The sequence below is a fragment of the Solanum lycopersicum genome, chromosome 11 (assembly GCF_036512215.1).
Source record: "Solanum lycopersicum chromosome 11, SLM_r2.1".
Lineage (NCBI taxonomy): Eukaryota > Viridiplantae > Streptophyta > Magnoliopsida > Solanales > Solanaceae > Solanum > Solanum lycopersicum.
This window is the reverse complement of record NC_090810.1, coordinates 14925784-14997872: the sequence shown is the minus strand read 5'-3', so window position 1 is coordinate 14997872 and position 72089 is coordinate 14925784. Positions and strand designations below refer to the sequence as shown.

General features: G+C 36.6%; 4 protein-coding genes across 6 annotated transcripts; 2 read left to right on the top strand and 2 right to left on the bottom strand.

Annotated features, from left to right (window-relative positions):
• Positions 1 to 20285: 20285 nt before the first annotated feature.
• On the top strand, positions 20286 to 20984 carry LOC109118975 (multiple C2 domain and transmembrane region protein 6-like). Its single transcript, XM_026028231.2, has one exon. It carries the CDS (start codon positions 20286 to 20288, stop codon positions 20895 to 20897), a length of 612 nt encoding a protein of 203 aa, XP_025884016.2. The 3' UTR covers positions 20898 to 20984.
• On the top strand, positions 20916 to 23534 carry LOC101261289 (multiple C2 domain and transmembrane region protein 6-like). The gene has a single exon (XM_019211023.3). The coding sequence runs from the start codon at positions 20916 to 20918 to the stop codon at positions 23253 to 23255; it is 2340 nt and encodes a 779-aa protein (XP_019066568.1). The 3' UTR covers positions 23256 to 23534.
• A 141-nt stretch (positions 23535 to 23675) lies between these two features.
• LOC101256832 (uncharacterized) lies at positions 23676 to 35913 on the bottom strand. 3 transcript variants are annotated; one of them, XM_004250381.5, is made up of 11 exons: positions 35557 to 35913; positions 35403 to 35441; positions 33183 to 33274; positions 28104 to 28353; positions 27814 to 27933; positions 27661 to 27736; positions 26163 to 26371; positions 25904 to 26012; positions 25187 to 25279; positions 24720 to 24880; positions 23676 to 24296 (listed from the first exon to the last, which is right to left on the bottom strand). In XM_004250381.5, exons 1-11 carry the CDS (start codon positions 35725 to 35727, stop codon positions 23748 to 23750), a joined length of 1869 nt encoding a protein of 622 aa, XP_004250429.1. In that variant the 5' UTR covers positions 35728 to 35913; the 3' UTR covers positions 23676 to 23747. The 3 variants fall into 3 exon arrangements, with proteins under 3 accessions (XP_004250429.1, XP_025884015.1, XP_025884014.1); XM_026028230.2 differs by having other exon boundaries at positions 33160 to 33274; positions 35557 to 35863; XM_026028229.2 differs by lacking the exons at positions 35403 to 35441; positions 35557 to 35913 and having other exon boundaries at positions 28104 to 28345.
• Positions 35914 to 46258: 10345 nt separating this feature from the next.
• On the bottom strand, positions 46259 to 70988 carry LOC101256545 (phosphatidylinositol-3-phosphatase SAC1). The gene is made up of 16 exons (XM_004250380.5): positions 70655 to 70988; positions 70292 to 70496; positions 70038 to 70203; positions 68555 to 68777; positions 61606 to 61682; positions 59638 to 59825; positions 59427 to 59524; positions 59095 to 59228; positions 58871 to 59005; positions 54772 to 55156; positions 54528 to 54649; positions 54236 to 54346; positions 53290 to 53487; positions 48902 to 49093; positions 47150 to 47261; positions 46259 to 46761 (listed from the first exon to the last, which is right to left on the bottom strand). Exons 1-16 carry the CDS (start codon positions 70784 to 70786, stop codon positions 46513 to 46515), a joined length of 2727 nt encoding a protein of 908 aa, XP_004250428.1. The 5' UTR covers positions 70787 to 70988; the 3' UTR covers positions 46259 to 46512.
• Between the last annotated feature and the right edge of the window lie 1101 nt (positions 70989 to 72089).

The following is a 72089-nucleotide window of genomic DNA, read 5'->3' as shown; positions in this document are numbered from 1 at the left end:
AACAGACCAAAAAATGATTTTTCAGAAAAATCTGCAGGTGCTACCAACGTTGGCATCGACGGAACGTAGCCTGAACTACGGTCCTTCCTGCACAACCGTCGATGAGATAAAAAACTCCCAAAAATTTTAGCCTAGAAAAGTTGGTTAAGTCTTGGACGACGAACGAACTTACTGTCCGTAGGTCAAACAACGGTCCGTAGTCCGTGACCGTCGATCAAGACTCCCTTCAACGACTCTATGACAAGAGCTATGGATGACCAGCATGGTTCGTAGGTGGACCTACGGTTTGTAGATGTACCTACGGACCGTAGGTGGAAAATTTGCAGCCAGTTAAGGGGAAATGCAGTTGGGTCAACTTAAAATGATCATAACTCTTAGAACAAAATGAATTAGGTCTCCCATTACCTACCCACAGATAGATAATTGCATTATATTTCCATATCCACCGATTTTGTTCTAAAATCAGACCTTCGAGTAAAATGTTATGCCCATTTTAGTAAAGGTCTGTCGAACAGGGCCTCACGACGGACCCAACGACGGGGCGTCGGGCGCACGACCGACCGTCAGTCCTAGCCGTCGTGAGGCCCGACAGCAACCTTCCCATGGGTCTTTTTGACCTTTTCCACTCCATTTAAACCTTAAGTTACGTCTTTTTTACCCTAAATCATCAGATTTTAGTCAGTTTAAGCCTAGAAATATAATTAAAACATATCCAAGTCAAATCATGAAATAAAAACTTAGAAAATTAGAAGCAAGAGAGGAGAAAAAGCTCAAGAACATAGTTCAAGAACGCCACAAGATCCAGCAGTTCCAGCTCCGAAACTTAAGTATTTTTTTGTGGATTTCATCACCAGGTATAAGAGATTTCACTAGTGGGTTCCTTTCACCCATTGGGTCCTTAGTTTCAGTCAGTTCTTGATTTTCTTATCATGATTAAACCTAGGGTTTCTAGAAATTTGATATAACTTCATGAATTTATTAAATATATGTTCCAAATTAGATTATCATGTTATTACTTAGATTATCACATGAATTTCAAAACCCTAGATTTGTATCTCGTTAGTTCTTGAATTACACATGCTAGATCAAATATTTCAGACACTTCAGATATGCATGCCTCAGTTATATATGCATAATTACCAAATTAATTGTTTCATTCTCAGTTTGTATGTTCAGTTTTGAGCTATCCAATATTTACAGAAATTCAGATATAATCAGTTAATTTATAGAATTCATTGGGAGTAGCATAATACCGAGTAGATGGTGTACTTCGCTACCAAAGTAGATTGTGTGTTCTTGATGTGGGAGAGTTGAGGCAGCATATTCTTGCAGAAGATCATAACTCCAGGTATTCTATTCATCCAAGTGCCACTAAGATGTACCGCAATCTGCGAAACGTCTATTGGTGGAATGGCATGAAGAGGGATATAGCAGACTTTGTGAGTAAGTGCCCTAATTGTCAGCAAGTCAAGGTAGAACATAAGAAACTAGGAGGTATGACTCAAGAGATCGATATTCCCCTCAAGATATCGATATTCCTACTTGGAAGTGGGATGTGATCAATATGGATTTCATCACAGGGTTACCTCGTACTTGCAGACGGCATGACTCAATTTGGGTGATAGTTGATAGGATGACTAAGTCTTCTCGCTTTTTGGCGGTCAAGACTACATATTCGGCAGAGGACTATGCCAAGCTTTACCTTACTGAAATTGTGAGGTTGCATGGGGTTCCTTTGTCTATCATCTCAGATAGAGGTCCTCAATTTACCTCTCATTTCTGGAAGTCATTTCAAAAAGGTGTTGGTACTCAAGTTAACCTTAGTACAACATTTCATCCACAAACGAATGGGCAGACAGAGCTTACCATTCAGACCTTATAGAATATATATTAAGAGCTTGTGTGATCGATTTCAAAGGTAGTTGGAATGATCACCTTTCTCTTATTGAGATTGACTACAATAATATCTACTGTTCCAGCATTCAGATGGTCCCTTAGGAGGCTTTATATGGGCGTAGATGTAGATCTCATGTTGGTTGGTTTGAAGTAGGTGAAGCAGATTGGATAGGGTCAGATTCAGTCTTTTATGCTTTGGAGAAAGTGCAACTCATTAGATATAGACTTAAGACAGCCTAAAGTCGTCAGAAATCTTATGCAGATATAAGGAGAAGGGAACTAGAGTTCCAAGTTGATGATTGGGTCTTCTGAAAGTCTCACCTATGATAGGTGTGATGAGATTTGGAAAGAAAGGGGAGATTAGTCGTAGATATGTAGGCCCTTACAAGATCTTGAAAGGGAAGCAGTGGATCCGGTCTTCCACATCTCACTCTTGAAGAAGTGCGTGGGTGACCCAGCCTCTATAGTGCCATTAAGGAGTATGGCGGTGAAAGATAGTCTTTTTTATAAGGATGTACTAGTTGATATTCTTGACCATCAGGTTAGAAGGTTGAGAAACAAAGAAGTCGCTTAGTCAAGGTTTTGTGGAGGAGTCAGTCCGTAAAGGGAGCTACTTGGGAAGCAGAAGCAGCCATGAAAGCCAAGTATCCTTACCTTTTTCCTTCCGATTCCACTCCATCTTGAGGTGATAGTTCCTCTTCAATTTAGAATCATGTTCCCTCAGTTTGTACTTTTATTTTTTGCATAATTGCATGTACTCAGAACTCAATTCAATCAGAACATAGTTCTCAGTGTTTAGTAGTGGGTTTGCATTTCTCTCCCTCTATTTTAGCTAGTTTAGTCTTCATTCGAGGACGAATGTTTCCAAGGGGGAGATAATGTAACACCCCGTAGCAAAAACAGACCAAAAATTAGTTTTTTAGAAAAATCTGCAGGTGCTACCAAACGTGGCATCAACGGACCATAGCCTAAACCACGGTCCATCCTGCACAACCGTCGATGGGATTAGAAACTCCCAAAAATTTCAGCCTAGAAAAATTGGTGAAGTCTTGGATGATGGACGGACTTACGATCCGTAGGTCAAACGACAGTTTGTAGTCCGTGACCGTCGATCAATACTCCCTTCAACCACTCTCTGACAAAAGCTATGGATGACCAGCATGGTTCATAGGTGGAACTACGGTCCGTAGGTCTGACCGTAGGTGTAAACTTTGCATCCAGTTAAGGGGAAATGCAATTGGGTCAACTTAAAATGATCATAACTCTTAGCACAAAATGAATTAGGTGTCTCATGACCTACCCACATATAGATAATTGAATTATGTTTCCATAACCACTGATCTTGAAAAAATTAGACCTCCGAGTAAAACGTTATGTCAAATTTATTAAAGGCTTGTCGAATAGGCCCTCACGACAGTCCCAACTATGGGGCATCGGGCGCACAACAGAGCGTCAGTCCTTGTCATCGTAAGGCCCAACAGCAACCTTCCCAGGGGTCTTTTTGACCTTTTCCACTCCGTTTAAACCTTAAATTACATCATTTTGACCCTAAATCATCAGATTTTAGTCATTATAAGCCTAGAAACATAATTAAAACATATCCAAGTCAAATCATTAAATCAAAACTTAGAAAATTAGAAGCAACAGAGGATAAAAAAACTCAAGAACCCTAGTTCAAGAACGCCACAAGCTACAGCAGTTCCAGCCCCAAAACTTAAGTATTTATCCGTGGATTTCATCACCTGGTATGTGGGATTTCACTAGTGGGTTCCTTTCACCCATTGGGTCCTTAGTTTCAGTCAGTTCTTGATTCTCTTATCATGATTAAACCTAGGGTTTCTAGAACTTTGATATAACTTCATGAATTTATTAAATATATATACCACATCAGATTATCATGTTATTACTAAGATTATCGCATGAATTTAAGAACTCTAGCTTTGTATTTCGTTAGTTCCTGAATTACATATGCTAGGTCATATATTTCAGACACTTCAGATATACATGTCTCAGTTATAAATTCATAATTACCAGATTAATTGTTGCATTCTCAGTTTGTATGTTAAGTTTTAAGCTATCCAATATTTACAGAAATTCAGATATAATCAGTTAATTTACAGAATTCATTAGGAGTAGCATAATACCGAGTTGGACTAGGGTTTAGCGTACCCAATAGTTCCAGAACTACCAGCCAAGTAGGTTGTAAGTCCTCTCTGTGGGCAATCAGTTTAGTGATCACGCCAGCATGCCTTTATACCTTTGGCAGGGTATATTGGGTCCTCTTGATGGGGTGTATACATCGAACTCCATATTTAGCTCATGTGGTTTTATTATCGGTAATTAGTAGCTCCAACAATTCAGTCAGACTCTCTGCATTGATCATTTATGAGTATATTCAGTATTTAGTTTCAGCATGTTATAAATTGGTCATTGCATCATGTTAGCTCAGAAATAAGCACATTACGTTTTTATTATCTAACTCCATATTTAGCTCATGTGGTTTTATTATCGGTCATTAGTAGCTCCAACAATTCAGTCAGACTCTCTGCATAGACCATTTATGAGTAAATTCATTATTCAGTTTCAGCATGTTATAAATTGGTCACTGCATCCTGTTAGCTCAGAAATAAGCACATTACGTTTTTATTATTATACTTGTTTTTGTTCTTGTTAAGTTACGTTTTATTTTAGCTTTACTCTATCCTACATGCTCAGTACCTTTCAAGTACTGACGCATACATGCGCTACATCTTCTCGTGATGTCGGTTCAGGTTCTCAGCATTCAGATCATGCATAGATTGATTTCCCGATCTCCAGTTCAGCAGATTCAGTGGTGAGTCCTCATTCTCCAAGGACAAAAGTCATGAGTTTCATTTTAGTCTTTAGTCATTTAGTTTCAGTTTTTGCTGGATTTAGCTGGGGCTTGTCCCAGTATTTCTAGTCTAGTTTAGAGACTATTTTTGGACATAGTTTGATTCAGCTTAGTACTAAGTTAATATTTCTTTTCTATCAAACTCATTATTTTCAAATATCTCAGTTATAGAATATGGGTATTCCCCATATTTTCATTTTAAGTATGATTTAGCTTCCACAACAGTTTATTATCTTAAGTATGCTCATGATCATGCCAGCATGGTTAGCTTTGGATCACTTGTGGTCCTAGGTTGCGTGTCCGCGTCTCGGGGGTAGCTCGGGGCATGAAAATCTAGATGTGTTCCCAACATGCGTTATGTCTAACTTTGATTCATTCCCAATAATAATCTTATTTGGTCCATTATAGTGTTTAATATCAATTAGGATACATCAATTATGTGTCATATGACTACTTGCTCCTGAGTCCACATACAAGGTGTCATCAGTGTTTTGAAGATTAGTAACAGCCAATACTTGTGGTAGCTCATCTGCGACTTGGTAAGAGTTATTGCGCCTATAAAAAACTTAAAAGCAATATGTTTATTCCTACCAAAAATTTGACACGCATCAGAATTATTCTTCTCATGACTTCCACTTGAAGGACTGTTCTGAGGACCAGGTCCGTTTCTGTTGTTATAAGAAGTTGTTCCCTGTCCATCAGGCTTAAAGCCTCTTCCTCTAGAATTAAAGTTATTGGTTCCTCTTCTTAGAGAGTAATTTCCTCTTCTCCTACCTCTTTGGGAAGAGAATATCATGTTATGATTTTGTTGACCAACTTCTTCTTCATCATCCCTCATGTTAAAATCCCTAAGAGCATTAATAAATTGATTAAAAGTAGTAAACGTTGTCTTACCTAACATGACAGTTCTGAAGGTCTTGTACTTAAGACCTATACCTCTAGCAAATTAACCACGTTGATATCCTCATCTACAGGCTTGTGGATGGCTGCAACGCCAGCACATATGCCTTTGAATTCCTTAATCTATTCATCAATTTGTTTGGTTCCTAGCTTCATACTTTGCAGTTGTTGCTTGAGCTGGAACTCCTTATATTTTGTTGCTTGAAGATATGCTTCTTCTAAACATTCCCACATCTCATTGTCAGTTGAGCAACCTACGATCAGGTACATGTTTTCTTATGTCAAGGTGACTGTGATATACCGTGTTTTCAAGGTATTATTAATACTTTTTCCTTAAAGTTTAGTGTGTCCAAAATCCTTTTTGTGCTAATTTTTATATAAGTTTCTCTTTATTTGCAGGAAATCTGTCCAAAGATGAATGCGGAGATTTTGAGCGAAGAAATGCAGAAGAGACCACCTACGCAGACTGTGACGGTCCGTCGTGCTTGTGACGGTCTGTAGGGGGCATCTTAGTGCAGCTGCTGAAGAAAGATGGGGAAGTCTAACCAAGTGTGGGGTTACGGAGTCCATGATGGTCCCTCGTGTCTATGACGGTCCGTCTTGCAGGTTCATCATGAAGTTCAGAGAAGTAATCCCAGTACCCATATTCCAAGATTTGAAGTATTTTGGAACGAGACCCTCGACGGACTGTCGTGTTTGTGACAGTCCATCATAATTGCCGTCGAGGGTATGAAGAGAGGATCAGAAGAAATTGCACAAGTATGGGACGACGGAGTCCATGACGGTCCGTTGTGACCACGACGATCCGTCGCGAGGTCCGTCGGCCCAGCTGCTTTTTGACAGATTTCCAGCAAATAGAGTCCTTGTTTAATTAGGTTTTTATTTTCTATAAATAGTTTGAAAAACCTCGTTTTTGAGGTTAGACTCCGTATTGTTAGACTGTGTATTAGTGTTAGACTCTTGATTAATTTGTAGACTCTTTGAGAGATTATTGATTATCTTGAGACTTTTATCATTGATTGTGGGTGATTTTTGCTGATTAATCAAGAAAACTTTCGGATTTTACTCTTTTTCATTGAAGTAAGTACATGAATTCTTATCTAATATATTTGAATATTGTGATTATGACTATGGGTAACTAAACTCCATAACTAGGGTTGTGGGAACCATAGGCAAATAATGAGATAAAACCTAACTAAAATAACAATTCAAGAATAGTGTCTTATATGTATTAATAATTCTTTCGCTTAGAAATCTTTTTAACGGATGGCCAACGTTAGAACTCGCCTTAATGCTACTTGCCGGACCAAGGAGGTAGATAATAGGAAAAGAATTATCAACATATATTTAGTGTATACTATTTAATAGGCTAGTATTGATTGGTACCAGGTAATAACTTAGTCAAATATCGAATACAATGCTTCATATAAGGTAAAGATAAGGGTTAGGATAGCAACACATGTAGCCGAACCAAGGTGTGAGTGAGATTTTCTAGATGTCGGACCAAGGATTTAGAAATACATAACTTATCACTTTGCATGCAAGATACTAGGAAAGAATTGTTATAGTTAGAATTATCAAGTTATGAACCTGTGGGGAACACGTAAACCCTAGTTACTTCGATTAATTGATTAAACTCCAACATTCAAAGCTGTTAAGTGTCTCTTTAAATTTTGTAAGTTATTTTCATTCATTTAGAAATAGAAACCCTCCTTTTATTGTTTTTACTTTCAAAGGAAGTCATTGACTAAACAACAGTAATAATAGATTGAAGTTAAGTCTAGACTATTTTCCTCGTGGGAACGATCCCAACCTCACTACTTGGGTTATTTACTTGATACGACTGCTTTACTTCTTATTTGAGAAGTAAGTTTGAGCGTATCAAATTTTGGCGCCGCTGCCGGGAATTATAGCTTTTAGATTAACTTGAACTTATTACTATAGTTTAGTTGATATTTTCTTGATTTTAGTTTGTTTTATTGTTTTTGATTTTTTTAGAACTATCCTCCTTGTATGCCAAATACACGGAGAGGAAGAGAACGCTTGTTTCCCTACGATCACGAATTAGAGCGTAAACTTCGCAATATGAATCGAAACTTGGGAATAAATGATAATGATCCGAACCAGAACATCCCAACTCCGGTTGATGTTCATGGTCAGTTGTTACCTGATGCTCCGGGTGAACACCAATAGAGGGGACAAAATCTCGCTCCACGGCCCCAAGCATACTACAGAGGCTATGATAACATAGCAGAGTCCGATGGGCCACTTGTCTTACCTCCCCTACCCACAGGTCATACCTTTGTGGTAACTAGTAGCCTGATGCAAATGCTCACTGCCTGAGGTTTGTTTTCAAGGCTACCTTCTGAGGATCCATATGCCCATATAGCTAAGGTAAGGGCAGTGTGTAAAAGTTGTGTAGGGAGGCCTGATTTGGACTTAGATGTAATAGGGCTCAGAGTGTTTCCTCTCTCACTGACGGGAGAGGCTACTATATGGTTCACTGAGCTCCCTTATAACTCAATTTTCACTTGGAACCAACTAAGGGATGTTTTCTTAGCACGCTACTATCCGGTCTCCAAGAAACTAAACCACAAAGACAGAGTGAACAACTTTATGGCACTACCAGGAGAGTCAGTTAGTAGTTTTTGGGATAGATTCACCTCATTCTTGAAAAGTGTTCCAAATCACCGTATAGATGATGAGTCACTAAAGGAATACTTCTATCGGGTACAGAATGATAATAATAAAGCGGTGTTGGACACTATAGCAGGTGGATCTTATGGGGAATGTCCTTATGCTGAAATTGCCAAAAAAATTAGAGAAAATCTCCCGGAATAATAAAGCTTGGAGTACTAGGAAGTCTGATACAGGGGGAAACACCTACGCAGTGCAATCCACTCACAACCCAGCCACAGATGAGATTCGCGAAGAAATGGCTCAGATGAGAACCGAGCTTGGGTTGGTACTAAAACATGTCACTGGGGGTGCAGAAAAGATAAATGTAGTCAACTACTTGGCTAAACCACCACCTCCTAATGATGAATGCTATTATGCGGAGGACACTTATGAAGTAAATGAGCAGACGGGGGGTTTCCGACTGAGCGCCCAAGGCTCAAATTAGGATTACTGGCGCCAAGGTCAAGGGAACCAAGGTCGGATCTATGGTAACTATAATCGTGAGGGTCATTATGTCCGAGATGGAAATTACAACCGCGACAACAACTTCAACAGGGGTAACTACGGTAACAGAAATGATAGGAATGGGCCCTATGTCCCTCCCCAAAATCGTGAAGTTACTCCTAGGGATGGTGGAGATAGTATGGCGCGAGTTGAGGATATGTTGCACAAAATGATGGGGAGGTTCGATGCTAGTGATGAGCACATTAAAGAGTTAAGGTGTGATTTAGCTAGTATTGGGCAAAAAGTTGATACACATGCAATATCGATTAAACAGATCGAGTTGCAAATGGCCCAATTATCTGCGACAGTGAACACACGGCAACCGGGCACTCTTCCTAGCAACACTGTCCAAAATACAAAAAAAATGATGCGCACTGTATGGCAATCACTACTAGGGGTGGTAAGAAAACCATTGACTCACCTATGTCGTCTAATAAGGAAAATGTGAGAAAGGATGATGATAAGGTGGTAAAGGGTAGTGGTGAGGAAGAAAAGAGAAATGGAAAAGATGCAGAAGTCCCTATTAAGGTAATTCCCATGCCTAGACCACCACCACCCTTCCCTCAGAGATTAGTGAAAAAGATCGAGGATGGTAAAAATCGATGTTTTATAACAATGCTGAAGCAACTCTCTATCAATGTCCCTTTGGTAATAGCTCTATAACAAATGCCCGGTTATGCCAAATTTATGAAAGATATGGTCACCAAGAAAAGATCAGTCACTTTTGAGGATGATGATAGACTGCAGCATTGTAGTGCTATTGCTACAAGATCCCTCGTACAAAAAAAAGAAGATCCGGGTGCGTTCACTATTCCTTGTACAGTTGGGTCATTACATTTTGCGAAAGCATTATGTGATCTGGGGGCAAGTATAAATATCATGCCCCTCTCGATTTACAAGAAGTTGGGTTTGGGGGATCCAAAACCCACTGCGATGCGGATACTGATGGCTGATCGGACAGTGAAACGGCCTATAGGGATACGCCATGATGTGCTAGTAAAAGTGGAGTCATTCATCTTTCCAGCTGATTTTGTTATTCTTGATTGTGAATTCGATTTTGAAGTGCCTATTATTCTTGGGAGGCCATTCCTTGCTATAGGTAGAGCCTTAGTTGATATGGAAAAGGGACAGATGAACTTTCGGTTGAACAATGAAGAAGAGACCTTCAACATTTGTAGGACCATGAGGCAGAGTGGTAAGCTCCAATCGATATCTGTCATACCCACAAAGAAAAGATGAAGAAGGAGAATGAACAAAAAAGTGCAAAACAAGAGTTTATGATTGGGGATTTAGTGCTTTTAGACAGTTCTGGATCGCCTTGTCTTCCGGGCAAGCTCAAGTCCAAATGGACTGGCCCTTACTTGATTACCCAAGTATTCCCTCATGAAGCAGTTCAGTTAAAAAGCCAAGGAGGAAGTGCGGTTTGAGGTTAATAGAGAACGAATAAAACTCTATTTTGGGCATAAAGCATCGGGGAATAAAGTGATAGAGGCAAACCATCTTGATGAAGTCTGAGTAATCAAGTGTCCTCAGTCGTGCCGCAACATTAAATCAGGCGCTTGTTGGGAGGCAACCTAATACTTATAGTCTTTTTAGTAATGGTAGCATTTTTCTACTAATGGATTTATTAATTTGCAGGCACATCACTAGGAAATTCTGCAGAAAATTACTCTGCAGCAGTCACTGACGGATACAGCGACGGATCGTTGCGCCTGCGACAGACCGTCGTATGCATCCGTCGTACCAGGTACGTCTTTCTGTTATTTTCAAACTAGGGCACACACGACAGAACCAACGACGGATCGTCACAACTGAGACGGACCGTCATCGGGGAATTGTTGCGTCATTAATGAGGCGTACCCGACCCAACCCGGTTGGAGTTTTTTATAAAATGTCACCATTTAAACTCCCCAACCCCTCATTTCACCCCCATTCCTTCATGATTCCTCCCATTGCCCTCTCTTTTCAACTTCCACAATCTCTCCCTCTATCAACCAATCATTGTCCCCCTAAATTCTCCAAAGCCCTAAAAGCTATCATCTACTAGTCGGAGTTGCTGTTGTAGGTGTCTTCTTGGTTACCGAGTACTTGTCCATCTTGTTTTTTCTCCAATTCTAAGGTATGTGTCTCTAATTTCTACTCATTTATCTTGCATTTTTGTTTATTAATTAGTATTAGCTTAGTTGTTCGTGATATGTTCATTTCTTTTATATAGGATTCTGTCTAACCTAGGTTAAAAATGTTCAAAACTGTCGTGTTTAAAACCCTAGACATAGGTGCTTTTGCATTGCTAGTTTCCTAGGTATTTGGGTTAGACAAATGTAGTTTCAAAACACTACAAGTCAATTTGGGTCATCGGGGATGAATGGGGTACCCCAATTCTGTCACAGATCTACAGAACGAGACCTCGATGACGGACCGTCGTACCCACGACGCACCGTTGTAGGGTCCATTCCAAAAGCCCTAACACCCCACTTCCCATTTCTTCTAAGTGTCCTCCAACGGACATATGTGACGGACCGTCGTCTTCACGAAGGTTCGTCCTGCACAACCGTTCTGGTTGTTAGAGACCCTGTTCCTGAGTTTATCTCATTTTCTTCTAAGTGTCCTCCAACGGACATATGTGACGGACCGTCGTCTTCACGACGGTCCGTCTTGCACAACCGTTCTGGTTGTCAGAGACCCTGTTTCTAAGGGTCTCTCTACATTTTTCTAAGTTTCCTCAAACGGACGAGTACGACGGACCGTCATACCCACGACGGTCTGTCTCGCATGACCGTTATGATGGTCAGAGACCCCTCTCCTAAGGGTCTCCATATTTTTTTAAGTGTCCTCTGACGGACACCTACGACGGACCGTCGTACCTGTGACGGTCCGTCCTACACATACCGTCATATTAGTCAGAGACTGTCCTTCAGGGTTCTCCATATATACATAGTCTAAGTAAGACACGACGGACCCCATGACGGTCCGTCATAGTCACGACGTGCCGTCACCAAGCCCGTCGTGTGTCACTGTTACTATAGAAATGACATACTATTTTAAATTTTTTTTTGTGTGGTTTTTCTTGTCTTGTTTGCCACTACTCGTACTAATATTGATCCTTTACAGGTACTACCTACTATGATACCCAAGCAAGATCGTACCTATGCACGCGGGTGATCGAAGTCTGTCGCCCTGTCTGCCCGCATGGTCATTGGCTCTGATGATGAGCATGACCTCGAGTACGTGCCCACAGGCACTTCCACCCCTTCCCATGCTGCACGTGCTCCTAGAGCCACACCCAAAAAGGTGGAGTCCGGCGTAGTCACTGCCTCCCAGTCTGATGAGGAGCGCAAACTGACCGGCACACCCTCTGGGTCAGCCACAAATGAAGAAGAAGTGTCTGGCTCCTTAGGAGTATCGTGGTCGCAGGAAGCCTCCAGCTCTGCTGAGGTTCCCGCACCCGCTACCGCTGCAGCGTCGGCCTCGTTTGATGAGGCTGACAGTTCAGAATCCACATTAGGTTCACCAGCTCAGGCCCTCACCCCAGCCACTGACCAGCCCAACCGGTGGTGTGTCGACGGGCAATTTCAAGTTTACTCCGATGCCAGGTTCCTGACTAACAAAGGAGTTAGGACTCGAACACTCACCTTGGAGCGGCGGGTCCTTACAGGGAGTCTTCTGACGATGCCTGAGATCCACAATCTCTTCACCAGGCATCACCTGGAGTGGACAGCACGTCCGTTGGGATGTTACAGTGAAGAAATGGTCCGAGAGTTCTACGCATCCTACGTAGTGACTCTCCGATCACATATTGATAGGCGGGCTGCCCCTGCTAAATAGGCCCCACTGGAGAAGGTTCGAGTACGGGGCGTGCAGGTCGACATTTCCCTGCCTGCCATCTGCCAGTTTCTATACGACGTGGGTGTTGCCGAGTTTGACTACCGATGGTAGCTTGTTAAAGATGGCCAGTAAGTGCGCGAGCCATCGCTGAGAGAGACCACCAAGAGGTGCATGGCCCTGCACCTGTCAGTTGATGGAGAGGGTGCCGACTGGGTGACCGAGCCAAAGTGGGCCATCAAGAAGGCCAACCTAACTTTGACGGCGAAGTTCTTGTTGCTGATTGTCCGCCACTGCCTTTCCCCCACAGCCGCTGATAATATCATTACATGGGATCGAGCAGTATTGATGGCGGCGATGATAGTCGGGTTCGAGGTCATGCACGAGAGGGCTTTCAAGGTTATAACTACATACCCTTTCCCATGCATGCCTATATGGCACGTAGATCAGCTCAAGACCCCGCAGGGCACTGTTGATGTCGGCCTCATCTCAATGACTTGGCTCCATGCAGAGGGACCCGTCCATAGCTACCCCCGCTTGCTGACGATCTTACTGAGACGGTAGCCCAAGCCCGCACGGCTACGCAAGCAGCGTCCACTGACACTACTCCGGTCGAGTCTATCCAGAGTAGTAGCACTGCCCCGAGCTCCTCTCGCACAGCCCCTCTACCCGCATTGGTCCCGCTTGCTAGGGTCCAAAAATTAGAGGCGCAAATGGCTACACTTCTGCATCATATCCAGCCATGGATGCAGAGGTCCATTACCAAGACAGAAGAGTGCTTGGAGCGGAAAATGGTCCAGTACACAGAGCGGAAGATCGCTAAGGTTCACCAGCGCTTGGATGCCTTTGAGATGAGGGTGCTAGCCTGGACATCCCCTCCGGTGGATGTGTCGACTCTTTAGGATGAGGTCGACAGTCTTCGTGCAGATATTGACACGATATTAGAGGCTAGAGTGCCAGAGTCTGAGGCCCCTTCTGTCGAGCCTGCAGAGGACACAATTGGCGGCCCTGTTCGCCACCTCAGAGATTCCACCACCTCCTCCTCGAGAGCATGCCAAGAGGCGTAGGGTCGAGCAGAGGACGAGGCGCGAGCACAGAAGAAGGAGCGCCGTGAGATGGAGGCTGCGAGGAGAGCCTCACTTGCTGAGGAGGAGGCGCACCAGATGAGAGCCAGAGAGTTAGCGGCTGGGGATTCTAGCTCCCAAACTGTGGGGATAGCGGGAGGAACTGCTGATAGTGCAGTTGTTGCTGAGGACACCACTGAGGGTGTCCAGATTGCAGAGGACGTGGGTTCCGGGCAACCGACCCACCAGCTTGCTGATCGACGGCGCTTTGCGCCACAGGTTTGCTTCACCTACCACTCTAGTATTTAAATTTTTATGCATTGGGGACAATTGCATGTTTTTTTGTTGGGGGTGGGGTAAATGGAAAGTGAGTTCTAGGGTGAAGTCTGGGTAGCCCAATTCACTATCCTCTTTTGGGGTTTTCTTGCCTGTGTTCTTTTTCCCCAAAGGACTGATTACTTTTTCTATTGAACCGGCATGTCTATATCTTTTGTACATAGTTTAATTCTAGAGCATGATGGCTAAAATGATATCCTGATAAATTGGAAAATGATGCACGACTAGGCATAGTAACTGATAAATGTGTGGCTCTAAGCAGGACATAGAAGTACACCATTGCATTACCCTAAGTCTAAAATTCGAACTAGGTGTCTGATAATCTGGTATAGTGATGAGATGTCAAGTGAGTGTGAGGAAGATTTGAATAGTCCACTATTGGTACTGAGCTAGAACTTGCCTGGTTAGTCCTGCTAAAAGTAAGCTATAATAAACAATTAGGAAAGGATCATCGGCCCTTATTCAATATATCCCATTTTTAGACTAAATAAAAGAAAACCAAATGAAATTTATCTTTCTTTGATCCAAATGATCTGAGCTTAAATTAGACCTTTCTTTTTCACCCCAACTGATCTTTTCTGGGAACAATGTGTTGGCCCTGGTCCCTCCTTGGATATGTGCACCTCTGCTTATGCCAAAAGCATAAGTTGAGGGTGGCTAATGCAGTAAACAACCTTCGTTATGGCCCTGACCCAACTTTGGGTACTGTGTACCTTGACTCATGGCAAAGCCATGAGTTGAGGGTGGCTATTAAGAGGAATGCTCTGGAAAGTGGGGTTGAAAGAACAAAGAGAAAGGAAGAACAAAAGTAAAGTGACTCAAGAATTAGTTGAAATAAAAGTAAAGAAAAAGAAATATATACAAGAAATACAAGCAAGAAAAGAAGAGAGTCACTTACACAAATGAAGAAAGAAGAGAAAATAGCAAGGTGAAAGAATATGAGAAACTGGGCGAGATAAAATGATAGAAAGTGGTAGGTTTAGCCGATATGTCAAGGAGGAAAAAAAGTCACTAAAGTATACCTAAATATACCCTACCTGACCCTGAGCCTATGTTACAAGCTAAAAAAAGTCCTATCGTGATCCTAAGGGTTGTATAGCGAACTTAAGGCAGTGAAAATAAGGGCAAGCTTATGGCAATAGGTATGAATGAGTGTGACTTTGTTCTGAGATCGAGTGTTGAAAAGTAATCCTTATACTCAAACTGAAATCATTGTGTGAAAAATGAGGATTTCGTTTTAAAGTGAGGACACTAGTTGCAATACCGGAATTGTTAGCACCTCGGTGAGAATTTGAAGAGGATAGGTGTTACTGGTGAGTCTGTGCATGTTCTGATCCCACATAATTCAAGCCTAATAGTGATAGAATGCATAAATATGATGAGATTAATCGGGATTGATAGCCAAATGATTGCAAAGGATAAAACATGGATACTATTGTACAAAGATTTTGTATTGAGTCATAGTGCGTCGCTTGAGGACAAACAACGAATTTAAGTTGAGGGTATTAATATACCGTGTTTCACGATATTATTAATACTTTTTCCTTAAAGTTTAGTGTGTCCAAAACCCTTTTTGCGCTAATTTTTATATAAGTTTCTCTTTATTTGCAGAAAATCTATCCAAAGATGAATGCGGAGATTTTGAGCGAAGAAATGCAGAAGAGACCACCTACGGAGACTGTGACGGTCCGTCGTGCTTGTGACGGTCCGTAGGTGGCAGCGTAGTACAGCTGCTGAAGGAAGATGGGGTCCATGACGGTCCGTCGTTTCTATGACGGTCCGTCCTGCAAATTCGTCATGAAGTTCAGAGAAGTAATCCTAGTACCCATATTCCAAGAGTTGAAGTATTTTGGAACGAGACCCTCGACGGACCGTCGTGTTTGTGACGGTCTGTCATACTTGCCGTCGAGGGTGTGAAGAGAGCATCAGAAGAAATTGCACAAGTATGGGACAACGGAGTCCATGATGGTCCGTTGTGACAACGACGATCCGTCGCGAGGTCCGTCGACCCAGCCGCATTTTGACAGATTTCCAACAAATTTAGTCCTTGTTTAATTAGGTTTTTAGTTTCTATAAATAGTTCGAAAAACCTCGTTTTTGGGGTTAGACTCCGTATTGTTAGACTGTGTATTAGTGTTAGACTCTTGATTAATTTGTAGACTCTTTGAGAGATTATTGATTATCTTGAGACTTTTATCATTGATTGTGGGTGATTATTGCTGATTAATCAAGCAAACTTTTAAATTTTACTCTTTCTCATTTAAGTAAGTACATGAATTTTTATCTGATATATTTGAATATTGTGATTCTGACTATGGGTAACTAAACTCCATAACTAGGGTTGTGGGAACCATAGACAAATAATGAGATAAAACCTAACTAAAATAACAATTCTAGAATAGTGTCTTGCATGTATTAATAATTCTTTCGCTTAGAAGTCTTTTTAACGGATGGCCAACGTTAGAACTCGCCTTAATGCTACTTGCCGGACCAAGGAGGTAGATAATAGGAAAAGAATTATCAACATAGATTTAGTGTATACTATTTAATAGGCAAGTATTGATTGGTACGAGGTAATAACTTAGTCAAATATCGAATACAATGCTTCATATAAGGTAAAGATAAGGGTTAGGATAGCAACATACGTAGCCGGACCAAGGTGCGGAGTGTGATTTTCTAGATGCCGAACCAAGGATTTAGAAATACATAACTTATCACTTTGCATGCAAGATACTAGGAAAGAATTGTTATAGTTAGAATTATCACATTATGAACCTTTGGGGAACACGTAAACCCTAGTTACTTCGATTAATTGATTAAACTCCAACATTTAAAGCTGTTAAGTGTCTCTTTCAATTTCGTTAGTTATTTTCATTCATTTAGAAATAGAAACCCCCCTTTTATTGTTTTTACTTTCCAAGGAAGTCATTGACTAAACAAAAGTAATAATAGATTGAAGTTAAGTCTAGACTATTTTCCTCGTGGGAACGATCCCAACCTCACTAGTTGGGTTATTTACTTGACACGACCGCTTTACTTCTTATTTGATAAGTAAGTTTGAGCATATCAGTTTGACATCCAAATCCTTAGTAACACATTCTTCTCTTCCCAGTCATCAACAATGTTGTTGTCTTCTACAACCTTCTCGCCTGCTACAACTTTCTCAGTAGCTTGTCCAGTGGAACGAGTCTCTTTAGGTGATTCTGTGATGAGATAGGTTAATCTCATCACTTGAATCAATTGAGTCATTTGTTTCCTCCACAGAAGATAGTTCGTCGGCCTAAGTTTAATGGAGCGGGACGAAATAAGGTGATGAAGTGAAGAAGTCGAAAGAGTGTTGGTAGAAAGGGCCATTATGGTTTGATAATTTGGTTGTTTTTGGTTAGATATAGTACGTTACAGAGCGGAAAAACTTTATCACTCTGATATCATGTAGAATTCTCACAGATATGTGAAGAATCAAGGATTATATTGATGATTGAATGATTGAGTTATATACTCCTTATATAGGAGAAAATCCTATACTAGCTACACTAGGAATCCTAACACAACATAAATATATTATGTACCTTATCCTAGTCTACAACATCAGCTTTAGTCGTACAAAGTTTAGACTTGTACATAAATTAGGATTGAGTAGTCTAGTCCTAGTGTAACTCAAACTTCTAACTCGTCAAACAGCTTCACCGAACCTGTTCCTTTGACATGTTTCATCAGCTTCCTTCAACATTACTATGCAGTTGGATTAAGGTAAATAATTGAAGGACAATATTCTTTTTTATGACCTTGTAACTAGCTATGAAAAGAATAATTTTATCGTCATGTTTGCCTTTTTTCCACTTAAATTATTTGAAGATAAATAATTGTCATCTTAATAAATTGATTACTTACAAAATGATAATTTTAATTTTTTTCAAAAATAAACTATTAACTTTTAAAATTGAAAAGATGGTAAACAATAAGAAAATTGAATAAACCATCTACAATTACACATAAAAATTACAAGTTGTAATTTTAATATGTATTCAATTTTATAAATTGTTCAAAACAAAAATAATTAAAAAAATCGCACAAACAACTCTTTGAATAAATTGTAAGTTAATTTATTTTTTTTAAAAAAATACTAGCACAAACATAGAATATAAAATCAAGAAAATAAACAAAATAATTAAAATGGTTTGAGGGATATTTTTGTCTTTAATAGACTTATCCCATGGTATTATATCTCATGTATTACTAATACCTCCAAGTGGAAGGTATTAGTAATACATCATATAATACCATATAGGAGGATTAGTTATACATAGACCCAATTTCCTACAAAACATAGTATTAAATAATACCATACATAATACATGAACTATTTGTTTTAATGCGGCCTACCAAACGATCCCTTAAGGTGACATTTGATAGAATGTATCATAAGAAACAATGTGTATTTTATTTGGTATATATTTTAATTTGTTTGTATTAAGGTATGTATTATTAAAACATAAAATTTTATGATATTAATAATTTATGACTCAAGTGCCTCTTAGTTTTTTTTTCATAATATTTATAGCGGATATCTTTGTGAATAAATCTAACTATACAATACAAACTATTTTTGATACGCTAGACCAAAACAAAATAATGTATTTAAATTAATTTTTACATAATTAATATAAATACAATTAAGTAATACAAATTTTCTAGTATAAGCATTATTAATACATCATTATTAAATCTTATTATTATTATACTCCATGTAGAAAAAAAAACCTTTGTTTGATAGTAATACACACGAGATGGATAATTCTGCAAACCATTGGGTGATAGATAATATGACAAATTATAAAAAAATACACATTTTTGTCTCACTTATTTTCATTACCCTCTATTACTTTTAAAAATTTCTAATTTTTTTAAATGTATTTGAGTTGCATACTAATGTATCCAAACTACATATTATGTATCAGAACTAGTTTTTAATGTATTTGAGCCAAAATTTAATGTATTTAAGCTACATATTAATGCATCGAACTACATATTAATGTATTCGAGCTTCAATTATTGTATCCGATGTTTTAAATTTTTAAGGAATTGATGTAATGAAAAACTTATTAGAGATAGACTGTAATTTCATATTAAAACTATGGGATTTATGTAATGATCATACTCCCCTTTTTATTTTATGCTTTGGCCATTTTATCCTTGTTATGTGTAATATCTTTTTGAATTATATTAATTTATTTTTTAACCTAGGTATTTATTTAAAAAATTAAGTTTATTAACATTATAAATAGAATAATATTTTTATGAATTTGTTGCATCAAGTGTGTGGTATGCGTGTTTTGTCTTTTTTTACTTTCTATTAATAGTGCTTTAAAACTTTAAATTTGAATATATAGTCATTTAATACTTTCTCTATCCTAATTATTTATTTATTTTTCTTTTTTGATTGTCCTAATTATTTGTCCAATTTGAATAACCAAGAAATGATAAAATATTTTTACCTATTAAACCCTCAATTAATTATTTAAAAAATAGGTAAAATTTATTGAAAATTTTAATAGATTTATCAACTTTATAATTTATAAAGGTAAAATGTTGTATGTCAATTCAAAAGTTGACAAGTAACTAGGGAGCGAAGGAATATAAAGGGTAGAAATAAAAGTATATCAAAAAACTCTTTTGATTTCATTTATTGGACAAGTAAATCAAAATGACTATTTTTAAAATGAAGGTCAAGTAATATAAACGTGCAAAAACTTCTCAGTGCATAAATAAACAAGTTTCCATTGACATTAATGGAGTAATATATAGATTATAGTTTAAAATAATTTAGATCTAAAGTATATAATCATTAGAAAACTAATCTCAATTAAATTAATTATTTTATATTTTCTACATCAAAATATATATTTGTATAGCTATTATTATCTGTTACTTTACTTTTGTAAACACATATTTATATTTTGATTATGAGGGTATAAAAAACATTGTACTTTTTAACTTCCAAATTAGAATTATGCGTTTTTTTCTTTTCTTTTTTGTGTTTGTGTGTGTCACTATTTTGAATCCCAGAGATAACTCCATTTTGCTTCAATTCTACTCCATACACCTACTTGACCTCAAAAGGTGTTACTTTTTTTTTTTGTCTGTCTGTAGTTTCTTGATTATCTTCAATGGCTAAGTTAATAGTAGTAGTTCTTTTGTTGCGGTAGATTTTGATGCCTAAGGATGGACAAGGTTCGGCAAGTCCTTTTGTTGCAGTAGATTTTGATGAGCAACTTCAAAGAACTCAAACTAAAAACAAAGATCTCAATCCTCTTGTTTTCAACATCAAGAGTCCAAGAGACCTTGAAAATCAGACAATCTCTGTTTATGTTTATGATGACCAAAAACAGGGACATCACAAGAAATTTCTTGGTCGTGTTAAGATATCTGGTGCTTTTATCCCTTTTTCTGATTCTGAAGCTTTAGTTCAGAGATACCCACTTGATAAAAGAGGAATCTTTTCACATATTAAAGGGGATATTGCTTTAAGAATCTATGCTGTTCTTGCTGGTGGTGGTGGTGGTGTTGCTGATGTCATTCCGACGCCGGTGTTGGTGGAAACTGAGAAGCAGAATGTGAATAATGGTGAAGATAGAGCAACCCCTTTTACTCCATTTCAAGAAACTAGCACCAACAACTTTGAAGAACAGTACATGAAGGAGACTGAAATCAAGAAGAAGAAAGAACCAGAGGTAAGAACTTTTCATTCTATTCCAGTGCCGGTGCCGGCGTCTGGCCAAGGGCTGATTTTGCATAGGCAGGTGGACCAATGGCTAGCAATGTAAAGCAGATGCAAATGGGTGATGGGTCCAAGGCCTGAATCGCGGTTAGTGGAAACAAGGCCACCTTTGGCTGCAAGAATGGGGTATTGGGGTAAAGATAAAACTGCTTCTGATTTGGTGGACCAAATGCATTTTTTGAATATTAATGTTGTCAAAGCTAGGGATCTTCCAGTTATGGATATATCAGGGAGTCTTGATCCTTATGTTGAGGTGAAACTTGGTAATTACGAACGTGTTACAAGGCATTTTGAAAAGAATCAATACCCTGTATGGAACAGTGCTTTTGCCTTCTCTAAAGAAAGACTGCAGTCTAATTTGATTGAAGTCACTGTAAAAGATAAGGATTTAGGGAAAGATGATATTGTTGGTAAAGTTATGTTTGATATTGATGAAGTCCCTCTTCTTGTTCCACCAGATAGTACTTTAGCTCCGCAATGGTATAGGTTGATCAATAAGAAAGGAGAGAAGATTCCACGAGGTGAAATCATGCTTGCTGTGTGGATGGGAACTCGAGCTGATGAGGCTTTTCCTGAGGCTTCGCATTCTGATGCTCATATGGCTAGTCAACAGAATTTGGTTAATGCGCGATCCAAAGTATATTTCTCACCTAAATTGTATTATCTAAGAGTTCATGTTATTGAATCTCAGGATCTTCTGCCATCAGATAGAAGCCGGATGCCCGAGGCTTATGCCAAGTTACAGCTTGGGCACCAGGCAAGGACTACCAAGCCCTCACCGATGAGACACATTAATCCGGTGTGGAATGAGGAGCTAATGTTTGTTGTATCTGAGCCATTTGAGGAGTATTTGATAATAGATGTCGTGGATAGAGTTGGACCGGGAAAAGATGAATTGATTGGCAGGGCTATGATATCACTTAAAAATATTCCAACCAGAGTCGATAACTCTAAGCTAATAGATGCTATATGGTTCAATCTTCTCAAGCCTTCTCATGCAGCAGATGATGACGAGAAGAAGAAAGAAGTGAAGTTCTCTAGCAAGATTCATCTTAGAGTTTGGATAGATGCTGGTTACCATGTTCTTGATGAGTCCACACATTTTAGCAGTGATCTTCAACCATCATCAAAGTTCTTGAGAAAGCCGAGTATTGGACTTTTTGAATTAGGTATTCTCAGTGCCAAGAATCTGATGCCAATGAAGAGTAAAGAGGATCGAATTACAGATTCATATTGTGTTGCTAAGTATGGGAATAAATGGGTTCGAACAAGAACACTCATTGACACTCTCGCTCCTCGATGGAACGAGCAGTTCTCTTGGGAAGTGTTTGATCCGTGTACTGTTGTCACCATTGGGGTCTTTGACAATTGTCACATCAATGGCAAAGATGAAGCTAGAGATCAGAGAAATGGTAAGGTGAGAATTCAGAGAATTGGTAAGGTGAGAATTAGGTTATCGACTTTGGAAACTGATCAGATCTATACAGATTTTTATCCATTGCTGGTTCTTACACCCTCTGGTTTAAGGAAACATGGTGAGCTTCATTTGACCATAAGGTTCAAGTGTACTGCTTGGGTAAATATGGTAGCACAATATGGGAGGCCATTGCTCCCGAAAATGCATCATGTGCATCCCATTCCCGTTAGGCGTATTGATTGGTTGCGCCACCAGGCAGTGCAGATAGTAGCTGCAAGGCTGGCCAGGGCTGAGCCACCTCTTAGAAAGGAGGTTGTTGAGTATATGCTGGATGTGGATTACCAGATGTTCAGTCTCAGAAGAAGCAAAGCTAATTTCTTTCGCATAACGGGACTGCTTTCTGGGATTTCTGCAGTTCATGGATGGTTTTATGGGATTTGCAATTGGCGAAACCCTTTGACGACTATCCTTGTCCATGTGCTCTTCGTGATATTGATTTGCTATCCAGAACTCATTTTACCAACAATTTTCCTCTACCTGTTTGTAATTGGCTTGTGGAACTACAGGATTAGACCTAGAGCTCCACTGCACTTGGATGCTCGCCTTTCGCAAGCTGAAAATGCTCACCCAGATGAACTGGATGAAGAATTTGATACATTCCCTACTTCTCGGCAAACAGACGTCATAAGAATGAGGTATGATCGACTGAGGAGTTTGGTGGGGAGGGTGCAAACTGTAGTTGGAGATTTGGCAATACAAGGTGAAAGGGCTCTTTCCATACTAAGCTGGCGGGATCCAAGGGCTACTGCTATATTTATAATCCTTGCATTGATCTGGGCTGTGTTTCTATATGTTACTCCATTCAAAGTAGTTGCAGTGCTCATAGGACTTCACTGGCTGCGCCATCCACGATTCAGGAGCAAGCTGCCATCAGTACCTGTTAACTTCTTCAAGAGGTTACCATCTAAGTCTGATATGCTTTTGTAAGTTGCTGGTAAATTTTCACCTTATCCATTGTATTCAAGTTGTAAATAGAGAGATGGGTTCAGTGAATAAGTGGGGTATAAAAGGCTGCTACACAAGACACAAATGGAAGAGCAGTTTCCCTTGTTCCCCCCTAATCCCTACTTGCATAATTAACAAGTCTTTGTTTATTTTCTTGGTTGATATTGTAATCATCCTATGAGGTTGTAGAGTATAGTTGTTTGTATCTGTTTAGATGTAAAAAGTATTGTAAATTCAAAGTTAATTAGGATTGTGTACCCATCTTAAATTCTCAAATTACGTTCACTGCCAGACTCATTTTTTCTGGTTACAAGAGAAATTACTATTACTGCCAAGTGTGTATAGCACATGGTTGACACAAAATCCATCACATTACTGTGATAAAAACAAACCACAATGTCAAACTCTTGCAAGAGCGCATCTGCCCTCAACTTTGTGACTAAGAGAAAAAAAAATTGAAGATACAAAATTGAGTTACTTGGATGACAAACTCCTTGATCCAAGATTAAAAAATAGAGCTACTATTGTGAACAAGCTCAATAATATTCCACTAAGTAGAGCTATATCAACAAGACTCCAAGCGCTCCGGTGACTTAAATCCTGTATCGGCTTCTCCTTAGACTCCGAACTAGTTAAGTCCATCTTTTTGGAAGACTGATTCTTACGGTTCCTCAGAAACCATCCAATTAAGTTTCTGCTGCTATGATTATCTAGATTAGGGTCATTCTTTAGCAGTGTTGTTGCTTCCACAGTTGGACTTTGATTGCAGCAATCAGATGTTGCAGAGCAAGGTTCTTGCTCTTTTGAACAGGCACAAGCTTCTTCTGAAAGGGCGCATGGGGAGCACCTTTCATCAAAACTCCTGTGTGAGGGGACATCCTTGTCATTTTGGCAGAGGATCTCAATCACTTCTCCAAAGACTGACCATCTACCTACGGATGTTATTTTCACCATAGCGGAGGAACCCAGCATGCTTTCTGGACCAATCACGAGGACCTGAATGTATCCCTTAGTGTGTCCAACCTAAACCATTGGGGGAAAACAGAGTTACTCATGGGGATGAAGATATTTGCATCTAACATGCAACATCAAGCGATGGTCATTCAGGAAATGAAATGCATATAGGAATTTGAACAATATTGAATTTTTTTGTAGGGAAATTTACTTGCTTGTCACACACAGATGGAAGTAAGAGTAGGAGATTTGAGGCATGTGTATGATCAGAGTTGTCTTTGCTGGTTGATCTTATAAAGACTAATTTGTGTTTCATAATTAAACTTTCACCAATTATTATACTTTAAAATAAATGAATTTACTTAGAATATAGGAAACCCATCATGTTCCCGCAAAAAAACTGCACCTAGGTAGTTAAAGCTTTAGAAGTGTTGAAAAGCAATTATGAAACAATAGCAGTTATCCAGATATCTGGCTTTCTATCATGCTTACCAAATGAACCCCATCTGAAGCTACGTCTGTAATCCATATCCTCTCTACTTTTCCTTCCACTCCAGTATATGGAGTAAAGGACTCGAATACAGCAGTTAATTCACGACTACGTTGCTTCACCACATTACTAGGAACCTTCTTCATCCTTGCAGCAGGAGTGCCTGACATCGATTTGTGAAAAACAGAAGTACCAATTTAATCAATTAAGCTGGTTTGTGCATATAACCTTATAGTTCCAAATTAGTGCATATAACCTTATAGTAAGCAATGAGAAATTTGAAAGCCATGCATCACAGAATGTACCACTAAAGAAAGCTTCACATCCCTCACTTGCAGATGCAATAACTAGAGCTTTTTGCTATAGTTCTTTTCAGAGTGGATCAAGAGACACGGGAAATCTTTTTTCCTTTATTTTCCAGAATGGTATATCTAGACATATAACAATTGAAAACTGAAAAACAGTATACCAGGCCTAGGATAGAACTGTGATATATGAACTTGAGCAAGCTTGTAGTCCTTAATAAGGTCAACTGTCTGAGCAAAATCTTCATCAGTTTCACCTGCAATGCAAGGACAGATCATCATGCTTGGTGCAAGGTCTTTCCAGAAGCAGAATTGATCAGAATAATTCTTGGTCCAAGCCTTAACTCTTGATGATTTGGCAAAATCATAATAAAATCAAAATATTGTAGAATATTTCAGACCGGAAGTCTAAAAGAGCGTCTCTAACACAAATGAGCGGTAAAGCAACTGCCAATTTTGATAATTTAGAATATGTGACAGTAGAATATGAGCAAAAAACAAACAACTGGAATAATTCACCCTTTTTACAGTAGTTATGAGGATTATAAATCAACCTTTTTTTATAAAAGAAGAAAGAAAACTGTTCCATTTCTTTGTCCAGAAAAAAATCCTATTCTAAAACCATGCTTCAGTTTAATTGATTCCAAGGGGGAGGGGACTTCTTAGAGTGGAAGACTAAGCTTCTAATCTATGTTGCTCGGACTAAAATGTGGGCGAGTGTGTGTTGGATCCTCCAATATCAATTTTTTGGATGCTCGCCACGGGTACGACAACATTTTTGGAGAGTCCAAGCAAATAGCTTCTAACTTGTGAAGACAAAAAATCAGGTCTTACATACTCACTGAAAACATCTTACTAGGCAGCAAGATGTTCAGACATACCAGGAAATCCACAAATTATATCTGTTGCAATCTGCATCCCAGGGACCAATTCCATTAATGTATCCACCACTTTCCTGAACTCACCTACAGTGTATTCACGGTTCATTGCCTGAAATTGATGAACAGAGAAAAGAGAAATTTATGATAAACTATTTGTGGCAATAACATTACTAATGACAGCGAGCATAGGGCCTATATCACAAGGGTTGTCCAAGAGCAAAAAGAAAATGTCGATTAATATTATGTAATTCAAACTTACACTCAAGACTGAATCACTACCCGACTGAACTGGCACATGAAGAAAAGAATACACACATGGATGACATAAGACATCAGCTATTTCCTTCAAGTGCTCAAGAATATAAGGAGGATTGGTCATCCCAATTCGGAGCATTGTACTTCCATTCAAAGGAAGCTGTGCAACTATAGCATTCAATAGAATAGGAAGATTAACTCCAATGTCACGACCTGCAAAATTGAGAAACACACAAGTGTTTTACATTCTTGATAGACTAGGCCTCATTTGTTTGCACTTAATGGAGGACTAGATTTGAATGGTTCATACGTTAAGTGCATAAATTTACATTCAGATTTACTTACTTATTTGGTCTAACTAAGCATTAATCATTAAGATCTTAAACAAAGAGTTAATATCATTAATAGGTACTTTTTATGAGAATACTTTCCACTACCACTCTATCCACAAACACAAGCCCCACCACCTTCCCACCAATTACCTTTGTCATCACAACCACCACTACGATCAGTCGCTACCACACTTACCACCTCCATTGCCACCGCCACCACCGTTGCCATCTCCACCATCACTATTTGCCAGTAACGCTTTCGCGGACAATCTCTACGAGCAACCACCACTAGCACCAGCGCCAATTACTTCCCTCAACCAACTTTACCACCACACAAACTATCTCCACCAACAGTAGCGAACGTTATTGTTTTATTTATTTTTTTAATCAAACAATGATTTTATTGTATTAAAGTTATATTTTTATTATATTTAATTACTTTTTTTAAAAAATTGAATAATATATTTATTATGTTTAAAAATAAATAAACTATGTACATCCAAAAGTTGAAAAACAAACCGCTTTAGTCATCTAGATTTCAGATCTAGTAAAAACATCTTAAATCATTTTGATGTCTTAATCTTAATGCAAACAAATGGAGCTCCAGCCTATTAGGCTTGTGCCCTACACTTAACACAGGACTAGCATTATTGCCAACTATTGCTTTTCTAGCATTCACAGCTAGAGAGTATTGCCAATACTATTGTGGTAACTAAATAAAGATAATATGTACGAAGTCACTCAAGAAAACTAGGAAAACTAAAAGGACGCAAGTTTAAAACATGTTTAATTTTATTTATTTTTTTGAAATTGGTAACTTAAAACATGTTCAGTTTTTTGTTTCTTAGTGCTTTATGACTGTTACTCCCTCCATTATAAAAAGAACAACATTATTTCCCTATTAGTCTGATCCAAAAAAATGAAACCTTTCTAAATCTGAAAACAACTTAACTTGAATTTCCTGTTTTTACTTTAACGATAAGCTATTATTGCCACACAAATGTTATGGCATGTTTAAGACCAGAAGTTTCAATAAGTCTTACAACCACACAAATGTTATGACAACAAGTTTCAAGAAATAAAATGTAAGAGTGCCCCCTCCCCCCCCTCTTTCCCTACCCCTATCTATTTCTTCTGAAGGTAAAATAAAACAAATACTTAAAACTTTACCATATGCCCCGGTGTCTTCACTACTCAGCCAGATCTCCCTCACACCATCAGCAATGACATTTTTGACTCGGCCCACCTACATTCAGATTCTGAATCAAAAAGCTAGAAGAAGATCAAAAAATAGATTTTCCTACTCTTATATGGAGAACTTACAAGGCTGTCAACTGTGTAACTTCCTAAATGACCACGGGCATGCTTAGTCTTGCAATAAGTACAAGCACCTAAACAACCAACATTTATTGGAAGAATCTCAACAAACTTGTTCTTTCGGACCTGTAAGATATATCAAATGGTTTAGTTAGAAAATAATTGAGAGGGACCAATATATGAGAGCTGATGTTTACTGTAATAAATCAAAGCTGATCATAAACGCAAAACGGATATTTTCTATTGTTTTATAAAGTTTTCAACTCAAATAAATAGAAAATTATTTCAAATTGCACCTTTGGAAGATCAAGTGCTGGTAATGTCTTCCGGGTTAGTAGCCGAACTTCATGACCTTTCAAAGTCTCTTCCACAACCTCAACCACACGGTCAATCTGCTGAACTCCTACTATACTAACTCCTTCCAGATCTTTCAGATTACGGCTTCCTTGAGGAACACAACCTGCTACTACCAATGGCTTTTTTGCACTTCTTCCTTTACTTATAATAGTATCCATCGCAGACTGACTAGGAGATTTGACTGTGCATCTACATCACATGAGAGTATATTAGCTGAAACCCTAAAATTAGTTAGCAAATAATACAGAAATATTCCATTTAGAAGCCTGAGCTACAGCAGACAGACTCTCACTAGCAGACCGCAAAACCTGCTAAAGCTTATAGGCAGGCATGAAAACCTCTTCTTAGACATATGCTTCAGTTTTTTGCATGATATTTGCACTAGCATAATGACCCTCGTTTTGGGAGTAAGCATAAAATTCATAAAAAACATGAATCAGGAAAGGTGGATAACAGATGGTGCATACATTTGCATTGACATGAAAACTAAAAAGAGAATGACTTAAATCAAACCCAAGACATGATTGGACCCTGTATTTGTGGAGAAACATCAACAACATGATCATTTTTTTAGAAGGTAACGATTTGTATTTCTATTTCCAAAAAATCAAAACCTGCCACAACATGTTGCAGATTCCTAATTACAGATTAAAGAGAGTATATCAGAAGATTTTCAATCCTATGACAAAAATTACAGTGATCCTGAGATATTCATAACTGATTCTAGATCTTCCATATACTCCTGTTTACACCAAAAATGAAACAACACAAGACAATTCATTTTCATCTTCTGAATAGTGTTGCTCTTGTTCTGATGACATCTAAGGTTCCTTTCTTTCCACGTTGACCACCAAATACAAGCTGGGATGATTTTCCATCTCTCCCTGAGACCAGAGATGTTGGAATAGCTGCTCCATATCTTCAGGGCTTGAGTTACTCTCCTTGGCATCACCCAATTCAATCTCTTTTTTATTGACGAAAAGGTGCCACAGCTGGTTGGTTATCCTACAGTGAAGGAACAGGTGAGTCACAGTCTCAGCCTTTTCCCCACATAGGAAACATCTAGGGCTCAATTGGATACCCCTCTTCATGAGATTTTCCTGAGTCAAAACAACATGTTTAGCTAGTAGCCAAGTAAAACAAGACACTTTATAGGGAATTTTGGCTTTCCAAATCATTTTCCAGGGCAACCCATTAATTTGGTTATTGAAAGGTTTGAACTTTTTGTAAGCCCCCTTGACACTGAATCTTCCTTGTTTGTGATCCTTCCAATTCCAGGCAGTCTTGGACGTTCTTTCCTCCTTTGAATTGTTCGAGAGTTCTGTAGAATTCTACTACTCTCTGGATCTCCCAATCATTGAAAGGTCTTCTAAAGCTCAGATTCCATCCTTGGTTTGACCAAACCCCTTTCAGTAGCCCTCTGTTGTTGGTTGAGGATGAACACATCAGGCTAAAGTGTTTTTAAGGGACCTAGTTCCAGCCAGTTATCTTCCCAAAATGAGACCTTTACACCATTTCCAATTTTGGTTTTGCAATTCCCTCTAAGTTTTGGTCATAGGTTCCTTATGGTTCTCCAAAGGCTAGTTCCATAAGTGTTGGTCACCATGCTAGTTGACCAATGATAATCCATTTCATATTTTGCCTGAATCACCTCCTTCCACAAAGCTTGTTCATTGGAGGCTAGTCTCCAGAGCCATTTCATTAATAGACATTGGTTTTAAGTCTTCAAGTTTCTCACCCCTAGACCTCCAACTTGTTTATTCCCAATCAAGGCTGCCCATTTAACCATGTGAAATTTTTTCCTCGTCGTTGCCTTCCCATAGAAAGTTCCTCTTAGAGCATCCAATCTATCAATTATTCCATCAGGGATAGAAAAAGGGACATCATACAACTAGGCATAGAATCCAAAACACTATTGATAAGTGTTAGTCTTCCCCCTAGGGAAAGATATTGGATTTATCACCCCATTCCAAGTACCTAAAGACCTGTTGTTTGCTCCAAGAGGCATCCCCAAATAAGTAGTAGGGAGGTCACCAATTCTTCCACCAAAGGGTCCTAGCCAGAGAGGATAGGTCAGGAACTACATTAACTGGATATAAAAAGGTCTTGTTCCAATTTATATGAAAACCTGATATAGCTTCAAAGAGAATAAAAATCACCCTCAGCATCCTGAGTTGTTCTTTATTGGCATCACAAAATATGAGAGTATCATTTGCGTATTGTAAATGGGTGATCTCCAGTGCACATCCCACTCTGTTTGATATTTTGAATCTCTTTAACCAAAGCTTCTCTCGAGCAGTTTTCAGCATACACTTAGCCCTTCCATTGTAATGACGAATAGAAAAGGTGATAGAGGGTCATCTTGCGTTAGGCCTCTTTGAGCAGAGAAGAAGCCTATAGGGGAGCCATTGATAAGAATTGAATATTTAACAGCTTGAATGCAGAATTTCATCCATCTTAGCCATTTTACACCAAAACCTCTTTTATCAAGATTTTCCCGCAAATGCTGCCAATTCAAGTGATCATATGCCTTCTGTTTATCCAGCTTGCAGAGAATCCCTAGAGCATTGCTTCTGGTTCTAGAATCCACACACTCGTTTGCCATGAGAATTTCATCCATTATTTGTCTACCTGTAATGAATACCAATTGTTGAGTGTCCACTAGTTTATGCATCACATTTTTGAGTCTCTTAGTAAGAAGCTTAAAAATGATCTTGTAAACACTACCAATTAGGCTGATTGGTCTGAATTCAGTAAGTTCCTTTGCACCTATCTTTTTAGGGATCAAGGCAACATAAGTTGAGTTGAAGCTTTTCTCAAAAATACATCTCTCATGGAAGTTCTTAACAACTTTTTTAATTACCTCTCCTCCAACGACTTCCCAACAGTGAGTAAAGAAAGTCATAGTGTAACCATCAGGCCCAGGTGCCTTGTCTCGACACAAAGCTTTACGCTCACCCATATCTCTTGATCCTCGAATTCCTTTTGAAGCGTAAGATTATCTTCTTCAGAAATTCTGTGTACTCCCCAGCAATTCCCTGATGGTCTCCAGGTTTCAGTTTCAATGTATAACTCCCCATAGAAATCCACTATCGCTTTGTTTATAACTTCTGGACTCTTGACAGCTTCTCCATTCACTTTTAACTCATCAATAGAATTATATCTTTTATGTGCATTGGCAGTTCTATGGAAAAATTTAGTGTTATTGTACCCTTGCTTCAACCAATTAACCCTTGACCTTTGTCTCCATGAAATTTCCTCATACTTGGCAATGTTCTCAAACTCTAGGAGAAGTTCAGTCTTTGAATGTATCTCCTCCACATTGAGAATCCTCTGGTCCTGTGTTTCCTCAAGTACAGCAAGTTGACTAAGTATACTCTGTTTTTGCAAGGCTAGATTGCCCTGAGCAGACTTGCTCCAGTCCCTTTGTTTTTTAAAATGTTTAGCTTGAAAGCTATAATAAAATCAGGTCTTCCTTCACATGTTATTGAAATCCACCACTCCTTGACCCTTTCGAAGAAACCCTCTGTGTGTAACCACCAGTTTTCAAATTTGAAATAAGATTTCACAGGCTCCCAGTTCCCAGATTGCAATAAAATCGGAGTGTGATCAGATGTTACTTTCAGTAGAACAGATTGCTTAATGTTTTTGAAGCCTACATCCCATTTATTAGACACTAGGAATCTGTCTAATCTAGCCGCAACATCATGCTTGTCCCCTTTGCTGATAGCTCCCTCCCAGACTTTCACATCCCATAGAAAGAATGCCCCCACTAGTTCCACTAGCTTCAAGTTGACAGAACTTTACTCCTCTATTAGCCCACAAATCTTTTATAATGTTACTGATATCCCCCTCAATCTTAGTTTCCTGGAAGCAAAACACATCTGCTTTCCATTCATGAATTAGATTCTTGATAACACACCTCTTGTTTGCCTGGTTAAGGCCTCTCACATTCCATGTAATTATCTTCACTGTCATTGGAAACTTGGAGTGGTAGCTTCTTGTGCCATTGCTTCTGAAGTTGCTTCCACACTCTAAGCTTTTCAATTCTTTAGACCCTTTTGTTATTGGTGTTGCTTACTGATGTTTGCCCCATTATCTTTGTTGATTTTCCTCGTACCATCAATCTTCATAAATAATGATAAACTTATCTTTACACCCCTTGATGTCCACTCAAAATTCCTTGGCCAATTTATTTATGTTCTGATCATTATCCTCAAAATCCCCCATTACCAAGGAGTCAACACTGGCCTCTTATCCCACTTTGTTCCTTGGTGACTCGAGTTTGCAACTTGTGGTGGAAGTGGAGTGTGCTTACCATTGGAGCAACCTCACTTGTCAACATCAATAACATGATTCAAGTACAAAAAAATGTGTTCACTACATCATTATTAAATGTGATCATTTTATCTCTTAAACCAATGGAGCGATGCACACCAGAGTCATCCCTTCTTATGAGCAACTTAAAAGAAGCAAGCAAATTGTTCTCTATTCTTTCTTAACGTCTCGAGAACTTGTTATTTATTGCGGTTTTCGCTTTTAAAGGCACTAGCCATTTATTTGAGTGCAAAATGGCCCAAACATCACTGAAAAAGAAAACACCGGCTGGTACATAATCAAACACACACACACACACACACACACACATATATATATATAATTCCAAAAGAAAATTTCCTGACTCCATTGATCCGCCATTCCAAAAAAAAAAAGAAAAACTTGATATTTAAATACACTATCCACATCTATTCAAATTCGTTACAAAGAGAAACCTCTGTCGCAAAGAGCAGGTTATTGTTGAGACGGTAAATAAGGAAAAAAGGCATTTCACTTGGTGAAGACGAAATAGATGCAGAGTAGCAAAGAAGCCAGAAGCCATGAGTTGTAAGCCTCTTAATAAATGTTTGTATAGCTATGCAAATGTTTCAACTAACAGATTGAAACTAAGCAAGGCTTCCTTATTTTCAGATGAAAATGAAAGACAAGTACACATACTGAAAAGAGGAAAAACATCTCACGTATTTATCATCCAGAGGTCTGCCTCATCAGGGTTATCACTCAAAGCATAACCAAATGCTGAAAGCTGACCAGCCATATATTCGGAATCACTCTGCAGAATCAGGAAATAAGACAATCATACAAATGTAAAAGGAACTTATATTTTTAGTTACAATAGCTGAGCTAAATAGATGCAGGGGCCTCTAGCCACTTAGAAATGGTCCACCTAAGTGGTCCTATATAATTTCTAGCCTATAGTTTGCTAGCTTATTGACTATGAACAAGTGAAATGATTTCTTATTTTGCTACTACCATCCACTTAAACAGCATACAGCTTTTTCCAGATACGAGCTGATCGGTATTACTCTTTTGTAGAAGGCAAAAATATTCTGTAACTATTCTTAGTAGGCGACCCCTTAAAAGTTTCTTTCTTATTTCTCAACAAAACGCCTGTTTTATAATATAAAGAATCATGAACTTTAATAGGTTCCTTAGCCTAAAATCAACACCACGTGTTGCAAATTTCTGACGCATTCTATTTGAGAAGTTTTATAATGTTTGACGCCATTTTATGTGTATACAACTTTCAAGAATTCAAACTAACTAATCTACTCAAATTAAAACTTTGTTGTGATGCTCTCTCTACCAAACAAACTTCTCAACCATACGTTAATATTTTTTTTCTGCTATCACTATTTTTTGTGGTATTTGACAAACATGATTTAGGTGTAATTTCACTAAGAAGGTGTTTGGGTTGAATTTTTAAACATAGCTTATTAGTTAAAATTTTAAAGGCATAAGTTGGGGATAACCCAATTTTTAGCTTTACGCTTATTTTTTGTACTTTTGTGGCCTAAAAGTAAGTGCTTAAAAATACCTTATATCTTTCCCAAACACTGCAAAAAGTAGAAAAAGAGCGTAAAAATAAAAACAATTAAAATAAGTCAATCTAAACACCCTCTTACATTATCAATCATGTCTAGTCAAATACCATAAGAAATGAATAAAAAGGAGTATCTTACTTCTTCAAATTCATCCTCTACAGAGGTTCTTCTTTTCATATATGTACTGTACTATCTTGGTATTGTGCTTCACTATTAAAATCACCTTACTTTATTAGTAAAAAACTGCTTATATTCTCTCCTTTTTTCAGTGTTATCGAAAGCAAAATACTCAAAACAGCTCCAAGGCTCTAGGGACTTCAAACGCAAATAATGTGTGGGTTTTAATTAGAAAACAAGCAACAGAAGAAAAATACAAATATATATGTTTTGTCCAAGAATAATAATTATATGTATGAATCACATATACATGAGCAAGAATTTCTTTTTTTAAAAAAAAAGAGAAATAACAATTGTTAAGTGTTGCCTCTTCAGAAGAGGCTCATTGACAAGAAAAAGCATGTCTTCAAATATTGGTGACAACACTAAAGTGCACATTAAGAAAGGAACTTTGCTCAACGCATTTTGAGCTTGCTTTAGGGCTTAACCATGCTTATTGATATCACTGTTTTTTAAATACATAAGTAGCACTGTTAAGCCTGCTTTTTGTAATGTACTATTAGAGAACTGTAGATTCTTTTTCAACATTCATAAAGCAGATTGTATACATAACTCCCAAGTCTTACTTGTTCAGAGTATCAAAACCCGCAATTTCCAACTAGTACCAAGCTACGCTGCAAGGTCCTATACTCCTATATTTATACCCGCAATTTCCAACTAGTACCAAGCTACGCTGCAAGGTCCTATACTCCTATATTTATACAATTCATTGTTTGGCATCTGAACTTATTTACCCTACAACTACGAGGACATCAAATTACAAAATTACACAGTGAGGACAGTATAAAGGATTTTCGAAACACTTTCGAGTCGAGATGGGGCTACACGAGGGATTTTTACCATGCTTGCGACTAGAGGAGCATTTTAGGAATTTGAGGTATAGCTTGATGTAATAAGCATGGAACAACAACTATTTGCATACACCGCACCCTCCTCAGACCCAACATATTGGACTATACTGGCTATGATGTTTTTATTGTCATTGTTGGGTTTCTTTACCCTATTGCGAGAACTACAAAATACACACTAATCCCAAGTATTTCTTTGCTTGTAAGTTTCCAACAAGTCATTCTGAGAAAGTTGAAGTTTAGATCAATAATAAGAACTACAAGGACATAGATAAGTATCAAACATCATCTTTTTATCAACAGGTGCATAATTGAGGGAACACAATTGTACCTGATTATGAGAACATCCGAATGTCTTGATGTAAATAGTCTGCAACATTCATATTCACACAAATAGATCATTATCAAACAAAAATACACAAGAGTAGCTACAAAATGCCTAACAAGAGTTCTTCGAAGGAAAAAAAATTGAATGAAAGAGAAACCTGAGTGCCAGGTATTTTAGGTGTAGGAGAGTCTTGGACTACTGTTAGCTTCGTTACACCGTTCTTTTTCCTTTGCTTTGGATTGACTCCAACGGCCGCCGGCACCGGTAACCTAAACCCTGGAGGCACTCCGGCAATGCTACCCACCAGCAAATCTTCAATGTCCTCCATTAGTTCAGTAGTGCGTGTAAGAGAGACGGATTTGTGTAGAAGACTAGAAGCTCTAGGGGTTCGGACTTTGGGGTTCCCTTTTTAGACCGAAGAAATCTGGGTTTTGTTTGCGGCTGTTGATCCAAATCTTTGGCCCAAAGAGAAACCAGCCAGAGCTGTTTGCTCAGCTTAAAAGTTGATTAAACTGATTTAAAAGCTGATTTTTTTTTATTTATTTAGATGTTTGGTAATATTTAAAATAACTTATTTTAAGTTAAAAAAAATTATTTTAAGCCAAAAGTTAAAAACTGGAGTATGGGAGTTTTTTTTTTTCAGCTAATAAGCTGTTTTAAGTTGACCACATTTTTACCTTTTTGCCCTTAATATTTTTATACAATCTCCAAATTACCCACATAACCCTAACATCTCTTTCTTCTATTTTTTCCTTTTCACGTGTGGATGATAGACAATTATTATTACTAATGAATGAAAATAAAATAAATCTTAAATTTTTCATGTGATTTATTCAAATTATATATTAATAAAATGTAAACTAAGTTGCACATATAACTTAAACAAAAATTTATATTCCTCTTATAAACAATTTGTGATGATAAAGAAATATGTGAATGATAGACAATTATTATCACCTATCGATGAAACTAAAATAAAAACTTAAATCGTTATTTAATCTATTCAAATTATATATCTTTAAAATCTATAATAAGTTTATATTCCTCTTATAAATAATTTGTGATGAGAAAGAAATATATGAATGATATCAAAATATAATTAATTATGGCTGTAAAATATAAATTAATTAACTTTTATTATGTTAACAGCTTTTAAGGGTATTTTAGACATTTTGATTTAAAAAGCTGTTTATCAGCACTTATTTGCCAAACGCATCAACAACTTTTTTTTAACTTCAGCACTTTTATCCAAACGCATAACTGCTTGTTTTAAAAATAAGTTTCAGCACTTTCAAAAGTACTTTTTTAAAGCTGCTTTTATTAAGCCCATTCAAACGGGCCCTAAGATACAAAATAAAAAGTTAATTAAAGGGACAAATATCGAAAATACTTCCGAACTTGATACAAATTATATAGTTTCGTTATCAACCAAGTGACAATCTTGAAAACATTCATCTACTTGATTAATTAAATTTAAATATACTTTTGATCTATTATATGACATAAATATATTTTTACTCATATTGCAAGATCGATAATGTACTTAAGTTTCAGTTATTTAAGTAAATGAGTATCTTTTAAGAATGTCAATAGTTCAAAAATGAAACTAATAATTCACGTCGAGTTTAGGAATATTTTTACTACTTATTTTATAGTTTATCATCAAATATCACAATAAGTGCTGACAATTAAAGCTCACTTTCACTGACCTGCCCAAATAAATCATTAAATATGGGTTGAAAGAGTGATTTAAATATGGGTAATATTTGGGTTTATACTCATATTTTACTCATTAAAATGTGATATATTATGGGTAAAATACGGGTTATATATGGATATTCCAAGTTTTCTTCAATTTTTAAAAAACCTTCTGTTGCCTAGTTTTAGAAGTGATTTTTCAAAACTCATATATGAATCCATATTAATATTTCAACTATCGACCCCCCATCTCCACCCCGCCCAAAAAAAAAAGTTTGAAATTTAATTTTTAAAAATATTTTGAACTTAAAAATTTCATTTTTCACCCCTACTCTCGACCCTCCCCCCCCCATCAACTCCCTCACCCCCACCCCCCCGACCCAGTCACCCCCATATCAGCTCCCTTACCCACCCACCCCCATATCAACTCCCTCACCCCCCCCCCCCCTTCCCCAAAAAAAGTTAAAGTTTTTTTTAGAAAAATATTTTCAACTTCAATTCATCTCTACCGTTGTCCCATTACCAGACCCCTGCCCCCGACCAAAAATATTAGGTTTGTTTTTAAAAAATATTTTTAACTTCAAATATTTATGTTTTCACCCTTCCCTAGAACACCCTCAGCCCCTATCAGCTCTCTAACCCCACCCAAACCCCAATTTTTTTTTAAAAGTTGTTTTTTACTTTTATAATAAAATAAAACTAAGTGAAACATTTTCAACAGATTTCATCTAAAAAAAATTAAAATATTTTCTCCATATTGAATTCTTAAGTAAAGAACTATTTCTTCATGAAATATGAGTAAACTAATATTTTACCCAACCCATTTATTACTCAATCCACTTTTACCCATATCAAATATGGACGGGTTGAATGATTTTTCATTTTATGTTTACCCACATTTGATCCAACCCGCCCATTTGCCACCACTAACCACAATACTCATCAAACACTTGTCCATTTCGAGTTGTAAAACCACATAATGGCTCATATTATCTCCTTAGCCTTCGAATTTCCCATAGTAACACTTGAAGCAATGCCCACTACTTCAAGTATATCATGCCATGTTCGCCAAGTAGAGTGCTCGCCTCATCATAACAATGGTCCATTAGTGAACTCTTTGTAACATTCTTTGCCACGAACTTATTGATCACATTTAAAGATCTATGTAGAATCTCTCTAGCAATACTTCATTCGATAATTTATGGTTTAGACATTTGACCCCCTTTATTTTCAATTCGTAATTAGGCCTCGTGTAGTGATTTTCCCAATAACTATCTGAAGTTACTAATCTTATCTATGAGCTACATACAACGGCTCAAACGAAAGAATATTTTCAAAAATACTATCATAAGCTCTACACACGTAGAGATGTGTGTTTTTGGTAACTCTCTTAGCCTCGTTGTTGCTTTTCTCGTTATAGAGAATGAGAATAACTTTAACTGTATTTCTTCTTAGAATATACTTAAGATGATAGTTGTTATACACAACAAAGTCTTTTAGATTCTTGTTTGATCTTTATGAGCTAAACTATCACACGATATCTACATGCCCAATAAATGCAACATTGTACTAGTGATGTTAGTACGTACAAAAATTGTTGTCTTATGATCATTCTCATCACCTATAGCAATTTTTAGCTTCAAAGTGTGCATTCAAATTTAAGATCAAGAGGAACTAAAGGGGATACTTGACTTCAAGTATGGATCATACATTGAGGTTAAAATCTATAATGGACGAAAACAACAAATTAAAGTAATTTATGAAACTATATATATATATATATATATAAAATCACTCAATCAATTGTAATTTCTAAACCACACTCTCCAACAATGGTGTCAAACAGTGATATCACTCAGATTACCCCCTCAATTAAACTATGGTCTTAAATATTAGATTTCAAACATATAATTCTTTATCAACTCATTCAGGTGTATAAATCTATCATCGAATCTATTAGTCTTAAATAGTCTCTCTCGTTCCAATTAGAAAAATTCACCTTAAGTCATTCAGATATTTGAGTATGAATTTAATAATTCGTTCATCATCATAGGTCTTATTCAAGCAATTAGATGTTGGCTGGTAACCGCGAATCCCTATTGATGACTCTTTTGTGTAATTATAACTTCTTTTTGTTAGCATAATAAATTCTATAGCATTGTAAATAAGTGTAATTATAGAGATTTTTGTAGTAATAATAGAGAATTACTAATATTGAGATAGAATAGTGAATTTGGGGGATAGCATAACAGACTAAAGGGATTTGAATGTAAATTTAGAGAGATGGGATATAAATAACATATCTTTAAGGATGTCTAATATATGTACTCTCTCTATTATATAAAGGAAATACTCACATTCAACAAAATTTTGACACTCTTAATTTTGTGAAGCAAATCAAAATGTAAACGAGTTTTTAACTTTTTTCAACCATTAAAAAGATGATCACACAAAAGGTGTAAATGTAACCAATCCATTATCCTTAATCCTTACTTTAGATTCCATGACCTTATATAACTAGTTGCAAAGAATAAAAGTAAGCAATAAAATTATGATAAAAAGAAATAAGATAAATCTTGAATTAATCGCAACACTTTCGCAAAATCTCCTATGAAAATAGTAAACTAATGCTAAAAATATCTGCTCAAAAGAATATTACAATAACCCTTGTTCTCTATTGGCAGCCTGTGACCCTTGACAAGTCATTCATGTGGTGTTCTTTTTTATAGCGATAACCCACTTATTCCAATTGAATTCAACCTTCACTTTGTTAAATTAAATTTGCATAACAGCTAGTGTCTAAAGCGATCATCATAGTAGGAGGTTGGGTTGTATATAATTGGGTTTGTAGACCTTATTAAATATCAAATCAAATCAAATCATCTGCAATCTGATTTTTAAATTATAAATCTAACTAAATCAATAAAACTCAGGGTTTTTAACCTGGGGTTTCTTCAAATTTTTTCAGATTTTTTGAATTTTTTGCCGTAAAGTATTCGTACAAACATATAATTTACTAGTACTTAAAATATTGGATAAACTACCTTATTAGACATACATCACTACTATATATATACTAATATTTTCTTAACTTTCAAACAGTTATATATATTTTCACTTTCAGTTTTTATACCATATAGTAATATATTATTTGAAGATACAATTAGATACTCACATTCCTTAAAACTAGGATTGATTAATTATCTACTTAATTAACTCTTTCACTCTAAATAAATCACTATCTCTTAATTCTCTCCTCTTATGTATCCTCCTTTCTGATTCAAGAATTTCAACGTAAAATTTTATTCCAACAATAGTTATTCTATTCTCTTCTTCTCAAGATATCATCACCATTTCCTATAAATTCTCATGAACCTAAATATTTTTTGTATTGTTCATTTATAACGAGATCAAATTAAAGTTACTGCTGCAAAAAAAACTTTCAATTCATAGTGGATCTTGATTGTTTGTCTCCGGAAGAAATGGATCTTAGATTTGATTATGTTATGCCACAACGTAAAATGATCAAAGGGAGTATTATAGAGAGTTTTTGTTTGTTGGTGTTCTTCTAAGACTTTCTTTAGTTAGTGTCATGGATGTGGTAGTACCTTTGATATAGCCCTTGAAAATGTGTATCCAATAAGTAGTCATCTTAATTAAGATTCGAGTCGTATTTTTAGTAATGTGGTATATGAACATGTATATGTATCCACCATTAAATTTTGGATACATGACTTTAAGCAACACTATGATATTAATGATATGACAGATACTCTACAATCATGATTTGTCCTAAATTCATGTGTTTCAGCTACATTTTATATTTAGATATACATAATTAAATTTATATGCTTATTATGTATTCGAGATACATGTTTTTGGATATAACGTATGAATTTGGATATACATAATTAGATGTATATGCTTACTATGTATTTGAGATACATGTTTTGGATATAACATATGCAATTGATACCTGATATACATCAAATAAATACTAGATTCATATAAAAGATACGTGATATTAATATTAGACATAAATAAATAAATACATAAAATTAATACTAGATACATATAACAAATACATGAAATTAATATTATATATATATATATATATATATATATATATATATATATATATATAAATAGATACATAAAATATTAATACTAGATACACATAACATATACATGAAATTAATGCTAGATAAATCTTCGATAAATATGAATGTACTTGTATGATATTATGTATCTAAGTGTTTAGTTTGTTGGATACATCATATATTGATCATAAATATATGTAAAAATTATACAAACCACATATTCTAACACATATTACCTTCTATCCCTACTCTTTTATAAATTTTAAAAGATTCCATATTTTTAGAAAGTTTCGGATACATAATTATGTTGTATGATACATTATATTTGGTGTAGGTTTAACAATTTTTTGCATGAAGTGAGAGATTAGAAATTGAAATATTTATTAAACCCCCCAAAGTCGCGACCGTTACTAATCCCTCAAAATACGCTTTACTTTATTTGTTTCAAACATTTAGTTTCAGTCTATATGAAACACAAAGAATTAGAATTGTTTATCTCTGTTCCTCCCAAAAATGTTTCAGAAACGTGGTTCATAATTTTCTTTAAAGGCGATTTTGTGAAGATTCGTTATGAATATTTCAATTTTGTTAAGACATTCAGGAATAGGGGAGAGCGAGGTTAGATATGAGCAATACAAAAGTGATGGGATAGCGATTGAGAAAAATATTTCATATGTGAATCTTATTTCAGCCACTGCAATTGAATTGAATATTGATGAATTGACAAAAATGTTATCATCCTATATATTGTAGAAGGTAATTCATCTCCGATGATAATTAGGAATGATATGAGAGTGAAGTTGTACGTAGAAATAAACCTGATGCATTAGCCAACACCTATGATGTTCCAATGGAACCATTGCCGGACAAAAGTGATTGAACAGTTCCGAAAAGTGTTTTGGAAGAAGTTGTCTTGCCACCTAGATACAAAAAAAAAATGCTTAGTAGACCAAGGAAAAAAGCGAAAAAATGCAGATGAAAAGATTATCGCAAACACAAATTGTTGTGGACAATTGGATAAGAAGGTCACAATAAAAAAACATGTACTTTCTTTCAAAAAGATTCTTGATGATTCTGTTTCCGGAGTATCATGGATATTTCATGTTTAATAATTCTCAAAGTGTAGCATTTTACAACTGTTACACAGAGATTCTGTTACAATAAATTGAATTGAAACGTTTATCAATGTGTTCTATAATTTTTTTTTGTTAAACTCTGTCAAAAGTTAATTTTATGTTTATGTATGTGATACTTTAATTTTTAAAACTTTTGCATCCAAAATTTAATTAGTGTTAATTGCTAAGATTTTTACCCAAAGGTATAAGAAAAAATATGTAAAATTTACTAATAGTATTGAGTTTAGCTATAGTATCACATGTTTAGATACTTACTAAAGTTTCATATTAGGACAATTTTTTGTGTGTAATATGTATATACTTCTTCTTGATAAATCATATTACATAATATATTAATTGTTGTGATTTGTACAAAATATATTTAATTTTAAGAAATAACTGGCGTATATCAAGTGTAAAATATAGTATCACAATTTGTGATACAAACAAGTTTAGTATTTGGTAATTATTTTTGTATCATGTACATAATAATTATTTACAAAATTCTAATGATATGTATCAAAATTATGATATACATTATTGTGATATTTTTTAGTGACAAAATTTCATTAATATAATTATTATCATAGATATCTGATACAATAATGTCATTATTATCACACTTATCAGATATATAATTCTCTGAATTCCTAACTGAACTAAACACAAAATCAAAAAGCGAAAATAAACAATTTTAAACCTCAAAACTCTTCCAAATTCAAAAATATATTATTGTAAGGGCAATAAATACTCCAAAATACTATTTGATCTCCAAAAAACAAATAAGCATCAATAAATGTCTGTGAACAGAAACATAAAAAAATAACTAGCCTACATTAACAAGTTCATCTTCAGCTGCTGATTTTAAGACATTCTTTAGTCTTGGAGGGTCATCATTGTCACTAACATATCTAACATTGGCCTTGTTGAGACCATACTTCCATAACAGCGTTGCATATCTTTTCGAAGATAGTCACTTTCAAACTATTATCTGACAAGTTGATTAGTCACTCAAAAACTCCGCAAATGCAGTTGACATTCCGCAATCACTACAAAAACAAGGAAGATTAATTATAAGAATGAATTAAATACAAAAAAAATAGAAAAAGAATGATACAATATTGACAAACTATCACTTTTTTGTTGTATGATGTCTTGAGCAAACTCCACATCAAACAAATGTTGTGGATCCAAAAGTTCTTCGAATTTTTTGTCTTTATATGCGTCCAATACTGCCCGATTAGTTCTTTCTGTCTTTTCAAAGAACCCACTATCATAAATAATTTGATACCCTCATCCCCTATTGACAACGCTAAATCTCACATATTTGAAGTGTAAGTAGAGCCAAACTTAAGGGAGTGTTTTGAAATCTGTTTAACTAACATAATTCATATTCTGCAATTGAAAAAATGATGTTGATACTTAATATAAATAACAAACTTTAATATGATACATAAAAATGTAAAATTGTACTTGATATATGATTCTAACTACAGAGTTTAAATCAGTCAATTGATACTTTATAGAAATAATAAGCTTTAATATGATACATAAAAATATAAAACTGTACTTGATACATAGTATTAACTACAGAGTATAATCAGTCAAAGTGATACTTAGTAGAAACAATAAGCTTTAACATTATACATAAAAATGTATAATTGTACTTGATAAATAATTGTAACTACAAATTATAAATCAGTCAAATTGATACTGTTCTGAAACATACATGTAATCCTCTAATTTGAACTTTAAACTTTCATACACTTTTGACAACAGAAAAATGACCAAATATGCTTTATCCGGTGAAATAAATAAATGATACAGAAAACCAACATTTTATAAATTAATGATAAATATCAACTGTTATAACTTATTTTTCTTCATTTTAACTTCTTGATACATTAGTTGTAAGAAATAATCAAAATGTATCAAAAATTAGGTTCTGTGTATCAAATGAAGAATTTGATCAATATACCTAATAATTTTTAATTAACAATAGTGTTTCTACTATTACACAAAACTCATTACACGTGAGTACAAAAAATTACAAAAATAAATAAAAATAAATACATACCGATGATAGTGCAGGTCTGGATGTGGTAATGACAACCTTTCTACCCCTCTTCTTGGGTGTTTTTGCATGTGCCTCTTTTTTTATTTTTGACTTCTTCAAACTTTGCTTAGCCATTGTTAGAATATGCAAGCTCTTAGACCCGTTATTTGCCAATTTAGGATCTTCACAAATAGAGTTTTGATTAGTATTGGATGTAACTATTTCGATAATTCCAATACTAAATGACCGATGATTCATGAAGTATTAGAAATAATAAAAGAACGAAAAAAAATTGAAGATGAAGATATTACCTATTTCAAACTCTGAAATTGGTTGAATGGAGAATACAACAGAGAGAGCACAAGTTTGAAATTCAAAACTGGGAAGATGAAACGGTTGAAAATATGGTGGAAAAAATTTGGGAGTGAAAATCGTGGGTTTGGTTGTTGAAGAATAAGATCTATGAAGAAAATCGAGGAGTAAATTTAGGGGTGAAAAATAATGGTTTGAAATCTTAAAAAAATAAAGTATCGATAGTTTTGGATTTGGCGGAAAATAGGAATTTTTGTATTTTTTTTTAGAATAGTAGGGAAATATGATGAATATGTAAACTAAGGTGTATATTCTAGTAATTTTTCCTCTATTTTTTTTGTTGGATGTTTTACTGTCATTAATCATATCATATTTTGTGTTATTTTCTTAAGAAACATCTTAGCTACTGTATTTTGATAGACTAAGAAATATTTTGGGGCAAACCACATATATCACACTAGTTTAAGTCTTAATTACTAAGAGTTCCAATAGTTTCACATATTACTTCCTTTACCATATTTCATACTTAGGATACATGACTTAGAATTCATGAGGTACATGTATCTGCCGGATTTTAAAATTGAGATATAAAATTTATTTATTTAAATTAATTATTTGTAATTGATTTCCTTAATTAAAGGAGTAACTGGGGATTTTCAAAATACATAGATAATTAATTTCATTTTATTATTCTTTAAAATATAGTAATGTAATTTGGTTAATTTGATATCGGATTATTTTTTTTATGGTTAAAACCAAATCAACCTAAATATAATTGATTTTTTTTTCAATACCAAATCAAATTACTAATCGAATTTTTTCTTTTTCAATTTGACTCATTTGCCGATTTGATTTTACTTTTAGTTTGGCCCAGCAGAAGGTGCGTTCCTCGCACCACAAACCACCCTTCCTAGCCTATCTCGGTTTCGGTTCGATATGGGATGCTTTCGCTTTAGGTTTTGTTCCTTCTTTTGGGTCAACTCTTGCTGCTTTGTAGCCTGAAATTTGTCAAATCCTATGTATTAGGCTCATCACAACAATTATGTTTAAAACACATGAATATTCGTCAATTTATTCTCAAAACATAAAATGTGATGCATAAAGATGTAAATACACGCCAACTCAACCATCACATCAAAGACATAATAATTAACCTTGTCAATATTTTTTGTTCTGTAATTTGACAAATTTCAGGCTATAACTTGTGCCTTAGAATATACCTTTACGGGTCCATCCATCCTGTTTCACCCCTCAGGATCCCCCCACCCTTTGGTCACTTCAAAATCAATGTAGACGGTTCTTTTACTTCGGCAAATCTGGCTGGCGGATTAGGTGGAGTCATCCATGATGAACACGACAACTAGAAGATAGGATACCACCAACAACTCCAAAGTTTCAATGCCACTTCACTGGAATTATTTGCACTACTAAAAGGCATCGAACTAGCCTATCATCACCAACTCATTCCTTTGGCAATTGAGACAGACTCAATCACTCCATCAGAAAATGACTATGATATAAAATATAATTCTAACACCAATATTGGCATCTCATTTGAAACTAATGAAAAAAGAAAGGGAAGAAAAAGTTGTGCTTCTTGAGTAAAATGTAAAACGCAGATTCAAGTACTGATGATCACATGTCTACAGACTACAGGTAAAATACAACTGTACAGGAGCAGCATTTTTTCAGCAGTAAAACCTGCTGCTCACAAACAATCATCCACTTTTATCTGTTGAGATAAAATGTTCAAAAAGAGCTCATCATATATTACAACAAAATATATGAACATGGCAAAATGCATACATGCCAGGATATCTGTGTAATTTTTTTCATACGTTGGGCAGCTTATCTTCACCAACTAGCCATCTCGTTAGTTGGCTGGGATCAGTAGCCAATGCCTTACACGACTTGGGGAAAATCCCAAGATCTGCACCAATTTGATCATACGCCTTGAAAGCAGATTCCATCTCTGCTTCAATAGCTACATCGTCCATGGCTTCAGCTGAGCCTTTCAGGAGAAGCTCTGTGTAATACTTCTCATTCTCAGAATCATGTTCAAAAGGTTCCATTGCAGGGCCCTGCTTGTTAACACAAAATCATCTGAGTAAGGCAAATCCAAAGACACTCACTTTTCTGTTACATAAAAACATGTACTTAAAAAACAATGCCGCATATCATAGAGGAATATTGCTCATTGAAGCCGAAAGACAATTTTGTAAATGGGTCTGGGTCTAAAGTTCCCTCAGAGCCGTAAGCTAATTGTAATTGAAATTTGCATTAACTTAATTTTCAGCCTCATGCTTAATGTGAGTCCTAAATACGATTGGAAGTGCTCAACATGATAAGCATCTAATCTAATTTACTTTGAGAGAAACGGAAACACTTGAGCGACTTAACCAGCAAAACATTTCCACGCACCAGAATATAACAAAGCATGACTACAGACAAAGTTGCACATATTTGTACCTGGATAAGTTCTGCATAATGTCGGTAGATTTCACTGCTTTCATCTTGATCACCAAGCAATGTACCACCATACCAGCCATTAGCTTCATTTGTTGCCGTCATTGTAAGGTATCTAGAAGAGGATTAAAAACAGAGAGAGTGTGAACTGAACCGAAAGAGTGCAACAACAGGAAAATCATTTTGTATATACAGTCCCTTGAGAGGAACCAAAACAGACGTATTGATCAGTTCCTTATGAGTGGCCACATGAAAGAAAAATAAGGAATAATACCAGCTCCCTTTTCTTTGTGTAAGGCCGAACAAACTCGAACCTTCAAATTCATCCAATTCCAGCTCAAAAATGTTAAGGTCACACTAAACATGGAGTGTGAGACCCCCTGAGGTAATAAGGTCATAAGGTGTTTGAATAAATTTGGATGGAGTCTAGTGTTTTAGACTAAGGATGGAAGGCCAAAATGATAAAGGAAAAGAAGGCAAGAAGAAATGGGAGACGGAGCTCACCATGGGGCTCGCATTGCGAGCAAACCCCATTTGCAAGGGGACCTGGAAATCATGTGCGGCAGTGAAGCCCGGCACTCTACTGAATTTATTTTTAGAACTACAGCTCTCCAGGGAAGTTGAAGATAACGCTGAGGAAGTTACAGAGTGGGCCAATTACGGCTCACCACTGAACCCCTATACCTTTCAGTTGTCAATATTATTTCTTCTATAAATAAGGTAAGCTTTGAAGGTGACTCCTCTTGTATACTAGAAGTAGGCACTATTGTTGACTAGTAAAATGAAAAAATCAAACAGTAATTCAGTTCAGTTTTCTACAATATATTAGAATAAATAGATTACCACCTAAAAGGTTACTGGAAAATGAGGCCTCAGACACAACTTTAGACAGTTGAACAATGATGTTAGCTTAGTAACTTTTTCCATTTGTATTTTTCCAATTGCACTTTAGGAAACAAACAAACTGCATAAGAAGTTATATTTCCACTCTAGCTAGTTAAACATCCAAAATAAACATTATATTACCCAAACGACCAGATATTAATGTCACCTCCAAGCTATTGCATCATCATCAATTAAAAGGCGGTCTAATCAACTTCGGTAAAATGGTAAAACTATAATTTGCCATGGCGTTACACATACAGCTAATGATGAACCATAGAGTTGATCATATTTCACTCTGTTATGAATAATAAATTCATAAAAAAAGCTTATAAACTTCTGCATCCTAATCAAGTATTTTCCTAACACATGCTTTTGCATCAAGTCTCTTGGGTCTATTATTCAAGGAAATAGACCCCAGATATGCACTGAAGGACACAAATAAAGATGGAAGGTTAGTAAGTAGTAGAATGTTGGTGTGCTTCCCTTTCTATATTAATACTCGTGGTGTTTCTCTTTTTTTTATTACTATTTACTGTTTCTTGTACTTAGATTATCGCACTTTTGAGGTGTAATTATTGTTCCATTTTTAGAATGCTTCGTCATACTTCCTATAGTATTTTGCCATATCCTTCCACTTCAGTTATGCTTTTTCAATTTGCTTTGATATGCTTTTCCTTGAGTCAAGTATCTATCGAAAACAACCTCTCTACCTCCCAAGATAGGGGTAAGGTCTGCATACACTCTACCCTCCCCATACATCACTTGTGGGATTTCACCGGGTATGTTGTTGTTGTTTGTGCAACGAGAAAAGGGGAATGAAAAATCAGAATGGATGAGGAAACACATGAAAAGTTTATGAGGGCAAAATACCTTTCAAAGATATCTTCTTGATTCAAATCAGGAACACCAGAAATCCAGGTAAGGTCACCAAGACCATCTGCTTCATTCTCACCATTTGAAACCCCGTTAGGAACTGCATGTGAAGACAACTTGGATGCAGAATTACTATCATCATACTTCCTCTGTCCAAAAAGCCAATTTGGGCTCCTAAGTTGTATTTCACTGTAACAAAACCTCAAAATTACCAGCTATTGCAAAATTTACACTACAAAATAGAAGAATCAATATACTTGAGATAAAATAAAAATAAACTGGTTTATCAAAATACCTGAAAACAATCTTTAAGATCTCAAGAAAAAACGCAAGAATGACTTCGAGACTCGAACACAGTTTCAAATTACTCAGTGAAGATGGAGATGTTTGAGAGACTATAAACTTGATTTACTCTTAGAATAGTGTTTTTTTAAAAAAAAAATTTAGTCGTAAGTGCTCTTCTACTTGGGTTTGATGCACTTGAGCTGAGGGTCTTTCGAAAACAAACTCTGTACCTCCACAAGGTAGTGGTAAGGTCTATATACACTCTACCCTCCCCAGACCCCACCTAGTGGTAAGGTCTGTGTACCTTAGAGACCTTCCTAGGCATGGCCCAAAAGATGCCTTTGGGGTTTAAAAAAAACCTCCATTGTTGTTGGGTATACTTGCAGCGTGGAACAGATGGTTCACTGGTTTACTGTCTCTAATGCCTCCCCACAAAAGAAACAACTAAAGCATAATGTTAGCCCTCTTTTTGTCAAGTTATCTTGAGTCAAAGCAGCTTCTGGTCAATATCCATTTGAAACATGAGATTTTATGACGTATTTTGCTTGTCCATATTTGTTTCCATGGTCAACTGTGTGTTGGTGGGTTTGTCTGATTCATAAAAATCTATAGGCTGAGTTAACTTTGAATTCCCCTTTGCCATTTCTCTTCCACCACATAACATCTTCTCTGTTTGTAGCCCATTAAAAGCTTCCACAATGTTGAAAAATTCCATCACTCTTGCTATTTCTCGGTCATTGAATTGTCTTCTGAAATTAAAGCTCCAACCCTGATTTGTCCATAACTCTGCTATAGTATTTTGCTCTCCCAGAACTATATTGTGTATGTCAGGTAAAAGCACTTCCAGGTTTTCCGTTCATGCAACTCATCTTTCCAGAATCTTGTCTTGTTTCCATTTACAAGTATGATATTTGCATTACTCTTAACTTCATCCCACATGCCTTTTATTGATATCCACAAACTTACGACATGAGGTGTAGCCACTTGTTTGGTTATCCACGTATCTTCACCTTCATATATTGCACTTATTACCCTTTTGCATAACATCTGATTATTATTGGCAAACTTCCACAACCACTTTATTCTGAGAGCTTCACCCTACACCTTTAGGTTCTTTATCCCCACACCCACTGCCTTGTTGCCAATTATCACTACTCCTCACTTCAACCGATGGAAGCTTTTCCTCTCTTGTTGTCATGCCATAGGAACATTCTCTTGATAGTATCCAGTCTCTTGATGACTCCTGCTGGTATTGGGAACAAAGTCATCATGTAAGTTCGCAAGGCATCTGAGACTAAATTGATGAGAGTCAGTTTGCCACCGAAGGACAAATATAGTTTTCCATCTAGCCAATTTCTTTTCACACTTCTCCAGCACACCATTCCATAAATCCACATTGCTGGATTTTCCACCTAGAGGCATGCCCAATAAGTTGTTGGCAGAGTACCAGTTTCCCCACTAAGGATTGCTGCTAGGCAATTCATATTTGTGACTTCATTGATTGGATACACTAAGCTCTTCCTTCAGTTGATATGCAATCTGACATTCCTTTTCAAACAAATCAGTATAACCCTCATATATTTTAGTTGTAGTTCCTCAGCATTACAAAAAATTAGGGTATCATCTGCATACTGTAGGTGTGTGACCTCCAAATTGTCACCACCTTCTCAGGTAACATTAAAACCTTTCAACCAGACTTTGTTTCTTGTTTAGATCATATACTACTCAACCCCTCCATAGTGCTTAAAAACAAAAAAGGTGACAAAGGGTCACCTTGCCTAAGACCTCACTGAGTATTGAAATAATCTTGCATGGCTCCATTAATAAGCACAGAAAATTTGACACTTGAAATACAATACTTTATGCATCTCAACCATTTCTACACGAAACCCATTCTTTCAACATCTACAATTAGATACCTCCAGTTAACATGATCATATGCTTTCCCTAAGTCCCCGAATACCAGGTTTCTTCTGTTTGATTTTGGAATCTACAACTTCATTAGCAACACAACATCCATGATCTGTCTACCTTTAATAAATGTGATCCGCTGGGAATCAACCAATTTACTAATCACTGCTTTCAACCTCTCAGTCAGTACTTTGGAGAGTAATTTGTACACGCTAACTCTCAGGATTATTAGGCCTGAAATCCCTTAGCTCCTTCTTTATTTGGTATGAGTGCAACAGGCCTGAAATTCATTAGCTCCTTTGCTCCTTTATTTGGTATGAGTGCAATGAAATGTTTCATTAAAGCTTTTCTCAAAAACTTCTTGCACATGGAAGTTTTGGAAAGTATCCATTATGTCTCGTTTGAACAATTTCCCAACACTTGATGAAGAACACCATAGTGAATCCATCAGGACTAGGTGCCTTATCCACCACACACATCTTCAAACATCTCAACTCTTCACTCTCTTCAAAGCTGGCTTGAAAAGCTTCCTTTCCCTCCTTTGTTATGACTGGACATTGGACATCTTGAAAAGTAGACCTCCATTGAGCAGTTTAAGACTTTTAGTGTACAATATTGTTTTTTTTATAGAAATCAATGATTTCCCCTTCAATTTTGTGTGGCTCTTCGAGTATTATTCCCTATACCATGAGCTGATCTATGTTATTATATCTTCTAAGTTCTATGTGCATTTGCTATTATGTGAAAAAAAATTTGTGTTCTTGTCACCTTTTCTTTTTCATGGATTTAGACAGCCTCTTTGGCTTTATTGAGGCCTATGTTGTAGCACCCCCTGGTATGAAAACATTCGTCATGTAATCTCCTTCTTTCTCAGGGCTCAAACACGTAGAAGTATCTTCTATCTCCATTTGAATAAGAGTTAGTGCTCCAAATATTTTAACAGGGATTAGTTTTATTAGCTTCAATGGTATTAAGAGAATATTGAACAACCGCTACGCCTTGAAACAATAAGTAGGCATTGTTGTAGCAAGTATGGGTGGCAGCGGAACCGGGACTGTCTAGAACCGGTCCCGGTATGGACCGGTAGGGACGGGGTCCAGTACAGGTAATGGGACGGAAACCGGATTTTACCGGTTAATCCCGGTTCCGGTCCCGGTCCGGTTTAATTTTTTTTTAATTTTTTTTTTGAATTCTGACCATTGGAGAGCCGTTGGGTAACGGCTAGTGGGGCCACCAATGGCTCTTTGACCCCATTTACTCCACATCACCCCCCCCCCCCCCCACTCCCCTAACTTTTTTTAATACCCCAAACTTTTATAAACTACATTTTAACCCTTTTTATTACCTATAATTAGCAAGTATCTCACAGACTATGGAAACCAACAACACTACAAACTTTGGCAACTAATGCTTATTAAAACTAATAATGCTTGAAATTCCTATAAAGAGTACACATTGAACATTTCAAAAAAGTTTTAAATAAAAATAAGTAAACATTAATCCTTTTAGCAGAAATATTACATTATATGGGAGTAACCAACTAATGGAAAGGTGTCAGTTCAAGGAGTTTGTAAGACAAAATAAATATTGAAGCATGGTAATTGATAACCATGTAAAATTTGAAAAAGGAATTAAGAGAATTGTTCATTTCAAGCCTAACGCAAAAATATTTAACAACATTGTATGTTCGTCTCTTGACGACTGACTATACAAATTATTTACTAATAGTACAGCTAAAATTTGAAGGAAGGAAAACAGAAGAAGAAAAAGAAGAAAGATAAACAAAGTAAGGAGGCAGACACAGCAAGGACAAAAAGAAAAAGGTACAACTCATTATTTTGTTTTTACCATGTCAGCCAAAGCGATCAACTCAAAGACGAGAAATGAGATAAAAATAAATCAACAATCGACCCAGAAGGCATCTCAGCATTTAAGACTCAGAACTTTTTCAATGTAATGAGTATGAAAGAGAGAACAATGTTAAATGATGTTGCCACTTTGCATTTCCGGACACATTATTGACAGATGTCATGCTAGTTATAACTCAAGATTTAAAGGGCAAACCTTTGATGTACAAAGATAGAAGTTGTTATAACTCTCAGAGCATGTAAATAAAAACTTCAGTAGACTTAAAAGTTGAAAATGAAATGTCAAACTAAATTATATGTCACACTACTTTAAACACTTACGCAGCATCAGGTGCCACTCCGGAATTCCCTGATTTTTGGTCAGTTTCACTACAGAGCCGTACATTCTTAATATGACAGCATGTTCTTTCAAGCAACTTGTCAAATGATGTCAACTTCATGCGCAAGAAATCCTCCCTGCAAGCTGGAACAGGGGCTAGTGTGGTTCTTTGTCCAACAGCTATGGCAACAAATGACAAACTGTGCCATGAATTAAGACAAACATTTATTAGTGAGCAGACAAGCATATGTTGGAAGAGAAATTTCCTGTTGAAAATTTCCTTATTTACAAATACACAGTCGATTAAACCGGGGCTTGAAATCCACTTCAGATCTGCCACCCATTCACTTTACTCAAAAAAGACCAGCAAATTAGAAGCTTGACAGGAAAAGGAGTCCATTGTGCAGCCAAGGAGCCTCATCCTCTTTACTAGTTTGAGTGCAGCATCTAGGTAGTCACAGATCATCATGCTCTTAGCGCGACAAAAGGAAGACATTTTTTTGTTATATTACTCCTCCATCTCAATTCAAGTATCCTAGTCTGATAGGAAAGAGCATTAAGTTGCGAATTTCAAGTTTTATTTTATTGAAATTCCAATTTGTCCGTGGAGAAAATTGATTCTTGTTTAAGTTGAAAGTTTTTAATTGAAAAAGGGGGAAAAAGTACCTTTTTCAATGGCAGGATATTCAAAACACTTAATAGTCTAGTTAAAAAGAATTCCTTTATCAAATGGACAAAACTTTCGTACACCCAAAATAAAAAAGAAAGAAGGATAAACAGGAAAAGAGGAATATAAATGATTGAGGAAATTCAAACTCCCCCCAAATAATGGTTTTAATTTGACCTCTACCCAAAAGTAACCATGTGAAATGCTCTTCGGACAACAATTTTTATAGACAGTATCTGCCATAGATATTTTCTGAAGTAATAAAATTTGCAATAAAATACCCATAATCTGGGATGAGATCGTCTCCTATGCCGGATACATGAAGATAATAGTCAGAATCTAGCTCCCAAAGTGCAGGTTTCCCTTCCTGAGGTTGGAAATATCCCAAAAATCTGGAAATGAAAAAAAAGAGTGACACAATTGTTAAGCATCAAAATTTTCCACCAAAAATGCAACAGAAACCCATATATCGAGAACTCCAAACTTCAGATTGGGAAATTCTTAACCAACTAGATGCATGCATTATAACAAGGAATATTACATGGAAGTTAAAAGTTTAGGGGATAAACATACAAGTTAATTGCATCTTGCTTTTCTCCATCTGTATATGCATTGCTGTAATATCGCTTGATAGACTTCAGGAATTCCCTCGACTGAGTTGTAGCTTTCCACTTTCCCTGCCTCTCTGGAAACACCTAGTTTAACCAAAAGAACTATCAACAATATGAATAATTACTAGGAATCGACATTTATTCAAAAACATTAAGAGATATTGGTTTATTAGTAATTAGTCAGACAGTAAAAATAGTCAACATACGGTGTTGTGAGCAGCAGAGCCACCATATTGTTGAGCAAGAGCATCGCCCATACCCTGGTACATATCCATGAGAGCAGCAGCAATACTACTGTCAGCGTCCACTTTAGGTCTATCAGTCAAGCCCATAGCATGGAGTTGGCGACCTAAAGCTTCAAGACCATAAGCATATTGGGCGACATTTGTTCGGTCCAAGCAATCAATGCAGTTGGTCCGCAGCACTCCACTTTGGAACTTCGGTGCTGCATTATCATCATTATCTTTGCCAATTTGTTGACTATTATCAGCTTCTCTTTCTTGTTTGATCAGCGAATTCAGGATTTCATTGTTGCTTCCGATTCTTGAGAGCTCTCCTGAATTTGCCCTCAAATCTCTAAGAGAAGAATCCCTGCACGAAACACCATGAAACAGTTATAGCTATATCTAGTCAGAAATGAATGGTGCATCAATGCAGTAAATATTCCACAATCCAGACAAAATTCACAGCGCTAGATCTCCTTAGAAACTCGTTCACTCTAAAAGAAGAAGTACCTTATAGGAGGTCTGAATGTTACATGGAGAGTAAGAAAAATATTGGCCACAAGGCCCACAACAGAGTACACCATCATCTTGTGACTAAGGGCAGATATGTATTTAACAGCAAATAATGTGGAACGATCATAGAAAGGCTGAGACTAGAATAATGATAATAAACTTGTATCTGTCGGGGTGTCAACTACTTCAAAGTCGAGCAACTATACTTGAATACCATTTTAGAAAGGTCCTCACTCTCAAAAGTCCATGTGACAGAATAATGTTAGAATTGTCTATTGAAAAGTATATTACTCCCGTCATCCCAATTTATATGATGCACTTTCCTTTCAAGTATGTTCCAAAAAGAATAATATCTTTCTATAATTAGAAACGATATAACTTTAAACTTCTCATCTTATCCATAAATGGGATGATTTATAGCCACACAAATATCTATCTCTTGTTTTAGAGTACAAGTTTCAAAAGTCTCTCAATTTCATAAACCTTGTGCTCAGTCAAAATGCATCATAAAAATGGAGATGGAGGAATTTTTTTTAAACTTGGTACTTTGTATTACATCACAAAGCAGTACATGGTTGTACTGAAACAATTATATACAAATCTCCTGATTTCACTTCTCTGTCTAAATTGCGTCTAGCACATCAATAATAGAGAGAGTGTCATTTGAGTATAACTGGTTACACCAAAAAACTAAAAGTAAAATGCAGTTTAGTTTAACTTTCTACACATTGTTCTCCATGCTCTCAACATCTTGAGTTCCTGTATTTCCAAACAGCCCACTAGATAGCCCCCGGGATAATTCTTCATCTACCTTTGTCCTTAGCATGTACACCTGCTTCCTCCCAGCATAGTAATGCCTCAGCCACCTTCCTGATCATTGTCCAGGAGATTCCTTTGAGACTAGGAATATTCCCCACAGATGATGGTATACTTGCAATGTAAAATAGATGGTTAACAGTCTCAGATGTTTCACCACAAAGGGAACACCTGGAACACAAGGTTATCCCCCTCTTCGTAACATTGTCCTGTGTAAATGATTGCTTCCTTAGCCATTAACCAGACAAAACAGGAAACTTTGTGAGGAATTCTGGTTTTCCATATTTGATTCGAGGGCCATCTTGAGCGCTGTTGATCTGTCTGATCCGTCAAATTGTAGGCTCGTTGACTTTGAACACTCCCCTGTCATATCTTGTCCATCTTAATTTATACTCTCCTGTCTCTAGTCTAATGAAGTGTCCACAGTGTTGAAAAATTAGCATCTCTCACACTTTCCCTATCATTAAGCTGCCTTCTGAAAATGAAATTCCATCCTTGTGGTGACCATAAATCTCTTACAGTGCTTTGTTGAAGCATGATTACGTTGTAGATGTCTGGAAAGAGATCTTCCATGCTACCTTTCTGATGCCAAATATCCTCCAAAAATCTGGTCTTGCTCCCATCCATTACTTTTGCCTTGAGTTTGAGTTACTTCTTCATTCCACAAGCTTTTGATGGACCTCAAAAGGCTAACCGCTAACCCCATAAGGAGTTGTTACGTCTTCAGTTATCCAGTTGTCCTCTTCTTCATATTTAGCTCCAATTACTTTCCTCCATAGCATTTGGTTTCTGTTTGGATACTTCCACAACCATTTCATACGAAGAGTCTTGCTCTGGAATTTCAGATTCTTTATTCCCAGCCCTCCATTTTTCTTGCTTGTCATCACTTCCTCCCATTTAACCAAATGGAAGCTTTTCTTCTCTTTATTGCCCTTCCACAAAAATTTTCTCCCTTTTAATGACCCCTGCTGGGATGGGAAACAGGGACATCATACAGGTTGGCAAAGCATGAGTTAATAAGGGTCACTCCCCTTAGATAAGTACTGAGTCTTCCATTTGGCCAATTTCTTCTCACACTTCTGGATCACACTATTCCATATGTCTATGGACTAGATTTGTCCCCCTAAGGCCTTCCCAAGGTCATATAATCTACGAAAAGAGTATTACTCTTATCTTTCATTTTACCATGCTATCCGGACTAGCTTGCGTGCATGGCTAATTCCAAAGGTACCTGCTACCTCTTACTCATATAGGTATCGGGTAACTTCTTCCACCAAGTCTTGACAGATGGGAAGAAATCATCTAGTAATGTATGCCTCCATTGGAATTTGAACCGAAGACCTTATAGTTCTCAACCCACTTTATTGACCACCAGGTCACACCCTTCGGTGCATGACTCTCTTTTTAGTTAGAGTTCTAAAAGTTTCATGAGGTCTAACTTATTCAAAACTCACTATCATATAAATAAAACCCTCTTATACTTTAATTTTGGAAACTTAACAATGTTGACTTGATGAACAACCTTTCTAAAATAGACATCTCTTATTTTTCTCTAATTCATCCTTTTGTTGTCCTTTCTATACCCCCCCCCCTCTTTTCCCATCTTTTCTCCCTTCTCCTCTGGTGCTACATCTTATCTTATATATATCTAAAACTCCATTCAGCTTTATTGTTTAAATGATAAGTTGATGCTTAAAACCTCAATAGGACCAGACATTTTACTCCTCTTTGATACAGACTGGTTCACATATAGAGAGGTAATCCGATTTCAATATTACATTCCTTTCCCATCAATTAGTACTCTTCTCTTTTGCAGCATTCTGAGAAGCAACAGTAGTGAAACAGACAAATGAGAAAGGAGAGTGTGTGTGTATGAGAGAGAGAGAGATAAGAAAAAGAATGGGGAAAATAGTATTCTAGCATCAACATCTTTATCGTCATCTTCAGGGAAAGACAGAAAACACTTGATTAAGGCGAGAAAGAGAGACCAAAGAACAAAATGAGTAGCGTGGAATAGAGAGAGAATTGAATTGACTTACATGATGTATAACTAATTAGCATTACCTTAGCCTTCGCAAGTTAAAACATTAAATTCAGTAAACAACAAATTTAGACTCAAAGCAACTCATTACATGCCTAATAACTATGATACTCGATTGTTTCAACACATCTCAATAACTGCATAAACATACCTTTCAGTGCTTGTATAAACCATCAAATTCAAGTAAACAACAAATTTCGACTCAAAGTAACTCATTACATGCCTAGTAAATATGATCTAAGTTGCTCGGACTTGGGTGCGGGTGTCTGGTATGCGGATCTAGAGGTCGGATCATTCATAATATAATTTTATGGATCCATGTATTGATACGGGTGCGGGCATTCGCCTAAAAATAATCAAAATATATTAAAATAGGGTCATAAAACCTAAATTACGAGATTATGTGGAGAACTCGAGGAGAATCCTAGAAGGAGATTAAAGGAAAAGGAGTGACAGAAATTTCTATATAAAAGGCATTCCATTTTCTTCAATTTCACCTTAGCTTTTGTATTGATTACAAAAATCATTAAAACTGTCCAAACTTTCCCCATCGATTTTGGTCAAAGTACCCAAAACTGGTTCACCAAATCGGACACGGATCCCACAACCATTTCGTATCGACATGGGTGCGGCACCAAAAGGGAAGAGTCCGAGCAACTAAGATTATGATACTCGATTGTTCCAACACATCTCAATAGATGCATAACATACCTCGCTGTACTTGTACGGCTGAGTTGTGTAGTCCGCCTCTTAACAACCACTGGCTTTCCGCCGTAGTAAAACCCAGTTAAATCAAGAGCTTCACTCGCCACACCACCCAAAACGGCTAATACATTTGCAGACTTGCTTAACACAGGGGAAAATAAGGAAAAATTAGCAAAAAAGAACTAAAATAATCAACTTAGTAGGATAATCAGGGGAAAATAATCAAACACCTTTTTGCGAACTTGTGAAAATCCCAATGTATGAATTTTAGGTGATTCTCTTCAGAAAGTATCTGATTTAGGTACCCAACTGCATTTGCAAACTCACGCCTCAACATCATTTCTCGTGGCCTTTTCTCAACTGTCTGAAGTCATTGAATTCATAAAGGACAGAATCAAAAATAAAATAAAATTGGAAGGAAAAGCTTGAATTCTGAAATTTAAAGACCAGAACCATTCGAAGTAAATAGTGCCCAAGAGGTGGACAAACTACAGTTCTGATCAACTTTAGAGCAAACACAATGTAAATTTTCAGGAGGCCACCAGATTCATTTTGCACAAACCTTTATCAGATTAAGTATGATTATTGGGTTTCCATATCTTCTTGCAAGATCTTCAAAATGCAGTCTGGTTGCTTCATAAGTAGGATCATATCTTTGTACTTGGATGAGAAAGGAGACAAGCAAGCTCATTCCAGTCAGAACAAGAGTAGAAATGACTCCACCTTCAAAATTTTCTAGTAATAATCAGGTAGAAGAATTTAGTTGCTCTTACATATTATATCTGGTTTTGGGCTGAATCTTGAAGCTTCTTGTGACCAGAAAAGAGGAATTGAGCCCCTCATTTGAACAACAGAGCTCATTTTTCCTTTGCATGAGCCAGCTTCTTCGTCAAGCACAATTTGTTCAGTTTCAACATCATTTGCCACTCTTCCATGATCATTAACTCCCCTTTTCAAGTAACTGCAGCATGAATATTCACTGGTAAGACTTTCACGACAGATACTGAAGTTACCCACGAAAGATCACAGACGTACCAATTCGCATATCAACAGGAAAATTCAGTTATTCAGCTTTCTTAGTTGAGAACATTAGAAGCGTGATGGTTTTCTAGTAAGGCAAAGCATGTACAAAGAAGTATACATTAAAAACTGACTAGTATTCCATACTCCCATAACATCCTTAGGACAGACCCTAGATAAATACCACAGACTACTAAAAACTATCTTTTAACGTTTTAACAACCAGCCAACAACAACCTCTTAGCATATGTAGCCAATCTCTGTCAGCCAATAAAATCATGAAAACATGAACCATTTAGAAACAAGAAAGAACAAAGATACAGCAGTGTTATATGTTTCTTGAAATCGATTTTTTTTTAAAACTAATACAGCAGTGTTATTTAGGATTAATAAGAAACAAGAGAGCACATCTGCAATTCCCTCTGCACAGACTTCTTTATCCGTAAAGAAGTTGCTGTCTAGAGATCACAATTTCAGTTTGGAACTATGAAAAATCATTGAAACATCCACTGTCTCTTTTCTTCAAGGTTTCCCTGGGGTCCACATAATGCAGTTTGGGTGTATGACCAATCACCACAATGCAAGCATGCATAGAGAATGTGAACCCATTGAAAGCAAAAGTAGGGAGAAGCATGTGCCAAAAGTACTGGTAACTGGCAGTCCAGCAGATAAGGATTGACAGACTTGACATTCAGCCTCAAAAAAGAAATTTGTCAGTGAACTTTCTACCCCTCTTCTGGAGATTGTCTCGAGTCAGAATAGCCTCAAGCACTGCAGTCACGACAGAGAATTCAACTCCAGGATGAGCCTTATGGTTCCAGATAGGTTTCCAAGTAATAAAATGACAGAAGGGGGACCTCTCCTGGTATTTCGTCTACCCATTCCATTAAAATTCATCTTGTTTTCCAATACAAACAGAGTCTAATGATACATGCAATGAAAGACTAAATTAGATGGATTGCAATACCTAGAATGGGAGCTCAGGCTACAGAAATAGGAAGAATATTAACAATTGAATTCACAACAGTGTCATTGGACCTGCAATGGTCATTTTTATATTCTAGACTCTAGAGACTGCTAAGAGTGTACTTCTTCAGTAAAATAACAATGTATGATGTGGACTAGGCAACTTTAATCCCCAAAAAGTACAGAATCTACCAAGGTTCCTGGCTTGGAAGTATGGAAGTAGATAATTCAATTCAGCCGACCCCTACTGAGCACTACCCATGCCAATTATATCATCCACATCACGAAGTAAATACATAGACCCATAGCAGAGTGCCAATAGAATATAGTGTTCAGTTACACCCATTAATCATATGGACCTGCAAACCAGGTCTGGGGTCTTTCCCCATCGCTTTTTTTCTTTATTCTTTATCACCTGATCTTTCTTCTCATTGTTAAATCTCTCTTTGATTATGCTGATTTCTCTCAGTGAAATTTTACATGTTGCACTAAGTTACTTACGTATGTATACATGCGGTCTGGGAGCACTTTGAGGTGAACACCAATCCGAACAAGTAGGGTCATAATTCAACATTTAAGAAGAAAGATTATTTCCTTCCCAGACAGTTTATTGTCTTCTGTTTCAGTTTTCTTCTACCAATGTGAAGAAAAGTCTTTTTACAACTTCTTAGTTTGTGCAGTATGTCAATTAAGAAAGCTGGAAAAGCTTTGGCAAATTACGTAATAATAGAACATGAAAAGGCCACTTTGCATACCGTGTTCCTGCAAAATGCCGAGAACGCCTAGAAATCAGAGAAACGCTGAAGTCTTTTCCAAATATTGATAGCCTAGTCTGCAACCATTAAGCAAAAGATAGATATTAGGTGCCCAGGCAATTTGTCATCAACTGATCTGCAATACACTGGTCGAAGGGATATATTACAACAAACTCAGTCCCAATGTAATCCCTCAAGTGGGTGTGAGAGGGCAGAGTGTACACAGACCTCACCCCAACCTTTGAGAAGGTATAGAGGATGTTTTTGAAAGATCATCGGCTGAACAAACAGTGAAAATGATACAATGGTAACAAATAGAAACAACCAGAAAATAAGATACCGAGGAGAAAAAACAAGTAGATATAGAAATCTACAAAATGAAGGGAAGAAAGGATATTTAACTCTAAACTCTGGGAAAGGGAACGAATATATGCCCAACTATTAACTAATCTTCTAACTCCAATCCTCGACCTCCACACCTTCCAATCAAGGGCCATGTCCTTGATGAGCTGAAATGTCCCACCTGACCAACTCACTCCAATACTTCTTAGACCTATCTCTACCCCTCCTCAAGCCTACTATGGTCAACTTCTCACATCTCCTAACCGAAGCATATGCACCTCTCCTCTTCACAAGCCCAAACCATCTCAGCCTCACTTCTCGCATCTTATCTTCCATGGGACTTGGGTTTCACTCCTACCATCCTGAATATTTTCATTCCTAATTTTATTTCTCCTGGTATGTCCACACATCTACCCTAGCATCCTCATCTCCGCTACTAACGTCTTTTGGACATGAGTATTCTTGGTCAGCCAACACTCCCCTCATATAACATAGTCGGTCTCTAACCACCATTTGATACAACAACATGCCTAGTGTAGTCCCACAAGTGGGGTATGGAGAGGGTAGAACATATGCAGACCATACCCCAAGTTTGTGAGGTAAAGATGTTTTTGATGGACCCTCGGCTCAAAAGGAAACTTTTAGCAGCAGGATTGCAATAGAAATACGATAGCAAAATAGTATGGTACAAATGCAACAACAAATAGAAATATACATCGAAAAATAAGAGACAATGACTACTAAATAGCACTTCTAATAATGAGAGGAGGCAACTAGGCCCCTACCTCTCCCAAATAAAGTGCGAAAACCAAATTGCTCGAACTCTTCACTTCTACTGACGCACCCATGTCGACACGACATGGGTGTGAGTATGGAACCCGTAGGCAATCTGGTCAACCTGTTTTGGTACTTTGACTGAATTCAATTGGAAAATTTTGGACAAATTCAATAATTTCTGTGATCAAAACAAAAAATAAAGTGAAATTGAAGAAAATGAAATACCCTGTAAATATAAATTATTTTTTTCTGAAATTGGTAATTGTACTTGCACCATATTTACCTCAAAAGACTCTTAAGAAACTGGAGCTATTCTAGTCTTCTTTAGGGAGCTTAATACATCTAGAAACTGTCTACACCAAAAACTAAAGAGCGAACACAATTCATCTTTATCTAATAGATAGAGTTACTCCTATTTTCATAACATCAAGAATTCCTCTCTTTCCATATTGTCCACCAAATACAAGCTGGAACCATTCTCCGTCTTCCTCTATCTCTGACCTCCAAACCTGCTTCTTCCCAACATTCTAGAGTTCCAGAAATGTTTCCAGGCATTATCCATGTGATACTTCTGAGTGCCAGGAACATCCTCCATACTTGACCAGTTATTTTGCAGTGGAGGAAAAGGTGATTAACTGTTTCTGTAGTTTCCCAGCATAGGCAGCATCTGGGACAAATAGTAATCCCTCTTTTCATCAAGTTATCTTGAGTAAGAACTGCTTCTCTTGCCAAAAGCCAGACAAAACATGAACCTTAATACAGTATCTTACCCTTCGAGATATGCTTCCAAGGCCATCCTACCTTTGATGATTGGTTTGGTTCATATGTTTGTAAGCTGCATTGACTTTGTAAGCACCACCGTTGTGTCCATTGCACCATAATCTGTCAGCCCCTTCTTGTAAACCTCCAAAATTTCTCAGCAGATTGAAAAAAACAATCACCCTACTCACCTCCGAGTCATTAGGCATTCTTCTGAAGGTAATACCCCAACCTTGGTTTGACCAATGTTCTTCCATTGTATTATGTTGATGAAGAGCCTGTTTGAATTGGCTTAAAAAAGTAGCTTTTTAGTCAAAAAAAAAAAAGTCAAACTAAAATGACTTTTAAGTCAAAAAAATAAAAAGCAGGGGGGAAACCTACTTTTGGTTTTGACTTATTTTAAGTCATTTTTCTTATTTTAAGTCATTTTTGACCTAGCCAAACACTTCCTACCTTATTTTAAGTCATTTTTTATTTATATCAAGTTAAAAACTGATTTAAAGTAGGTTTGACCAACTTTTAAGTCAATCCAAACACCCTCAAAGTACCAAGATTGTAGATGCCTCATGTAAACTCTCAGTCCCTAGCCATACATCCTTCCAGAAAACAGTTTTACTACCATCCGCACCTTTAATGGTGCTTCTGTTTTTCAGCAAAGGCCATAAAATCCTGATAGATCTCCATAAACTAACCCCACAAGGAGTGTTAATCTCCTTTGTCATCCATCTCACTTCTTCCTTATACTTTGCCTTGATAGACCTTACCCATAACATTTCGTCTTCTTGTGACTACCTCCAAAGCCATTTTATTTTTAACGCCTTATTCTGAAACTTCAGATCCTTGAGTCCCAGTCCCCCGTCTTCTAACTCATTGTTAAAGCCTCCCATTTCACCAAGTAAAAACATTTCTTCTCATTTTCTTGCCATAAGAAGGATGTTCTAATGTTGTCAAGTATTTTAATAACACTTGCTGGGATTGGAAATAAGGACATCATGCAAGGGGGGAGGGCATCTAACACAGAGTTGATGAGTATGACTCTTCCACCTAGTGACAAGTATTGAGACTTCCATCTAGAAAGTTTCTTCCCGCACTTTCCAATGACACCATTCCAAATTTTCTTAGACTTTGTATTAGCCCCTAATGGCATACCAAGATATATAGTTGGCAAGGACCCTACTACTCCTCCCAATATTGAGGCTAGGAACTCCATATCATTGACTTCATTAATAAGATAGAATGAGCTTTTCTTCCCGTTAATATGCATAGCAGACACACATTCAGATACGACCAAAATCACCCTCAGATACTTCAATTGATCCATTTGCATCGCAAAAAATCAGAGTGCAGCACACTGTAAGTGTGTAATCTCCATGCTACTATTGTCCCTCTTTTCCATTTCAAAGTCGTTAATCCAACCAATGTGCTTTGCTTTTTTCACCATATTATTTAAACCTTCCATTGCCAAAATGATCAAAAAAGGAATCCGGTGTTGTAAAAAGCACATAAAAGCGCGCTTTGAGGTTCACACTTCTCGCTCCAGTGAAGCGAGCCCTCGTCGCTTTTTCCCGCTTCTCGCTTCCCAAAACACTGGTGGAAATACCAATGTTGTGAAAAGCGCAAAAAAGCACGCTTCAAAGCGAGGCGACACCAGTGCACTTCTTTCTCTTGAGGCGATGCGATCTGAAAAAGGCGCTCGCTTCAAATAAAGAAGCGAGAAGCGACACCAAGGCAAAAGCGCAATAAAGCGCGCTTTTTATAAAAAAGCGACAATTAGGGTTTTTTTTTAAAAAAATAGATTATTTTTAAAAAAAAATCTGAAATATACAATATAACTTAATTTTATTTCACGACTTTTCTTTCGCTTCTTCTCTCTTCACGACCGTGACTGAGACTGTGTCTCTCTTCACACCTCGACCGTGACTGCAGGTAAGTTTTAACCGATGTTTATTAGTTCATCTCTGTGAGTTCCTTTTCTCCTGAAATATACAATCTTCGCCTTTGCTTCATCTCTGTGAGTTTCTTTTCTCTTCACGATGCGACTGTTGTAGTTTTTTCTTCTTCTTCTCTTCTTCTCTTCTTCTCTTCTTCTCTTCATCTCTGTTGCGATCTGCTTTGTTTCTGTTCACAATTACTAACTGCCTCCTCTGTTTTTTTTCAATTCTTTTGCTTCTTTTTTTCGATTTTATTTTGTGATCAGTGTGTATGCTAGCAGCTATTTTTTTTTTTTGACATTGATGAAGAAGATGATGACCAATTATAACCCTTAGTTATGGCACTTGAAGAGTTTGAGGATCTTGTTGAAGAATAGGAGTTTGAGTCTTTGTGATTTAATTATGTTTTTGATTTTTTGATTTATATGTTTTGACTTATGAGTATTATTGACTATTTATTTTCTTTTAATCTAAGACTATATTACCTCTATTTAATTATTTAATATTTTTTATTTTTATACTAAATGTCGCTTTTTTTAAAAAAAGTGCGCGCTTCGCTTCACACTTCTCGCTTCTGTGAAGCAAGCCCTCCTTTTATCTCTTTCCACGATTATCCTATTGATCAATATTTTCTCCTCAAGTTCTTCATATGATATCTCATAATTTAGGCTTTATCTCTATTATTTTTAGCCGAATCCCTGCATGGATCCATATTCCTAAATATTAAAATTTAGATCATAGAGAATCTGACCTCTAAATCCACACCCGTATCACACACCCGCACTCGAGTGCGAGCAACTTAGGTAAAAACACTGGACTACCTACTAACCTTCTATCATAATCAATGACCTCCATATTTTCTTATTTAGGGTCATGTCCGCAGTAACTAGAGTTGTCATATCTTATCTAATCACTCCCCCGGTTCTTTTTTGGCCTACCTCTACCTCTCCTGACTTCTGGTATAGCCAACCTCTCACACCTCTTCACTAGCACATTTGTGCACCTCCTCTTCACATGTTCGAACAACCTCAGTCTCACTTTTCTCATCTTGTATACACAGAAGCCCCTCTTACCTTGTGCCATATAACTTCATTCCTGATCAACTTTATCCACCAAACTTTATCTCCTAAATAAGGTTGTTTTTGACTGGCCAACTCAGACCCATACAACAATGTTGGTCTAACCACCATTCTGTAGAACTTACCTTTAAGCGTTGGCAACACATTCTTATCACACAATACCACAGAGGCAAGACTCATTTTCACCCACTCTGCTCCCACACAACATACAATATTATTGTTAATCTACCAATCTCCTTGGATAATTGACCTAATACTTGAAACTTCCTTTCTTGGGTATGATGTGTGCATCAATCTTCACTTCCACATCCGCCTCATACATTACATCACTGAACTTACACTAAGTATTCAAAATTAGTCCTGCTTAACCTAAAACCTTTAGACTCTAGAGCATGTTTCCAAACTTCACTCCTATTGTTAACTCCACTACACATCTCATTTATCATTACTATATCATATGTGAATAACATACACCACTGCACTACCCTTGAATATGCCTTAACAATTTGTCCAACACTAAGGAAAATAGGAATTGGCTAAAGGTTGACCATTATGCAATCTCATTATGACAAAGAAGTATTCTAAGTCACCTCCCACTATCCTACCAGGTTTTGGCTCTATCGTACATGTCCTTAATTGCCCAAATATAAGCCACGGATACACCTTCAGACTCCAAACATCTCCAAGAAACCTCTTTAGGGACTTTTTCATAAGCCTTTCAAGGTCGATGAACACCACGTGTAAGTCTTTTTTTTTATCCCTATATTGCTCCAACAATCTTATTAAAGATGAATGACTTATGTAGTTGATAACAACGGCATGAATTAAAAATGGTTCTCTAAGATATACATACCTCTCTCATCCTCATCCTCATCTTTACCACCCTCTCCTAACTTTCACGGCATGGTTTAGTAGCTTGATACCCCTATAGTTGTTGCAATTCTGAATATCACTCTTGTTCTTGAACTATTGTAGTCCACCTAGTGTAGTCAAAGGCGTACTTTAAGTGCGCTTAAGCCCTGAAGAGAGGCTCAAAACATGTGAGCTCCACCTCGCTTTATGTGCGCTTCAGTGTCATCATCAAGGTTCTAAGGCAAAATTTTCCTTGCCAATGAACCTCTTCTCAAGAAGTATACTAAACAATTGATACTTTACTTTATCATTTTTTTTCTCAATTTCTTTGGTCATATAGTTGTACTTCATGTTTATAACTATTAGCCTTGGACTAAACATATATACTTGTATATCTTTCTCCCTTTGCACCTTTTTTCATCAAAGCTCACGCTTTATTTGCGCTTTGCGCTTAAAGCCCCAATAGACCTTAGAGCTTTATTGCGCTTTTTGCCTTTGATAACACTGAGTCCACCTTCATACTTCTAGCATTTTAACTGTTCTAAATATGACATTAAACAACCCAGACACTCTATACCTGTCTCGCCTGCATTCTTCCAAAAATCCACTTGGATCTTGTCTAGCCTGATTGTTATTCCCCTTCTTATCTTACAAATAATGCCCTCAGTCTCTACAGGTTTTATGCACCTACAATACCCAAAATCTCTCGGATTGTTTGAATATTGTAACTCCCCAACATGACACCATGTCCCCATTTTTATTTAAGAGCTTCTGAAATACGTTTGTCATATGTCTAATGTGTGCATCTTCTACACAAGACTTCATCATTCTCATCCTTATGCTCTTCACTTGGTCCATAAGTGTGAAGAGAGCAAGTATATAGTCATTTTCAAAGAATCGCTCAAGTCAACTCCTCACCACATATTGACCTCTTTACAAGTATATACAAAGTACCTAGGATTTAAACATTCGTAATGGAAAATAAGTCTTAATGTTTTCCCCCCAACATTGGTCCAGTGGTGAAAGCGCAACATGTGATGTGTAGTTAGGTGCACGTGACGTGTTTGAATGTTACCTCAGACAAAAGCCTAGTACTAAGTAAAGAAGGAAGAGAAGCAGACCATTATCTATCAAATAAAAAACCATGCAGCACCGACCCAAGAGGATTCTCGGTTATCAAAAAATCGTAATGGAAAAGTAAGCAAACACCTGCTTAAAGTGCCCATGAACTAAAGCAATTGTCCACATTGTGTTCTTGCATCTTGATCGAATTGTATGTGTTAGATAACTATTCCAGACAAAAATATTGTCATACGGCATCCCATCCTCACCCATAGACAAGACATTGTTCTGCAAGCTTCGCATTATAGGATAGGTGTAACTGTAGAAAAAATCTTTTGCCAAGTCAACACTGGATAAAAGCTTCTTGTACCTGCAATTATTGAAAATTAGTCAGCCAAGAAACAATCCAAGGGCCAAAGCCCAAAAGTCCGTTCATTAAATCAAACAAAGGGCACAAAATTTGAGCAAATAATCATTAACAAAATTCAAGTTAAGTGAAAATAAATCCAAACAAAGCAATGACTATTTCTTCATAATATCCATATCAGACATTTAGTAGTCATCTTGAAACACTAAACTAGAAAAAGATACCAAATAGAAGTATGAACATCTTAAAAAGGAAGCAGGAATAAAAAATGGCCAGTTAATTACTTTCTCCTCACAAACTTGCAAGATATTGTTCACTCCAAAAATTTAACACTACCTAAGCAATAATACTATTCTATGCAATTTTTTTATTTTCTTTTGAGAAAGCAAAAGAGTATTTACAACTTCCAAATATTCAAATTCATTTTACTAATGAAATTCCTTTTCAAACTAACTTTCCAAATTATAATTTAATGTTTTTGTTCCATAACCACAAATATAAAACTAACATCTTAAACTCGGTGATGATAAAGCACCTTCATGTGGGATACAACAGTGGCATACGGCTTAGCTATCATTTTAAGGAAAATTTATCTCTAAAGGGAACACAACAATAGATATTTTCTTGGCCTACCTAGCAAACTTGGTGCTGATTGTTGAACTTATTTGTACTGTAAATTATGCTATGATAACTGAAGGATAGTTTTTATCACTAACGAGGGCAAAAGATCAACAACACAAGGTAAACTTTTTGAAGAACTGATCCTGCAAGCATAATATGGACTGCATGGAAGTAACCAATCATAGATTTTTTTTAGGTAAACTTGAGGCTATGCAACCCCAGATTCTCTGGGGCTAAATTTGAGGTTGTGCACAGTATAAAGTACGTGTTTATATTTTTTTGACATGTTTGTGCAGGATGAACAATGTAATGATGATACTATGATGGACTTCATGGACTCCTTAAAGAGAATGGTCCTCTTTGTACATTTTTGCACCTTCTTGGTGCTATAAAGCAAATAAATTATCACAATTGAAACCCAAATAGATATGTTGCGGATGGATTTGAAATGTCCCGTAAATCAAAATATCCAAGAAAAGAATAGAACCTTAACGCAACCCCTCCGAGTATACTTAAAAAAGTTTCAAGATTTACTATTAAGCAATTAAAAGAAAGTAAATTGTATCACTAGAGCAAAAGATATATAAACAGCATGCAGCAAAAGCTTCTTATTCCGAAGATTCAACCAAATAAACCACTTACCTTAACTCAGTTTTCGAATGAGCAACATCGGTTTGGACCGAGACATGAGGTATTGTAATAATTTGGCTCTCATCTATACTATATATGGCATGACCACATATAGATCCAATTTGGCGCCTTTTTGTCACTAATACAAGATAATATGACTCCAAGAACCTAATGCAACCTAAACAAATACATTAACATATACAAAAAGTTAGCCCAAAATTTCTAGTGGAAACAGTAATAGCAAGAGAGTTCAAACAAAGACTAACCAGCAATGCCATAAACTTTAGCCACAAAATTCAAGCCCCCAGTAGCTCTATTTCCTTCAGCAATTCGTTGAAGTAAGCTTTTTACTTCCTGAGGAGGATACACTACTGGGTCTTCACTAATGTTAAGATCCGAAGGCTCCATTCTATCAATCTTTAGCACTCTGAAGAACTGCTTATTCCTATCACTCCCTATTAAATAAAACCTCTGCAAACACCAAAAATGCAATCAATCAAAATATAATACCAGTTGGGTTTTCATTGAAACTATAAATAAATTTTTAAAAAAAAACATGAATTGGGGTTTCCACAAAGAACTGATTTTTAACAAAAATAAAAGGCAAATGAATTGAAACTGTAACGTACTGCCCGTGTTTCGTAGAGGCGAAACTTTTCGAGGGAATAAAAAAGAGGGTTGAATTCAGATGGATCATTCGAGGGATGGATTTTTTGGGGTAGCTTCGATGAATTTGACTTCATATTCTCGGGTTTCGCCATGGGAAAGATGAAGAAACAATGGAAACAAGGTTCGATTACTTCAAAACAAGTAGTTTGATGAACAAGATGACACTATAATTCTACCCAATTCTCCCTGCTTTCTTCCGTTCCTTACTTTTATTTTTCATTTCTTACCAAAATAAAAAATAAATTAAAAATAAGTTGCCCCTCCATAAAAAAAAGAAAAAGAAAATGATGAAAAACACCCTTTAACTTTAGTTTATTATTTGATTTTACCATCGTCATTAATATAAAGTTAAATTTATCGATTTTGTTATTAATTTCATCAAATTTACCATTCATTTAACAGAGTTCTCAAAATTGACCCGAATTTTTTTGAAACCCTCTTCCTTATTTTAACCCGATGACCCAACTCCATTTACAATAACCCGATCAACCTATTTTATCTATTTTCCTAAATTTCCTTTACTATTTACCATTATCTCTCTCTTTTTATCTTCTTCTTTTATTGTGCTTTTTTTTTTTTGCATTATTTTCACCAATCAACTTGTGTTTTATTATTCACTTTTTGTTCCATTTACTAAAATGGTTTGTTTTTTAACATACTTGATTCTTGATGCAGCAGTATGCTAAAATCTGTTAAAAAAATTCAATTTTTATGCTCATGTAAAGGAAAACCTGTTTGTGGCGTATGATGTGTGTTGTTAGATCTACTTTGAGATTCACCTAAAAAGAATTTCTATTTGCAGGTAATTTAATTTAATTTATTGGTGGTTGTTATTTATTTTTGTGTGTTTTGGTGGAAGATGCCTGGAGTTGTTATGGATTAAATTCATGAAGTAAGAGAGGTTAAGGAACTGAAGGAAAATGAAAGTTCCACACTAAGGTTGGCAAACGGACCGGTTTTTGGCCGGTCCGGTCCGGTTCCAACCGGGTTGCCGTATCGGTCCGTCCGGTACCGGTTGAACCGGTAAGGAACCGGTCTTTTAGTATACAGGACCGGGTACCGGACCGATTCCTGGTTTTTTATCCGGTAAAACCAGTTCGGTAAGAACCGGTTCCGGTCCGGTCTTTTTTTTATATATATATTTTTTTAATGTTACCGTTTTATATGACCGTTGGCCCTTCTAGCCGTTGGGCTGGGGCCCAAAACGGTCAAATATGACCCCCTCACCCCCTTCTAACCCATTTACACTATAAATATATACCATTTTTTTCCATTTTAAATCACAAATTCAATACTTATACAATCTTATACAATCTCTCAAAGTCTCAAACTCTCAATTATAAATCTCTCATAAATTATTAATTATTATATTGTGATATTGAGTTGAAGTTTGAA

Bases quoted from the DNA above. Each gene is read 5' to 3' on its own strand.
- LOC109118975 (XM_026028231.2), top strand. From the start codon at position 20,286: ATGCCTAAGGATGGACAAGGTTCGGCAAGTCCTTTTGTTGCAGTAGAT.
- LOC101261289 (XM_019211023.3), top strand. From the start codon at position 20,916: ATGGGTCCAAGGCCTGAATCGCGGTTAGTGGAAACAAGGCCACCTTTG.
- LOC101256832 (XM_004250381.5), bottom strand. From the start codon at position 35,727: ATGGAGGACATTGAAGATTTGCTGGTGGGTAGCATTGCCGGAGTGCCT. The intron at 25,280-25,903 runs GTATGTCTGAAC...CTTGCATTGCAG, and splicing joins TATAATTTGTGGATTTCCTG to GTGAAACTGATGAAGATTTT. The intron at 24,881-25,186 runs GTATACTGTTTT...AATCGATGTCAG, and splicing joins ACAGTTCTATCCTAGGCCTG to GCACTCCTGCTGCAAGGATG.
- LOC101256545 (XM_004250380.5), bottom strand. From the start codon at position 70,786: ATGGCGAAACCCGAGAATATGAAGTCAAATTCATCGAAGCTACCCCAA. The intron at 68,778-70,037 runs GTAAGTGGTTTA...CAATAATTGCAG, and splicing joins CATTCGAAAACTGAGTTAAG to GTACAAGAAGCTTTTATCCA. The intron at 47,262-48,901 runs GTATTTTGCCCT...ATCCTCTTCTAG, and splicing joins CAAGAAGATATCTTTGAAAG to ATACCTTACAATGACGGCAA.